The sequence below is a fragment of the Gorilla gorilla genome, chromosome 10, assembly GCF_029281585.2.
Source record: "Gorilla gorilla gorilla isolate KB3781 chromosome 10, NHGRI_mGorGor1-v2.1_pri, whole genome shotgun sequence".
Taxonomy (NCBI): domain Eukaryota; kingdom Metazoa; phylum Chordata; class Mammalia; order Primates; family Hominidae; genus Gorilla; species Gorilla gorilla.
Window position 1 is genome coordinate 99,497,037 of NC_073234.2, and position 72,089 is coordinate 99,569,125.

The 72,089-nt window shown below is 33.6% G+C and overlaps 1 non-coding gene across 1 annotated transcript; it reads right to left on the minus strand.

Annotated features, from left to right (window-relative positions):
- Positions 1-14,254: 14,254 nt before the first annotated feature.
- On the minus strand, positions 14,255-14,383 carry LOC115930329 (small nucleolar RNA SNORA3/SNORA45 family). Its single transcript, XR_004066968.1, has one exon. It is a non-coding gene; the product is annotated as a small nucleolar RNA SNORA3/SNORA45 family (small nucleolar RNA).
- Between the last annotated feature and the right edge of the window lie 57,706 nt (positions 14,384-72,089).

Consider the following 72,089-nt stretch of genomic DNA (forward strand, 5'->3'; position numbering starts at 1 on the left):
ATATGCAAACACAACTTAACAGGCATTTTTTTAATTAACTTATGAACTTAGATTATATCTTTCTATGAATTCATACAAAATTAACAATCTATTCATTTGGGCTCAATAATTGTGCTAATTCATAACATTCGGTAAATTCTTGGATTTACTCTATTATCAGATTCTAAGATGGACAAGATGTTTTCATTATTACAAGTAATTTTAATCATATCTAGATTTAAATGTTGTAGTTAAATCTGTAACTTTCTTGCCTGTAATCCCCAGTCTAGGATGAGGAATGCATCTGCACAGTTACGTTCAGTTCTGTTTTACCTTTTCCAAGCAACTTTACTAAGATTATTGCTCTCAGCTTAATAATGACCCAGCAAATCCTATGCCTCACAGAGGCACTTCAACAAAGAGGTGGATAAGGTGGGTAAGGAAGAAATTCACTTTATATTCCAGGGTTTGAGATGTATATTCTCAAATGTAACCTCATAGCATTATACTGGCACATTACTCTAAAATTAATTTACCCTGTTTGGTATGTAAGTTTTCATGAAAACCTTCTTGAGAACATAAGGTTTCTATTACTCCAGTTTTTTCCAAAAAATTCTCAGGTAGTGCCTGTACATAGTAGCTACTAATTAATATTTGTTTCAATGAATCAAGGGATCACATGGTGTTGAATTAGGCATAAACATAATAATAATTGTATTGTTTAGTGTTTATATTTCCATCACTGGGCTAAATATTGAATACATATCACATTTCATGTTTAAAATAAGTACATGATGCAAATATTATCCCCATCACATTACATTCCCTAATCCAAATTCAATGCATCTAAGATTTTTGTAGTTATTTGATGATTTGATAGTATTGAGACTAAGGATTATTGCTGCAATGGGTATTATCTAATACCAATTAGATTCTTCCTGGTATTAGCTAATACTATAAAGGTAATTTATTTGGAATGGGAAAAGGGAGTCATGTGATAAATTAGGCTTACAGAAACAAATAATTTGGTATATTTAATATACTTCTATCTGCCATTTGAATATAAAAATTGATATACTATATAATATAGAAAGATTTTACTAGCTGAGACCAAAAATGGTTGAATATGTCATTTTATTCAATCTGCAGGTCTCAGCATTTCATGTTAAGTCATTTGGACATGAGTGAGATGGAGCAGATTTGTGTGAATGTTCCACATTGGAAATTCAGAAGCTAGGATATAGCTCAGAATTTATTATCAGTAAATGTCATTCACCAGAAAGTAACGACAACCTATTTGTTTAAGTATTCTATTAAGACAAAATTCAAACACATATAAATTATATAAAATGATATAATGCTATACAACGTCTAGATTTAAGAAATATAAATGTATTTTATTTGCTTTATCTAAAGTTTTAAAGAATTACTTGAAAGTAAGTAAATATAAATATCTTAATGGCTCAGTATGCATCTCTCAGAAACTTAAAGACTATCATAAATACTTCTCAAAATCACATTTTTGGGGGAAGTCCAATAATATCATTTGCAGCTGATTATTTCAAACCAGGATCCAGTCAAGAATCACATGGTACATTTATTTAGACGAGATTTTTAAAAAAATAATATTGACCTGGGAAACTTGCTCCAAACATTTGTGGCAGATTAATAAGGATAGGAAAGGAAAATCTATATGCAGTGTATCAGTTATCTATTGCTGCCTTACAAACCAACTCAAACATGGTGGCTTAAAACAAGCACTATCAATTTAACTTACAATTTTGTGGTTTGGCAATTTGTGCTTCAGCAAATAATTTCTTTTGTTCCTGGCTCGATTCTCTAATGCATCTGTGGTCAGATGCCAGCTAGTTGCAGGATGGCTGAGAGAGGTGGGCTTACAATGCCCCTATTTATATATGTGATGGTTGGCATTGTGTCAGCTAGAGCAGTAAGAACAACCAGCCATATGTCTCTCATCATCTATCAGGGTAGCCTGAGCTTGTTCAAATGCTGTCTCAGCCAGGTTCCCAAGAGAAATCCTACTGGAATAAGCGAGTTTCAATGTCTCTCAGATTCAATGTATGGAGAAAGGTTTTACCTTTAAATGGAAAGGACTGCAGAATTTCATTTGAAAGGGATTTGCATAAGATGGGTGAGAAGAATCATGACCCATTTTTTGTAATCTACCACTCATACATTGCTTTAAGATGTTCACCATGTGTAGAATATAGCAGAACTAACTCTGTTTTTCAATCATTTTTAAAAATTATTGGTTCAAAGTGCTTGGGTAAAATTTTACTCAAAACTTACAAAACTTTCTACATGGAAAAGTTTTGACAAGATTCTTACCATCCCATGGGTCTCAAGAAAAGGAAGAAGAGAGAAAGAAACCCCACAACCCCCAACCCCTGACTTCAAGAACCTCAGGCAAAGGCCAGGCCAATATCCAAGATAGAAAGGGGAGAATGTGGAAGTTAAATTAAAAATCAAAATCTTAAGTTGCATTGTGCTGTGTTGGGCTTTTACAATAATTATGACTGGGGAGCAATGAGGTCTTCCAAGATTCTCATTGAGAGACAGAATATAGTTCAGTTGAAGCCAGTGATTGAAGATAAACTATTTTTTGTTTGTATTCTGCCAAGGTATTTCTAAAACCAGTTTGATTTTGTGTGTTTATTTTGTTTTAATTTTTATATATACCTGCACTTCATTCCAGAAAGAGTATAGAGACTCTAGGTATTAAATAAGTAAATTTACATGGCAGAGTGGTGAAGAAGTAAAGCAATAGGGAAGACATTAAGAGACAAGGGAGAGAGTATACCAAAAAATATCCACAATTTTTTATTCTTTGCTGGAGTGGTTCATGTAGCCAATTTCAAGTGTCCTAGTAGCCAATACAAAAAGAAAGCAATCAATATATTCAATTTCAGTATTTACAGTGATTGTGAATAAAAGCAAACCAGTTGCTATGGAGAATAAATCATCAGAGAACAGATATTTATTAATCAGCTGCTGTATGCTAGACAATGAGAATTTTGTGATCAGATAAGTTCCTTGCCTTCATGGAGCTCACCATCCAGTGTGAAAAAAAATCATTAGACAAATATTTAGAAGTGTAAATGAGAAGTACAGCATATAGGAAATGACTGTTTCCTCTATTATATTTGCTTGGTATTTCTCTGGCATGTGAAAATTATCAGAATTTGCATCTATTTGGAACTGGGAGTGTGTATGTATTTCCATGTGTATAATGCACCATTAACCAATATTTAACAGGACTTTAGCCTTTCTCAGAAATTAGAAATTGTTTTAGGTGAGAATATATATTTTTCAACATTTTTATTCAACATATTTATTGCAAAAACCTCTACAATTCAGTTGTTGAATTACACTGTAATATATGAGTGATTTTAGGTGTAGTCATTGGAACTCTATCTACAATAATTGTGGAATTTGAAACTTTGCTTCTATCCTTAATGCAGTGGCTTTTTCATGCAGAACACATTGCTCATTTTCCAAGAAAATTACAGGAATGGTTAACAGAAGTGGAAAATAGTTTTAGAAATAGGGTTATTTTAGCGGCAATCCAATATAAACAAATAGTAATGCGGTTAATAGTGAGAACTTTATTCTTGTGCTGACTAGAAACTTCTGTTCTGTTTATATTGTCAGCCTAAAGAAATCCTCACGAGATTTTATAGCCCATTTCCAGCTAGTCGAACAGAATATTTTCAGGTAGAAATATTACAATGCAATGCTTCAGTTTTAAGTTTCAAATAAGCAAATAAAAGATATGTGGGGAGAATATTCTGAATCTAACGGTGAGTGTATTCTGAAGCCAAATAATAATTAAGGATTAAAGTATTGTCATGTTAGCTTAAGCTGTCAGGAAATAGTTAATAAGTGATAATGTCACATGATCCTTGGGGTGTTGCTTCATCAGCCAGATACCTCTGTGGCCAGTGGCACCTTTGCCCGAGTATTGCTTGTGACTGCTGGGCTCATTCTGCCACCTCGTCTGGGCATGCTGCACTCAGCTGAAGCTACTGGCCTGAATCTCACACCTGTCAAGGGCAACCCAGGGGCAGAGCAGCAAGGCACATGTGAACAAGTGAGTGCAGGGGCTAGCCACTGCACAGCCAGGCACACCGGCTGCCGTGGCAGGGAAGGTAGCTCCAGCTGCTGGCATAGGTGCCAGCTCCATGCAAGCTATGGCTGGACCAGATGTACCACACGCAGCTTCTGCTTCAGGCACTGCAACTGGATGAGGGGAATACAGTGACACCTGGAAGCTTGGAGATGCCAGAAACCACAGAGCCTCAAAGAGGGTGTCACAGCCCTGGCTCGGGGAAGCCCTAGGTCTGGGCTCTTCCAAGGTCTGCAGAACGTCTCTCCTCCTTGCCTGCATTGTGGCAACTGGGCGGGGGTGGGGAGGTGCTGTTTCAGCCCTGATTATGTTACAACTCTTCCAATCCCACCAATTGGTGGATCCGAAGTTTTTGTCCTGTGTCCAGAAAGAATAAGTTATGTGGACAACTGGAGGGTGAGCAAGGTGGAGAGGAGCTTCATCGAGTGACAGTAAAACTCTCAGGATACCTGAAATGGGTAGCTCCTTTCTGCAGGCAGGTCATTCCAACATCTGTTTGAGTCTGGCTGAGTCTGGGGTTTTTATGGCCTTAGAAGAGAGGAAATATGTGCTGTTTGGTCCATGGATAGCCACGAGTGGGCCCAGAAAAAGCACCATAATTTCTCAGTCTGGGCTGTGGACTCCAACCAGAACTGGCAGCCCGGGCCCCAGGCTTCAGGCCGTCCCTGGCTTGAAGGTGGTGTTTCACTGGGACCTGCCCCTTTCTACCCAGGAATCTGTCTGCCTCCTACTGCTATCAACATGCCATCCACAACTCCTAGGTTGTTAATGCTGAGGGTCGCCTGTAGGCCCATTCCAAGCCACCCTCATGCTCCCTCAACCTCCCTCCCATGCTCCTCAGTGCCCAAAGTCTGGAGGGGGTGGAGGCAGAAGGGCGCTGGTGTGTCAGCATTGCCCGGGATGAGCACACACCCGGCCAGGTCACAACAGCTTTCCCAGCTTGGCCACAACTTTGTTCCACCCCCATTTGAGTGCAGGGAGCGGGGAAAAGCCAGACAGCAGGAGCAGGCACTTCCAAGCCTGCAAGGGAGAGGGGCTTCCTGGGCCTGGCCGAGAGTGTAGGGATGTCCAGGTCTGGAGACATGGCTGGGTGGCTGCAGCTGTGCCTGGGAATGCGGGACTCCAGCCCTGCTAACTTGGTAGAGAACGTTGCTCCAGGTTGTTCCTGGCCCCTGCTAGGTCCATGGAAGTTGCAGCCCCAGCCACGCCTCCCCTGCTGCATCTGGCATCCCTGCAGCAGCTGCTCCAGATGGACCACCACTGCCATCAATAAGTTTTGACATATTTATTAATTAGAGTATAAGATAAGCTTCTGTTAACCAGAAAAGAGAAAGGGACCATTAAATCAGTGCATAAAAAATAAAAATTTACTTCCACTAATCCTAATGGATAGGACCCAGGTTTGATATGGTAGTACTGATGGCTTCAAAACTTGGCTTTCATCTTGGATTCAAAAGGTGTTGATCTAGATTGTGCCATCATCCAGACAGAAGGAAGAGAGAGAGGGCCACAGGAATGCATTGCAAATCTTTTCAAGTTGAGTCCTGGAAGTGGTAATCATCACTTAAACTCAACAACTATAGGAGTGAAAAAAACTTAATCTCATGGGTTTGTGGAGCTACAGAAGGCTGAAAATGTAATATTTTGAAGAGCAGATAATATCCACGTGTTTGGAAGAGGGGAGAGCATGTACTGGGGACACCTAGTAGTCAGCCATAAGATATTCTATCCTAACCAAAATTTCCTAAAATATACTTTGGTTCTCAGATTTATATATCTTACTTTTATATTTTATAATACACGTGCCTTAAATACAATTAAAAACAGTTAAGGAATAGGCTTACCCATAATTTCAACCTTTGAGTTTACCAAGTATTTTCTATTCCATCATGTATTTTCATTTAAAAAATTGTGTAACATTATTATGAAAGGTTATTAACATTCTGGTTATACATGAAAATAGTTTATGGTCATTGTCCATTTTTATTGCATTTACTCATCATACTGATAGATAAATTATATTTCCTGTGTTGAACTGTATGTGTCAGCACACCTCTCAGAAAACTTCCTATATTCATTGAGAATTTTGGCACTTGACCTATATTCTTTACCCATAAGCTCCTGTAATGATTATAGATAAATACAATGTCAATCCCTCATCTTATCCTTACTATTCATTGAAAAGAAAATCGAATTTTGGGATTAATATGGCCCTTAGTAGACTATAATGTTTATCCAGAAATGTAAGACTTGCTCCAGATATGCAGGACATTTTTTTCAAGTAATAAAAAAGAAAAAAAAGAAGAAATGTATGACTGCCTCAGAAAAGTGTGTGGGGGCTATCTCAAATAAGGGTGTTTATAGGATATCTTTAACTACACTGGTGTATCCCTTAAAATCTGGAGCCTAGCCCTTAGGTTTCCAGAAACAGAAATGAAGAAATCATCAGTCTCTCAAGGAGAAGTCTCAGTAATCAAGTCAAGTGAGACAAGGCTGACATATATAAAATATAAAGGTATATTAGGTTAAAATAATTGCTGGTCTGGAACAATTGCATAAAAACACTACTTTATAAATATTTATGAGGATGAATGTTTTGCATAACATAGCGTGCCATTGGGGTATAGATAGACAAATTCATCCTTTAGGAAATAATACTCAAATTAAAGAAATAACATCTAAATAATGTAATATAGGACAATGAACAATGAGACAGAAGTAAAATATCACTGTCTTTAAACTTTCAGCCTTCTAACTTAAAAAACAAGTATTCCTCATATCTTCAAGGTGTTCAACAAATAATTTGCTTCCCCTCATCTGATATATGGCCCTGTCTTCAAAACATAGTTAACATTGTTTGAAATAGGGTATGGTAATACTGGGAATACTATTTTCCTAGCACATTTATTGATTAGACATGTGTTCCCCATTGATACATAATGTGACTGTTAAAATATACGTATTTCTCATTTTTATTGTAGGTCTACTTTAAGGATTTATGTGATTTTGGTAATACATTAGCAAATTTACTAATTTCTAATTTAGCAATATGCTGTCTTCATTATGATGATCTTGTGATAGTCCTTCATTTCTTGTAAGGTACGACACCTGTATTATACAGGATATAATTCGGTTGTGAGTAAGTGAAAAATAAAATTTCAAAATTTGTGTGGATTAAACACAACATAAATTTTTCTCACACATAAATAGGTAATGGATAGACCAGAATTAGTAAATCAGCTCCACAAGCATTAGGACCTAGGGTATTACTACTTTGTTTTTGTAGCAAACTCAATAGCTGGTTTCTTCTTCATGCTTCGGTCCCAGTAAATGAATTCAAATTCTAGACACAGAAGAGAAACTAGGAGGAGAGAAGCATTCTCTCTGCCATTAAGGGTGGATCCTAGAGGTAACATATACCATTAACACTTCCATTAATACTTAAGTCCCACTTAACAGAACTTAATCGCCTATAATTATAAGAAAGCCCAGGAAATATTCACTTATATTCAGAGAAATTTCTGCTAAATTGAAAAAAATATATGTTAAAATAGATAATGGGTGTCCGTTATTTTCTAGGTAGTCTCTCAATTTAATTATCTTCAAGAATATGAAGTTTCTTCTTGTATAATTCATTCAAGTACACTCTAGAGTGATTATCTCAAAGGCTATTTAAAAAACCTGGAGAAATCGTAATAGATTATTTTGGGGAGAATGTATAACTTAAATTTTCTATACGTAACACTGCATACTGAGAAATCTCGAACAATATAGAAAGTTGATGAAAAGGGATAAAATTTCAGAAATTCCTTGCATTTTATATACCCATATAAAACAGAAAATATGACTTAGAAAGACGTCATTTATATTAGCAACAAAATGTGTAAGACAATGAAGAACACATTGAGATATCTTAGTAAACAGTGATTTTCTCCCTGAACCTTTATTTACATATATATATATTGTTTTCACTAGCAAACACTTGCAGAACATTAGGTAGAATCAGTGGCAATGATCATTCTCTCTAATTTTTTTGTTGTTTATTTTAAAGGGAAGTTTTAAAATTTTATCTCATATGTATCATATTTCAAACATTGTTTATAGAGTATCAAAAAAGGAAAGAAAGAAAATATATGAGCTAATCATCTATTTCAAGGTGTAAGACTAAAAACAAAAAAAAGAACGAAAAAAAGAACAAAAAAAAGACCAAAAAAGTAGAAGTAATTATAGCAATACAATAATAAATGTAGATCAAAGCCAGTGAATAAAATTCAACAAATAAACTTTTTTTTGAGATTTGTGTACTCACACAAGAATATGTAAAATGTGGAACCCAAGTTTAGAAATGTAATTACAGACTAATCTCAGTAATGAAAACAGATACAAAAATACTAAATAAAATTACAAGAAAACCCTCAATCTAAACAACAAAACAAATTTAGAAAAAAAAAAATCTAGAAGACAACAAAGCCATGACCGTGATTTTTCCCAGATGTGATGAGAGGAAAAAATGGTTTCATATTGGTCTCTATAAACTATACATATAGGGTTATGGCAGTCACTTTAGCAACTTAACTGATTTACCTGCTGATTTGTAAAGTGTTTTTATCTTCAATAAATTTTGAAATTATCTAATTACTTTTTTTCTGAACATATTGAAATAACTACTTGGTCTCTTTCTTTTGCTCTGTTAATGGGTCAATTAATATCATTTAGTGTGAAAGCATTTTTTTTCTCTCATCACATCTGGAGAAAACCACTATGGTGATGTCTTTGCTACTTTTTAGGGGTTTTTTTTTCCGAATTTGCTCTATTTTATATTTTTAGATTTAGGGTTTTTGTTGTGATTGTATTTAGTGTTTTAGTGTGTTTTTTTTTTCATCTGTTTTCATTACTGAGATTGGTCTATAATTACGTTTCTAAACTTAAGTTCTCTGTTTTACATTTTTTTGTGCGAGTAAACAAATCTCAAAAACAATTGTTTATTTGATGAGTTTTATTCACTGGCTTTGATCTACATTTATTATTGTTTTTATGTCTATAATTTCCTTTCATCTATTTTTTGAGGGTATTTTTCTTTTCTTTGTCTTACACCTTGAAATAGATGAATAGCTCCTACACTTTCTTTCATTTTTAAAGAGTCAATAAGCAATGTTTAGACATTTTTTTTCTGGTTACCGCTTTAGTTGTTTTCCACAATAACAGCTTTTCTAAATTCTTTTGTGTTTATTCAATTTTTATTTATAGTATCAGTTTTTAAATATCTTAATTACATTTATTAATTTTTTTAGTCAGTTTATATGACACTGATTCTTTAAAAATTGATGAAAGTACTTTTTGAAATTAGTACATAATTTTAAAGGTCAAATGTAATTCAGAAAATAACGCGTATTCTTCAGCTTCTGTGACATGTTTTATATCTGTCCATTAGATCAAGTTTGTTAAGTATGCTTTCAAATTGCGTATTTTTATTAGTTTTATCAACTATTATTGAAAGATGATAAAATCTCCCACTATTATGGTGTTTTTCACACACTTAGTGTGATATCATTTTTAATTAGTGCACATTAGTAGTTTGATAAATGTTTTGAAATATATATATTCACTTTCTCAATATGTAGTAACCTCTTTTTTCTTTGGATACATATATTTTATAAAATAAATTTAAGATAATTATTCTTTATATTTCACTCAGTAATTTTCAAGTATAAAGTTCCCCCTTTTCAGTATACCTTTCTGTGAACTTATATTTTTGTGAATATTTTATGTATGATTATGATATATGACAATTGAAATTCATATGAAATATTTTTACCACATTAATTTATGCTATGTTTCCTTTTTTAACTTTTTGTCTTCTATTTTAGTTTTATAATTCAATTTTTCTTCTCATTCTTTTGAAAATTTATTGCAGTTCTTCTGTTGATTACCTTTTCTTTTTTCTTTCCTCTTTGGCTGTTTTTAAGATGTTCTTATTTTGCAGTTTTACTATGATGAATCTAGGGGCGGAAGTTTTGTTTTATTCTGCTTCATGTCCATCATCCCTCACTATTTTCTAGGTTTTCAGAAACTACGTTGGACCCTTATTATATTATTTTTAACCCTCTTTTGTATTTCCTTTGTATGTCTTTGTGTCCTCTGTACAATCTGATACTTGACACTTTGCACATGTAAATTCAATTTTTAAACTTCTAGATGTTCTATGAGGGATCTGTCTGCCCATTTACCACTTGGAGTAGATCTAAGGCTTCCAACTCCATCTCCTATCCCTGAGCAATATTATAACTCAAGTCTCTAGGTTTCTGAAATCATCAAAAGTTCTCAGGCCTACCAGATTTTCTGCAAGGGCTTATCACAGTGGTTTCTAAATTTCTACTGTTTACATCCTCTGGAAAGTTTTCTTATTTCCTTACATATTCAGGTGTGCATTTTGTACGACGTTAACTTCATATTGTCAAGCATATCTTATGTCTTGGAACTGGGGTATTTTCAAAATAACTTTTCAAACATTGACAGAACTGAAGTCTGCACTTCTCATATGCGTCTATGTCATGGACTAACAGTATGAAATTTTTTAAGAGAGATATTCTATTACTTTTAAATACATTTACCTTTTAGTAAAAGAGTATTTTCTTCATACACAAATTTATTTTACTGTCAAAACTGATTATTCATGTTAGTAAATATTATGTTTAAAGAGTAAAAATGTTATCACATTACTGTTAAACCATAAGAACTCATGTGGCCGCCTTTAGTTAGAGAGTTATGTCACAACAAATTTAACTGGAGTAGATAGAAACGAAAATGTAATATTTTAAGTAAAGACTGAAGGTAAAGTAGAAATAAATGCTATTCTATTAGATGCCAAAACCACAGAATAGCTTTACTACGTATCTGCAGCACTTTTTGCATAAAGCCATATGTAGCTAACAAAATTCTTTACTTCTACTAGAAACAAATTTATTTGAAGTATGAAGGTGTCAGAGTAACGCTTCCTTCACATTGGATTTTATAAAGCTGTCACTGTGTAGTTGGATTTCAAAGCTTTACTTGCTGCCTTAATGTATATAAGAAGGAATAATCAGGAGGCCCACAAATAAAAATTAGTAGAGAAAGTGGTATCCTTAGGCATGTGATCTTCTAGTTATTCTTGAATCCTCTTTCTCCCTTGATTTTCTCTCAACCAACTTGCCCCACTCCTACAAATCCATACACTGTTGCACATTCTTTAAATTCTATCTTGATAATGCCTTTCTTATTTATTCTTGCGTTTATGTCTAATTTTGTTGGCAATTTTGGATTGCCATAGACAAATAATAATTTTCAAAGTTTTGCTTCTTTTCAGTTACTCCCTTACTCTCATCTATTTGTACAGTTTCTACATTGATAACTTCCAGAACTGCATCTTACATCCTATCTGTCTTTATATTCAACTCATGGTATGAATTACTAACTATAGATATTTGATGTACCTGAAACTTTTTCCTGGCAAGCTGAATGTATTATTTTTCCAGAAAATTTCTTCCTCTTGAATCCCCCTTTCCTGTTTATGACAGAATTCTTGTCCTATTCTCCCAATCTTCTTTGACCTTGCTTGTCTGTTCTCCCTAACAACAAACCTGACAATTGTCAAGGTTAGGCTTGTATTATCTTTCTACATTTATCAGCCCTTTTCTTCTGTAATTACTATAAAATATTTTAAGCATACATTAGCTATTAGAAAAATATAACATATATATTTATTTTTGTATGGATGGTCAAATCTTAATCTCTGCTGTGTTTAATTCAGATTTATTTTTCTATTTTAAATAAATTATAGCTTTAAAAATTGAAGACTTCTCTCTATATATTTAGCTATATATATAGATTTCTCTCTATGTATATTTTTCTGATCACATGACCATCCTTTCATCTCTTGAGTACCTGCTTTTCTGAATTTGATGTTTATTATTTATATTTATTACTTATTTTCATTATTTACAAATATATAACACTGTCTTATATATTTTAAAATTTTGTATAAAAGGTATGACATCGTATATACCTCCTGAATTTTTTCACGTTATGTTTTTGAAATTTGTTCCTGTTGATATCTGTATCTCTAGTTTATTAATTGTGATATGCCAGAGTATAAACAGAACATCATTTGTCCATTTGAATTTTACAGAATATTTAAATTAATTCTAATTTTTAAATGTTGAAAAATGCAGCAATATTCTTATAAATGTCACATTGTGCAGATGTATTAAAGCTATATATAGTATCTACTAGTAGTAAAATCACTAGGGTACAGAATATGCTAGTTTTCAGTTTTCCTAAGCTTTTGTTAAATAGCTTTAGAGAGTGGTTGAATCAATTTTTATTTCCTGTAATTAATGAGATTTCCTTTGCCCCTCAACCTTATTAACAACTATTATTAAGAATTGTTTTGCCAGCTTCATGCCTTTAATCTTAGCACTTTGAGAGGCTGGGGCAGAAGAATTGCTTGAGGCCAGGAGTTCAAGACCAGCCTGGGCAACAGAGTGAGACCCCATCTCTAAAAATAATAATAATAATAATAATAATAATAATAATAATAATAATAATAATAATAAAAGCCAGGGGCAGTGGCGTGTACCTTTAGTCCCAGCTAATTGGGAGACTGAGGCAGAAGGATCACATGGAGTTCTAGGCTAAAGTGAGCTATGGTCACACACTTTAACTCCAGCCTAGGGGACAGAATGTGACCCTGTCTTGATAAGATGCAATAAAATTGTTTTAATTTTTCCCAGTCTACTGGTTAGAAATGATATCTGTATTTCCCTGATTACTAATGAGATTGCAACATACTTATTGGCCATTTTATTTTTCTTTTTGCAAATTGCTATTCATATTCTTTGCTCACTGTTATATAAAGATGATGCTTCTTAGATTATTGTATTATGACTTTAAGAAGCTCTTTATATATTCATAAAAGAATGATAATTATAACTAACATTTATGTGGTGCTTATTAGGTTTAATAGACTTAAAAATGTTTTCTATTTATTAGCACATTTCATGGACACTAATTCTATTTTGGTTATATATGATAAAATATGTTTTATTTGACTGCTGCCTTATAATGTACAGAATATATTCATTTTGGTATATTTAAATTCATTCGTCTATTTTTTTTCAGTATCTCTAGGAGTTTTTTGTTGCTACAAGGGTATTAATATATTTCCGTATATATCCTTTTTAAGTAGTTAACATCTGTATTTTCACATTTAATTATCTAATACCCCTGGAGTTTACTTTCAGCAACATTGAGATCTGCTTATTATTATTTTCACAAGAAGACTAGTTGTCTCATCACCATTTGTGTTTTCCTGCTGAATTCTTAAATCTTCTGTCACGTATAAACTTTCCACAATTGTGTGAATCTGTGTCTGAGCTCTGTATTATGTCCAATTGGTCCATTTATCTATTCCAATGTCAACATACTTTACTACAATTAGTATAACTACATAATATATCCTGGTAGGGATATATTTATTCATCCGCCTTGTTCTTTTAAAATTGTTTTGCTTATGCCCATTCTAATTATTCTTGACAAGTTCATTTTAAAACTATATCAACATTTTTGGAATTAGATTGGCTCTGTAGACTGTATTTTAGAAAAACTGTAATGTTCATGATATTAAGCCTCTTATATATGAACAGAATTCGATTTTCAGATTTTCATTTATGTTTATCATCTTTTATGTTTTTGAATAAAGTTTTGTCATTTCTGTCTTTTAAAGATCTATACATCTTTAATAGATTGGTATTTCATTATTTTTTGATAATGTAAGTGACACAATTTTCTACATCAGCTATTTTTAAAAAGCATTTGTTAACATTTAATAAACCTCCCCCCATGTGACTTTGAGTAACCAAGACTAGCCCCATACTCATAAACGCTTTTAATCTTCTCAGCTCTTCTGCTGAAGAATTTGGCTTTCATGATGATAGGCTGCTTTGGGAACTTTTCCTTCCCCAGGCAGAACATTTTAGTAGGCCTAGAAAAACAGAGAAATGGCTTATAATACACCATAGCAGGTACCAACTCCCTGATGAGTATGAGGAAAGATGCCTCCCAACCCACACCTTCTGGGATCTAGGTAGGCCATGTTTCAGATACGCATACTAACACAGTCACTGTTTGCTCCTGCCAGTGAATCAAGACCAGTAGATTCATCGAGAACTCTAGCACACCAGGACAAGAGCTGTGTCAGGATGTTACTCTAGTGTCAGCTCGAACTTAGCTTTTGAGTGTTTATTCTGGCATATAATAGCACAAATTTAATTCCATAACATTCTTTATTTTCCTTTCTCCATATCCAGTTTCCAGATTCAGATTCTTAACCATCTCATTGTTATTTTTGCAGGAGACAGTAGTTTTCCCTCTTGCTTGGTACGGTCATTAGACATTCTTCATCTTTCATCAGTAATATTCTTAAAGTACATTCCCAGCTAAGAGCCTTCTATTTTTATCTATTGCCAATATGGCAAATTCAAGACTTGTTAAGCTTAAATACATGACCTTAACATGCCTTGCATGTTTAGACTCATCTACTCTTTTTCCATTTTGTGATCTGTTCTCAAGCTCACATGGCTTGTGGTAACTTGTAGTTTATTGCAGGATACCAGCATGCCTGCCCCAGTTACTTGCTGACTGTGGCTAGATGGTGCCTTTAGTTTTTTGACATGTGGTCCTCTCCAAAGGGAAGTTCACTACACGGCAGCTTGATTATTTTGATTATTTAAAGCCAGCGAGGAAAACAGCCTCTTCACAAGGCTAAAAGCTAAAAAATTTTCAATAACATTTATTTAGTCAAACAGTGCTTGTTATTTATTCACTCTTTCAATAAATTGAGAACCTCCTACATGCACTGCAGTGTGGTATGCTTAGCTGCTATGACTATGGATAAATCAGACATGACCTTTTATATGCTATTATAAAGAGTAACACAGGCACATAATTACATATATCTCATCACTTTTATTATATTCTGTTGGTTGGAAACAAGCCACAGGTTCCACTCACACTTAAGAGGAGGGCATTAGACAGAGTAAAGCTACCAGGAGGCAGAAATCATGCTATGTTCTATTCCAAACTTTCCATCAGCAAACGGTGACAATACGTGCCTTTTAAAATCATTCTTTAAAATGTATTGAAAACCACATAGAAAAGCAGAAACAGAAGCACAGATGCACATAAATGCTTATTATTTACAGAAATAAAATTTTACTATTTATACTGTTGAGCAATTAGTTCTTATTTCTTAACAGTCCACTGAGGACATTGTTCTATATTACCAGTAGTTACATATCACAGTATATGTGCCTGCCTTCTTTTTAACTGGTATATATAGCAATTATTGATCATTATAATTGATAATTACAATGCTTAGATCACGGTTATGAATTTGCCAGATATCAAATTAGGGATGATGTATACAAAATGTCAGAAGAGTAAGAAAAAGCAATGTGGAAGTAATGTTACAAAAATCCAGATAGATATTTTCACAATGGAACAATCCACAGGTGGCCACTGAAATTAAAATTAATTAAAATAAAAACAATTAAAATTTAGACCTTCAGTCATGTTAGTCACATTGCAAATGTTCAATAGTCATCACATGTGGCTAGTGACTACTGTACTGGACAGGGAAGATACAGAACACTCACGTTATCACAGAAACTTCTGTTGGACATAGTTATTACAGAAAACCATGAAGAATAAAATATGGAGCTGGGTTTCAAGTTATTTTCTAGGATGTCATGTGGTTTTTCATTGGTGAGATAGTAGTAAGCATTTTCCCCTTAATCTATAACACAAGAATGTAAAAAGCAAAATAATACTTACAGAAATACGTAACACACAAATAAATGTAGAAACCTATTTAAATAAACTAAGGAAACAAACACAAAATTGTTTAACTTATTTAAAAATAAAAGAAGATGACATAATGGAAACTTTGTAATTTTAAAATATTTTTATTATTTATTTGATAAAATACCACTTTAAATTTAGGCTATTCTTCTATAAATCATTTCAGGTTCTATTCTCCTTTATTGATATATTTGTCTATTCTGGTCTTAGCGCCAAGTTATTAATTATTAAACTTGGCTTAAATTTAATTATTTACATTTAATTAATAATATCACTATGTTGATGTTTTATATTTAATGCAGTAAAAAATAATGGTTATATTTAAAATATGTGACAAATCAACTGCAAATTCTAAGGAAAAAATTGAAATAAATGTGAGTATGCACACATAAATATATATGTAAGAATAAATTACCACATACTTATAAATATTTAAGCTTTTTATTAAACAATATGATTTTAAAATATATAATCTTTGCTAACAACTGATATCACAAATAAATTAATAGCTTCTATGAAAGACCTTAGCATATGTAAGGAAAAGAATAAGAAACAGAAACTATAAAAAAATAGAAAAAATATAAAGAGGAAACTAACTCAATTTATCTTGAGATTGTCCTAATATAATCAAAATGTAATTTTTAATGACAGGAATTTTTAAAAGGAAATTTTAATAATTATTATTTGGGTGCACAAGTATTAAAATATCAATGTATGCCTCTTAGTAGTTACATGAGCAATGTACTAGTATCATTTCCATTTTAATGTTATAAGGGATTAATTATTCTCCCAATGCCACACTTCCAGTAAGAATTAAAGCAGGATTAGATACAGGTACCTAAAATATTAATATTTTCTTTATATTTTCCAAATGTTTTGTAATGAACTAATTTGTGATGTATATATTATATATGTTTTATATTTACATATGATATATAATACAGTATATATAATATGTATGTATACCACATATCTACACAAAACAATCAAGTCTAAATCTAACTTTTGATAGGTAGAGAAATATTTTTTCTATTGCATTTCAGAATCCATTTCCTTGGCAATAATGGTTCTCCTTATTTACTTGATTTAAATGTACACATAAAAGCTATTTATACTAGCCATGGTCTCACAATACAAATTTTTCATACTGCTGAAGGTTTATGAAGTACAGAGAGGTCTTGACAAAATGTCTTACAAAATTAAATGAGGTAAATTATTTGTCAATCAGTATGAATAAAACATAAGTTGTATAAAAGAAAGAAAATTTTATTTTAATAATTATGAAGCCATAAAATAGCATTAGAATATGAGACATACCTGTAGCAGAGGCTGACTAATCAACCTGTGAGCCAAACAATTAATCAAATACTGACCAGAATTTGCTGGGGAGGTAGACTTAGATGCTGGTACTTGTGCTTGGAAAAACACATTCCAAAGGTTTAAAGCAGGCTGTTAAATCTATCTTGTATTACAGACTGTCAGAGTATAGTAGGATAAAGATGATGGAGACCAGATCCATAACCACAAGATGTAGGAATCATTGCCAAGTTAGTAGTTATATTCTATTAATGTAGGCTATAATGTTCTACCTAATCTGTTAGTTGAAAAAACATGTATATGTAAATAAAATATGTATGTATTACTACAAATAAAAGTGCATTAATTTTATGTATTAATATTTTTACTACTGGAGTAAGAATTATGGTTAAATAATGACTTTCTAAGTATGGTGTAGCTTTATTCATTGACTTAGTGTTTTGCTAAATGATTTTTAGTATGCAAAAATGAGACCAACCCTGTTTTAATATTATTATGCCAGAAAACCAACAGAATAACCAAACTGACCACAAGTTTCATAGTATAACTTAAGAAAAATAAAAATTGAAGTGGGTCAGTAAAACAAACAGAAACCCACAATTAATTTCAACAAAATTAATGTAGAAATCAGAGTCTGGCTAAAATAAAATACGCATTTTATAAAAGACAAATTATAAGAACAAGAATATTCAAATTAAAAATGACAAAGTTGGTATAAATCACATATAAAAAACATATTAATTACAGTATAAAATAAAATATTAGTGTAAACATACATTAAAATGTCAGAATTATAAAAAACTAAACTTTATGAAAATTAACAAAATAATAACAAAATCAAATTGACCACACACTAAAAAAAATTACTAGTTTTCAAACATTATATTTAATCATTGGTTCAGGCTGAGATTTTATGTTAACATTTTCAGTTTTTCATGAAAAACAATTTTCAAGAACACATAGTTTGAGATAATAAAAAATATACTTGCACATGCATGTATATAGCAACACAATTTGCAATTGCAAAAATGTGGAACCAACTCAAATGCCCATCAATCAATGAGTAGATAAAGAAACTGTGATCTATCTACCTATCTATCTATCGATCTATCTATCTATCTATCACCTATCTGTGGATGAGATTGGAGACTATTATTCTAAGTGAAGTAACTCAGGAATGGAAAATCAAACATCGTATGCTCTCACTCCTAAGTGGGAGCTAAGCTATGAGAATGAAAAGGCATAAGAATTACACAATGGAGTTTAGGGGCTTGGGGGAAAGGGAGAGAAGGGGGCGAGGGATAAAAGAGTACAAATAGGGTGCAGCGTGTACTCCTCACGTGATAGATGCACAAAAATATCACAAATCACCACTAAAGAACTTACTTGTATAATCAAATACCACCTGTTTCCCAGTAACTGATAGAAATAAAAAATTGAAAAAGAAAAGACACGTTCACTGGGCAACATCAAAAGTAATAAGGATAATTACTTTTCATTAAGATAGGGTTTTTTCCCATCCAATAAATAAATAAATAATGAATAATATGGAAGTTTTCTCAGTAGATTTTATAAAGTCAGAAACAAAAAAATTCAAATCATTCTCTTAGCATACGTTAATTCTTATTCAATGTTTTATTACCTCACTGATTCTAGCTCTCTCTCTCAGTATAAATATGAATGTGTGTGTGTGTGTATATGTATATATATATACTTCATTTACACACACACACAGGTTTCATTCACAGCACCTTTTACAGGTTTCAGCACCATTCTTCCCAAAATTGATAAACCTTCATAAGAATGTATGTTCTATCAAGCATTAATCCTAATTGTCCTATCTTAACCCTCATGACAACTGCAGAACACATAATCTTTCACACCACACATGGAACACTCATTAAGATGAGTATATAATGAACTATAAAACATGTCTCAAGAAATTAAAAATTATTTAAATCATACAATGTATGTGATCACAATGGGACAGTATCAGAAATCTATTTTTTCAAGTACCTGGAAAATCCCCAAATATTGCAAATTAAATATAACACTTGTAGTCACCCATTGTGCAGAGAACAAAATTACAAGGTAACTCAGAAACTGGAAGTGAATACAGCCACATTCTCAGAAAAACACAATAAAAATAGAAATCAATAGCAAGAAGATATCTCAAAGCCATACAATTTACATTGAAATTAAAAATCTTGCTGAATGGCTTTTGGGTAAACAATAAAATTAAGGCAGAAATTAAGAAATCTTTGAAACTAATGAAAGCAAAGGCAAAACATACCAGACTCTCTGCGACACAACTAAAGCACTTTTAAGAGGAAAGTTTATAGCACTAAATATCCACCTCAGAAAGTTAGTAAGGTCTCAAACTAACAACCTAACATCACACCCAGAAAAACTAGAAAACAACAGCAAACAAACTTCAAAGCTAGCAGAAAAAAATTACTAACGTCAGAGCTAAACTGGAAAAAAAATAAGGCAGGAAAAAGCATATGAAAGATCAACAGAATGAAAAGTGGTTATTTGAAAGGATAAAAAGGATTGATAGACTGCAAGCTAGAACAATAAAGAAACAAAGAAAGAAGATCAAAATGAACACAAACAGAATTGGCAAAGGAGATGTTAACATTTGCCTCATGGAAAAAAAAAACCAGAATATTATGAACATATCTATTCACACAAGTTAAAAAATATAGAAGAAATGGATAAATTCCTGCAAACATATAACTTCCAAGACTGAACCAGGAATAACTTGAAACCCTGAATAGACCAATAATAGGTTCCAAAATTGAATCAGTAATAAAAAGCTTACCAACCAGAAAAAGCCCTAGATCAGATGGATTCACAGCCAAGTTCTAGCAGACAAATGAAAAAGAGCTGATACAATTCTACTGAAACTATTACAAAAAACTGAGGAAACGGAACTCCTCTCTAACTTATTATATGAGGCCAGCATCATGCTGATATCAAAAGCTGGCAGACACAGTGAGAAAAGCAAACTTCAGGCCAATATCCCTGATGAACATACATGTAAAAATCCTCAACAAAATACAAGCAAACTGAATCCAGTAGCACATTAGAAAGCCAATCCACCACAATCAAATAGACTTCATTCCTGGGATGCAAGGTTAGTCCAACATACACAAATCAATAAATGTGATTCATTACATAGAATTAAAACAAAAAAACACATGATCATCTCAACAGAAGAAGAAAAGGCATTCAATAAAATCTGATCCCTTCATGTTAAAATCCCTCAATAAACTAGGCATCAAAGAAACATGCCTCAAAATAAAAAGAGCCACCTACAACAAACCCTGCCCCCCACCCCACCACCAACATCACATTAAAAGGTAAAAGCTGGAAGCATTCCGCTTGAGAACTGGCACAGCATGAAGATGCTCCTTCCCACCACTCCTATTGGAAATAGTACTGTAAGTCTTAGCCAGAGCAAGCAGGCAAGAGAACAAATAAAAGTCATCCAAATTTGATGAGAGAAAGTCAAACTATCTTCACAGGTGATAAAATTCTATACCTAGAAAACCCCATAGTCTCTGCTCAAAGGCTCCTAGAACTGATACACAACTTCAGCTATGTTTCAGGGTACAAAAGATATGTACAAACATCAGCAATATTTCTATAAACCAATAATGTCTAAGTCCACAGCCAAATCAAGAATGCAATCCCATTTACAATTACCACAAAGATAATACAATAGGTAGGAATACAGCTAGCCAGGGAGGTGAAAGATCTCTACAACGAGAATTTCAAAACACTGCTGAAAGGAATCAGAGATGTCACAAACAAATGGAAAAACATTGCATGTTCATAGACAGGAAGAGTCAATATCGTTAAAATTTCCTTACTGCCCAAAGCAATTTAAAGATTCAATGCTCTTCCTTATCAAAACACCTATATCATTCTTCGCAGAATTAGAAAAAAAATTCTGAAGTTCATGTGGAACAGAAAAGAAGCCTGATAACCAAAGCAATCGGAAGCAAAAAGAAAGAAGCTGGAAGTATCACATTACCTGAATTCAAATTATACTACAAGGCTACAGTAACCAAAACGACCTGGTAGTGGTACAGAAACAGACACATAGAACAATATAACAGCTTAGAGAATCCAGAAATAAAGCCACACACTTAAAATAATCTCATCTTTGACAAAGTTAACAATAACAAACAATAGGGAAGAAATCCCTATTCAATAAATGGTGCTAAGATACCTGGCTAGCTACATGCAGAAGCTGGAAACCGGACCCCTTTTTGTCACCGTATATGAAAATCAACTTAAGGTGGATTAAGCACATTTTTTGTTGTGATTTTATTTTTTATATTTGGGGGTACATAGTAGATGTATATATTTGTGGGATTCGTGAGATATTTTAATATAGGCATGCAATGCGAAATAATCATATCAGAGTAAATGGGGCATCCATCACCTCAAATATTTATCCTTTGTGTTACAAACAATCCAATTATACTCAGTTATTTTCACATATACAATTATTCTTTTAATATAGTCATCTTGTTGTGCTAGGAAATACTAGGTGATATTCATTTTTTCAACATGTTTTTGTACCCATTAACCCTCCCCATATCCCTTCCAATCCTTCACTATCCTCCGCGGTCTCTGTTAATCATTCAACTCACTATCTCCATGAGTTCAATTATTTTAATTTTTAGCTTCCACAAATAAGTGGGAACAAGATAGGTTTGTCTTTCTGTGCCTGGCTTATTTCGCTTAACATAATGACTTCCAGTCCCATCCATGTTCTTGCAAGTAACAGGATCTAATTTTTTTAATGGCTGAATAGTAGTCTGTTGTGTATATGTATCTCATTTGCTTTATCCATTCACCTACTGATGGACGAATGAGTTGTTTCCAAATCGTGGCCATTGTTATTAATGTTTGGGAAATCCTCTGTTATTATCCTTTTGAATAAGCTTCCTACCTGTGTATCTCTGCCTCCCCTTTAAGGCCAATAATGCTAGATTTGCCCTTTTGAGGCTATTTTCTAGCTCTTTCAAGTATGCTTCACTGTTTTCATTCTTTTTTCTTTTTTTCCCCTGGCTGTATTTTCAAATAGTCTGCTTCAAACTTGATAATTCTTTCTTCTGCTTCATCAATTGTGCCATTAAGAGACTCTGATGCATTCTTCACAATGTTAACTGCGTTTTCCAACTCTAGAATTTCTGCTCAATTTTTTAGTTATTTCATTCTCTTTGTTAAATTTATCTAATAGAATTCTTAATTCAGTTTCCTCAAAACAGCTATTTTGAATTCTCTCTGTGAAAGTTCACATATCTCTGTTTCTCCAGGATTGATCCCTGGTGCCTCATTTATGTCATTTGGTGAGGTTACATTTTCCTGGATGGTCTTGTTGCTTATGGATGTTTGTCTGTGCCTGGGCATTGAACGGATAGGTATTTATTGTAGTCTTCACTCTCTGGGCTTCTTTGTACCTGTCCCTCTTGGGAAGTCTTTCCAGGAATTCAAAAAGACTTGGGTATTGTGGTCTAAATTGCATCTGCATTAGGAAGCACCCCCGAACCAGTAATCCTGTGGTTTTTGCAGACTCCTAAAGATACTACCTCAATAGTCTTGAATAAGATCTGAAAGAATACTCTGTATTACCAGGCAATAAAAACTCTTCTTCAATTCCCTTACCTTTTTCCAACAAATGGAGTCTGTCTCTGTTCTGAGCCACCTGTAGATGGTGGTAAGGGAACACAAGCTCCCCTGTGGCCACCAACACTGGGACTGTGCTGGGTCACACCTAAAGCCAGTACAGTACAGGGGCTCACCAAGGCCCACTGTAATCACTGCCTGACTACTGTCTTATGTTTGCTCAAGGCCCGGAGGCTCTACAATCGGCAGGTAGTGAAGCCACCTAGGCTTGTGTCCTTCACTTCAGGACAGTGAGTTCCTCTGGGCCCCCAGCAGGTCCAGAAGTGCATTCTGGGAGCCAGGGACTGCAATAAAAAACCTTACAAGTCTACCTTGTGTTCTATTGTACAGTGGCTGAGCGAGCACCCAAACCATAAGACACAGTCCTTCCCTCTCTTCCCTCCCCTTTCCACAGGAAGTGAAGCCCCATAGTAAGTAATGCCAGGCTACTGCCAATATTCCCTTCAGGCCCAAGGGAAACTCATTTGGCTTGTGGTGAACACTGCCTGGCCTGGGACTCAACATTCAGGGCATTGGGTTCCCCTCTAGCCCAGAGATGGTCCAGAAATGCTATCCAAGAGCTAAGGCCTAGAGTCAGGGAGCCCAAGAATCTGCTTGGTGCTCTACCCCGCTGTGGTTGAGATGGTACCTAAGGTCCAAGACGAAGTCTCCTTTACTTTTCCCCCCACTTTTCTCAAGCAGAAAGAGTGTCTCCTTATAGCTAACACAGCTGAGATTATGCTGAGTCTCACCTGAGGCCAAAAAGTCTCAGTTTCTCACCCGAGGCCCTTGGCATACTACCTGGGTATTGCTGCAGATTATTCAGGGATTAAGGGCTCTCTAGTCAACAGGTGATGGCTCATGTCCTTCATGACAATGAGTTCGTTTCTGGCCCAGGGTATGTCTAGAAATGTCATCTAGGAGTTAGAGCCTGGAAAGGGAGCCTCACAACTCTGCATAGTGCCCTCTTCTACTGTGGCTGAGCTGATGTCCAAATAAAAGACAAAGTCCTCTTTAGTCTTACTTCTCTCCTCAAGCAGAAGGAAGGGGTTTGTTTTGGAGCCGCAACCTGTGAAGCCTGAGTTTAGGGAAAGGGTGGTGCAACACTGTCTCAGCCACCCTGGCTGGTGTCTCAGTACCCCCTAAGGCTACTGGTTCTGTGTAGTCAGCACTGGGACTCACCTAGGATTTTCAGTCCTTGAGGCTTAGACTGCTTTTCAAGTTTTTGTAGAGCCCCAGAGTACTTTAGCCCAGGGTGGTAAGGCTTACCAGAATTCACATTCTGACCATTGGTATGAGTGATTCACCTATGGCTAGAGCCTGTTTAAACGATCCCTACATGGGTGGGTATCAGCTCAGTTCAGCTCGATTTTGCCTTTTGCTGTTGACATGACAACACTGAGTTCAATGCAGCATCTCAGAGTTGTTTCACTCTCTCTACCCAAAGTGCACAGATTTTCTCCCAGTGACACATAGCTGCGGCCAGGGGATGGTGGAGGGATGGCGTCAGCAATTCAAGATTGTCTTTCCTACCTTCCTCAATGCCTCCTTCAGTGATATGTAGTTAAAACAAGATACTGTGAGTGCTTACCTGATTTTTGGTTCTAATGAATGTGTCTTTTTGTGTAGGCAGTTGCTAAATTTGTGAACTTACAGGGGGACCAATCAGTGGAACCATCGATTTGGCCATCTTTTTCCAACCTCTGTCTCAGATTAAACACTTAATCATAAACCCTAAAGCTACAAGTACCCTAGAAGAAAACCTAGGAAACACCATTCTGAACATAGGCGTGGGCAAAGATTCATGACAAAGATGCCAAAAGCAATTGCAACGAAACCAAAAATTCACAAATCAGACCTCATTAAAGTAAAGAGCTTCTACACAGGAAAAAAAAAAAATCTGTCAACAATGTAAACAGACAACCTACGGAATGAAAGAAAATATTTACAAACTATGCATTCAAAAAAGGATCCAGAATCTATATGGAAATTAAACAATTTAACAGGTACAAAACAAATAACCCCATTAAAAAATGGGCAAAGGACATGACAAGTCACTTTTCAAAAGAAGACATACAAGGGCCAACAAACATGAAAATAACGTTCCACATAACTAATCATCAGAGAAAAGCAAATCAAAACTCTAATGAGATAACATTTCACACCAGTCAAAATGGCTATTAATAAAAAGTGAAAAAGCAGCAGATGCTTACAAGGCTGTGGAGAAAAGAGAATGCTAATACACTATTGGTGGGAATGTAAACTAGCTCAGCCACTGTGGAAAACAGTTTGTACATTTCTCAAAGAACTCAAAACAGAACTACCATTTGACCCAGCAATTCCATTACTGGAAACACATACAAAAGAAAATAAATTGCTCTACCAAAAAAACACATGCACTTATATGTTTATCATAGCACTATTCAGAATAGCAAAGACATGGAATTAACCTAGCTGCTCATCAGCAATGGATTGGGTAGATAAAATATGATATATATATATATATATATATATATATATATATATATACACACACCATAGAATACTATGCAACCATAAAAAATTATTTCCTTTCCAGCAGGATACAGCTGGAGGCCATTATCCTTAGCAAATTAACATAGGAAACGAAAACCACATACTTCATGTTCTCACTTATAAGTGGGAGCAAACAATGGGCACTCATGAACCTAAAGATAGGAACAATAGACAACTAGACTACTAGAGGTGAAGACAGGTACGGGCAAGGTTTTGAAACCTAACTATTTGGTACTACACTCACTACTTGGATTATGGGATCAATCATTCTCCAAATCTTAGCATCACACAATATATCAATGTAACAAACCTGCCTGTTTACTCCCTGGACCTAAAAGAAAAGTTGGAATTATTAAAAAAAAAATAAAACATCATATTTTCATATTTCTATACTTAAGATAATTTTGATTTTTATGTAATAATCATTAAAAAGTATATCTGAAATAGGAGACTGGCAGGACGTGTTTTCTGGTCACAACCCTGTTGACCAAAACAAGATCTGATCTAGACACAATATGGTAAAGAAACTAGTCAAAACCAGCAGATGGTGAGGACAGTGATCTCAATCAGCCCTCGTTACTCATTAGCATAAGACACTCCCACAAGTGCCATGGCAGTTCACAAATTCCATGGCAATGACCAGGAAGTTACTGCCCTCTTCCATGACAACAACCCATAAGTTACCACAACTTTCCTAGATATTTCTGGATACCCTGCCCCTTTATTTGCATGTAACTGAAAGTGGGTCTAAGTAGATATAAATACTTTGCCCATAGCCTAGAAGTGCAGTTCAGGGCACACTGCCTATGAGTTATCCTTGCTCCAACAGGAGCAGTTGCAGTTCCATAAAAGATTGCCGTTTAACATCACCGGCCCAGTCTTGTATTCTTTCCTCAACCTGGGGGCTCGCCTACCTGCCTGTATCATCTCTACACCCAAAATTTATCTCAGACAAATTGTTTTCATGCTAATTTTCTGTTTCCTTTACCTGTATATTGACTCCTTCAATTAAACTTTCTGAGAAAGTTTATGAGAAATTTGCCTTATGTGTAAAAACAAGGAACAAATCTACCATTATTTTTCTTAAAATTCTTACATACAAAAGATGTGACCATGACCATTACAAGTCACTATCCTCATTCTTGAACATTATTTGGACATTTTAATAGGCTGATCTGGTTCTAACAAAAGCTGCTCACTTAAAAAATGACAAAATGAAAACTCACTCAAAACTGCACAACTACATGAAAACTGAACAACCTTCTCCTGAATGACTACTGGCTAAATAATGAAATTAAGACAGAAATAAAGAAGTCATTTGAAACCAATGGGAACAACGACAGAGTACCAGAATCTCTGGGACAAAGCTAAAGCAGTGTTTAGAGGGAAATTTATAGCACTAAATGCCCACAAGAGAAAGAAGGAAAGATCTAAAATCGACACCCTAATATTACAATTAAAAGAACCAGGGAAGCAAGAGCAAACAAATTCAAAAGCTAGCAGAAGACAAGAAATAACTAAGTTCAGAGCAGAACCGAAGGAGATAGAGATATGAAAAACCCTTATAAAAGTCAATGATTCCAGGAGCTGGATTTTTGAAAACATTAACAGAAAAGATAGACTGCTCGCCAGATGAATAAAGAAAAAAACAGAGAAGAATCAAATAGATACTATAAAAAATGATAAATGGTATATCACCACTCATCCCACAGAAATACAAACTTCCATCAGAGAATACTACAAACACTTCTTCACAAATAAACTAGAAAATCTAGAACAAATGGATAAATTCCTGAACACATACAGTGCTATCCTCATCAAGCTACTATTGACTTTCTTCACAGAATTAGAAAAAACTACTTTAAATCTCGTATGGAACCAAAAAAGAGCCCAGATAGCCAAGACAATCTTAAACAAAAAGAACAAGGCTGGAGGCATCACACTACCTGATTTCAAACTATACTACAAAGCTACAGTAACCAAAACAGCATGATAGTTGTTCCAAAATAGATATATAGACCAATGGAACAGAACAGAGGCCTCCGAAATAATGCCACATATATACAACCATCTGATCTTTGACAAACCTGACAAAAACAAGCAATGGGGAAAGGATTCTCTATTTAATAAATGGTGTTGGGAAAACTGGCTAGCCACATGCAGAAAATTGTAACTGAACCCTTCCTTACACCTTAGGCAAAAATTAACTCAAGACGGATTAAAAACTAAAACATAAGACCAAAAACCATAAAATCCCTGGAACAAAACCTAGGTAATACTATTCAGGACATAGGCATGGGCAAAGACTTCATGACTAAAACATCAAAAGCAATGGCAACAAAAGCCAAAATTGACAAATGGGCTCTGTTAAACTAAAGAGCTTCTACACAGCAAAAGAAACTACCATCAGAGTGAATGGGCTATTTACAGAATGGGAGAAAAATTTTTCAATCTATCCATATGATAAAGGGCTAATATCCAGAATCTACAAGGAACTTAAACAAATTTACGAGAAAAAATAAACCACATCAAAAAGTGAGCGAAGGATATGAACAGACCCTTCTCCAAAGAAGACATTTATGTGGCCCACAAATATATGAAAAAAAGCTCATCTTCACTGTTCATTAGAGAAATGCAAATGAAAACCACAATGAGATACCATCTCACACCAGTTAGAATGGTGATCATTAAAAAGTCAGTAAACAGCAGATGCTAGAGAGAATGTGGAGAAATAGGAATGCTTTTACACTGTTGGGAGTGTAAATTAGTTCAACCATTGTGGAAGACAGTGTGGCGATTCCTCAAGGATCTAGAACTAGAAATACCATTTGACCCAGCGATCTCATTACTGGGTATATACCCAAAGGATTATAAATCATTCTACCATAAAGACAAATGCACATGTATATTTACTGCAGCACTATTCATAATAGCGAAGATTTGGAACCAAGCCACATGCCCATCAATGATAGACTGGATAAAGAAAATGTGGCACATATGCACCATGGAATACTATGCAGCCATAAAAAAGGATGAGTTCAGCCAGGCACCTTGGCTCACACCTGTAATCCCAGAACTTTGGGAGGCCAAGGCGGGCACATCACGAGGTCAGGAGTTTGAGACCAGTCTGACCAACACGGTGAAACCCCGTCTCTACTAAAAATACAAAAATTAGCCAGGCGTGGTGGCACCTGCCTGTAGTCCCAGCTACTCAGGAGGCTGAGGCAGGAGAATCGTTTGAACCTGGGAGGTGGAGTTTACAGTGAGCCAAGATGGCACCACTGCATTCCAGCCTGGGCAACAGAGCGAGACTCCATCTCATGAAAAAAAAAAAAAAAAAAAGAAAAGAAAAGAAAAATAAAAGGATGAGTTTATGTCCTTTGTAGGGACATGGATGAAGCTGAAAACCATCATTCTCAGCTAATTAACACAGAAACAGAAAACCAATCACCTCATGTTCTCACTCATAAGTGGGAGTCGAACAAAGAGAACACATGGAGACAGGGAGGGGAACACCACACACTGGAGTCTTTTGGGGTTTGGGGGGCTAGGGGAGGGATAGCATTAAGAGAAATACCTAATGTAGATGACGGGTTGATGGGTGCGGGAAACCACGATGGCACGTGTATACCTATGTAACAAAACCGCACATTCTGCACATGTATCCCAGAACTTAAAGTATAATTTTAAAAAATGAAAAAAAATGACAAAATGAAAGAAATGTTACATTTCTTGGTAAAGTTATGGTTTGAAAGCCATTTTTAAGTAGGAGTACTACTTTTAACTGGAGACCAGAAAGCCTGCCAAGAATATGTCATAAATGAATTCTTTTAATGTCAGTAAATTCGGTCAGCGCTTTGAAAGACTGTTCACTTAGCAGAAATCCCCATTTGCAACGCTAAAGTGTAAAATAGCAAAGGAGAGGAAATAAACTTACCTGAATCATTTATAAAGATTTGCAGAGGCAGTAATAAGTTCACCTTTAGAAAATTATCAGTGAATGAAATTTGTGGTGGTGAAACTGAGGGATAGAAGCCAAATGCCTATTGGCTGGTGTTCTGTGGAATTCCCCTCACATTTCTGCCAACAATCCTTAGCTCTGACCTTGAAACACCTGCTTACCTGCTTCCTAGAAGGGACAGTCTGTCAAACCGAGCTAAGTAAAAATTGTTCTGTACTTTGAAAAAATGTGGAGGAGTAGAATGAAATCTTACGGTCAATTTTTTTTTTTTTTTTTATCTTGGATCTGAGTTTTAAAACAGAAATTGTCTGAGTTTAATCAGTTCATTAGTCCTCATCTCAGTTACCAAATCTAATATCTTGAGAAAAAAAGTGTTATCTAAAATGTGAAATAAAAATATGTAAACTTTCTAAATTGGGGTTAAAAATTGTACATTATTTGTTTAAATTGAAACCAAAAACACAAATTGATATTGTATTTTGGAAGGACTGATTTGAAAATAATATAAACATAATTTTAAAGCACTGCTGATATTAATACTATTATTTCTCTTTTGATTCCTTTGTATTGCAATGTTTGTAATAAATGAATTGCATCTAATAGTTATTTCTCTTATCGCCATTAGGAAAGAAAAAAGAAACTAGCATGTAAGTCTACCCTCAATTGATTAGCTGAAGTTATGATTTTGTACAATCAGTTTTGTCATTGTCAGCCTCAGATTCTTCTGTAAAAATTGATAATTCTCTTCCATAATGTGTAATAAAAACATTTATATGTCCTTCAGTTTGTCATTTATCAAGCAACTTTGAAACAAATAAGAGGATAGAGGAACAGGTTGTTGAAAAATTAAACATTTAACTAGTCTTTAGATTTATTTAGATAAAACTAAAAAATTGTAATTATTTACACACCAATTACTATAAAATTAAAAATTAACACGTGATTACTTTGTATCTACCTTAACAGATTTATTTCTATTTACAACACTTTTATGAAAAAGATTTTAAAAAATTGATATTGGTAGGTTGGTTTTTATAGCCTCGAGGGCTGTTAATTTGACTTAAAATTTTGACATTTTTAATCTTTATTAAGGAAGATTAAATGTATTAATATCTCATTATAGAGAACTTCCAGTTGTAAATGCACCTAAAAAATTAAACTGTATTTGTTACAGGAGGTTGACTATGCCCACTAAAATTATAATTAGCTCACTATACTTGATTTTAGCTTATTTTGTAAATTATAAGTTAATTATTCTATTTCACTTGTTGCTTTGAATGCATGAAGATTCTTTAAATCTGTATATTTCTCTCTGTAGCCTTATTTTGTTTATTTTTTGAAAAAATCAACAGAATACTTATTATATAGACATTCAAAAATTAGTAGCTAGTAGAAAACCTAATAGAAGACCTTCATAAATTTAAAATTCAATTTAAAAACTTGCTTATAATATATGAACTTCTATACTAGACAAAATTCAATTAAACAGATATTTGAAATGTGAGCAATTTAAATATCTAGGATATCTTAATAATAAAATAACTTTATTAGTTTCTTATAAAGAATATATATTCAAAATACATGAGAGTCATTTGATATTTTAATGAAGGAAAGCTTAAATACCTTTTGATAATGTATATGACAGTTTTAAAGCTGCATCAATTTGAGAATAACTGTCTCTCATTTAATGCAGCACTGAGACTCCTTTACCCATCTCCAACTTCTCACCATGGCATTCAGCAAAAGTCCATTTCCTCATCTTCTTTATCATGGTACATCAAGCTCCTGATGACTTGTCTTCTTATCTATATGGTATAGGCATGTCATACCACATGTAATTTATGAGCCAGGTGTAATGAATTAGTGTCAGTACTCAGAATATAACGTAGTATTCCATATTTCTGTATATGTGTACATATTGTCAATGCCATCTCATTTTCCTTTCCATCTGCATTTTTTTAAATAAAACTTACCCATTCTTCAACACTTGATTCTCATTAGTAGGTTCTTCCTCCTCTATTCAACTAGAGATCTCCTCTGACTTACAACGGTTTGATTCGTAATTTTTTGACATAAAGATGGTGCAAATGCAATATGCATTCAGTACACTCTCAGGCTTGGAATGAGGTTATGTCCATATAAACCTTTATTAATTTGAAAATATTATCAGTGGAAATACACTTTCAATTTACAACATTTTCAATTCCCAATGAGTTTATCGGATTGTAACCCCAGTGTAAACCAAGGAGCATCTCTATAGATTATTCTATAATAGTATATTTCAATTATATGTACTTTATTCTGTTAGTATCATGTTTTCTGAGAACACATTTTATTTCAAATGAATTTTAGTTAAAACCTCTTTGAGATCAAATATTTCATTTTTTTATATTTGAAACCCACATTTTAAAAGGTTCAATTATTTAATAATGAATGAAAAGAAAATGACTGGAGGAGGAAAGAAATAAGTAAAATATTTTTTCAATGATGGATTACTCTTGTTTTTCTTAAACTCATTGTGCTGACCCAAAATAATCTATCCATCTCTTAAAGAATACATTTAAAACTCTCACATTCTTTCTATTACCCACTACTTATCTTTTTTAGTAATATATATTCTTCTATAACATCATTTGTAATGTAATTAAAAGTAACTTTTCTGTTATTTAAATTTCACCAAGCATAGTACAGAGTGGACATGATAAATATGGAAATAAAACAACTGATCGGTTTACTGCCTTAATGGCAATTATTTCAATGAAGACAGAGCAAAATTTGAGGCATTTATTCTCAGTAATATAATAAAAAAATTCTCTGGAAAAAGCTACAGAATGAGAGACAACTGCTTAAATAGAAAGAAGGAGGAAAGAATGCCTAAAATTCCTAGTTTCTCAAACAAAATATTCTTAATAAACCATTTGTGTAGAAACTAGGTAAGATGTTTTGTTTGTTTTTTTAAAAGTTTAAACTTATTACCAGAGGATAAAATTTGAAATCATTGAGATGTTAAATAAAAACAAAATCAGTTATAATTTTTACAAAATAATTGCTTTCAGAAAAGCAATATAAACTTTTAGTGTTTTCATTTAAATTCAGCCACTACATTCAAGCACTAGCAGATACATTATAATAGTGAGTGAGCATTCTTTTGCAAACGTCTAGCAGATACCAGTATAAAAAATTTTTTTATTGAAATATAGAGCACCTGACACTCATTGAGTACTCACTATGCCCTAGGCACTGCCCTGGGTTCTGGAAAAATATAAGGAATGAAATTAACAAATGTTTTCACTCTATAGAATTTTATTCTAATATGGTTGAACATAATAATTATATTATATGGTTATATATATATGTGTGTATATACACACATACATAGAGAGAGAGGGTTTTTTTTTTGTTTTTTTTTTTGAGACAGAATCTCAGTCTGTCCCTCAGGCTGGAGTGCCATGGTGTGATCTTGGCTCACTGCAACTTCTGCCTCCTGGATTTAGGCAATTCTCCAGCCTCAGCCTGCTGAGTAGCTAGGATTACAGTGTGGGCCACCATGCCTGGCTAATTTTGGGTATTTTTATTAGAGATAAGGTTTCACCATGTTAGTCAGGCTGGTTTTGAGTGCCTGGCCTCAAGGGATCTGCCCACCTCAGCCTCCCAATATGCTGGGATTACAGGCTTGAGCAACCATGTCCTGCTGGTTATCAATTTAAGAAGAAAAATTATACTTTGAAAAAGGACATAGAGATTTTTTATTGGGAGGTCAGGGAAGGCTTCTTTGATTGAGGGTTATCTGTGTTTTATACACAGCAAAAATCATTAGATATGGAAAATGTACACACACATACACATACATACACTTTTGAGCAGGAATTAAAATCATAAGCAAATCATTAGATCTAAGTCCCACAGAGTATACTCAAAAAGGAAAAACAAAAGAAAAAAAGGTAGCAGTAAACCACATACATATACGTTCTCTGCAAAGACAGCCACATGAGCACAGAACATCAGCAACTGATGAAATTAAACAAAAATACTGTGAGAAGAGATCTTACTTGAAGTAAATAGTTTTACATTTCATATCTTTTTACCAACTTCATTGGCGTGCTAAGGCTGTCATAACAAACATCAAAATTCTGTGGCTTAAACAACAGAAATTGATTTTCCCACAGACCTGGAGGCTGGAAGTCTTGAAATCAAGGTGTTGGCAGGTTTGGTTTCTTGTGAGGCCTCTCTCCTTGGCTCGCAGGTGAACCTCCCCTCCCTGTTTCTTCACATGGACTTCCTCTGTGTCCAAGGTGCCTCTTCTTATAAGGCTATCAGTCATGTTGGATTAGGACCTGCTATCATCACCTCATTTTAACTTACCTCTTTAAAGGCCTTATCTTTAAAGGTGGTCACATTCTAAGGTACTAGAGTTAGGACTTCAGCATATGAATTTGAGGGAGGTAGAATACAACTCAGCCCATAGAACAACTTTTATATTTTACATTTACAGAAAAACTTTCGTAATACAGAAAGTTCTCCTAAAACCCACATCCAGTTCACCTATTATTAACATCTTATATTAGTATAGTACATTTGTTACTATTAATGAACCAATATTGACACATTGTTACTAAAGTCTATAGTATATTCATATTTCTTAGTTTTTTTTGTAATATCCTTTTCTTTTTCCTCAGGATCCAATTCCTGATACCACATTATCATTACTTGTCGTGTCTTCAAAGGCTCATTTCAGCTATGAGAGTTTCTCTGATTTTGTTTTTGATGACCCTGACAGTTAAAACGAATGCTAGTGAGATATTTTGTATGATGCCTTCCTAGTGGAATTTGCTTATTTTTTATTATTAGATTGGACTTATGGTTGAGGGAAGAAGATCACTATGCCATTTTCAGTACATCATAGCAAGCGTGTATTCTAACCACATAACTTATGACTGTTGATGTTACCCTTAATAAACTTGACTGTGATAGTTTCTCAGGTTCTAAACTGTTAAAGCTTATCTTTTTCCTCCCCTTCCCATACTATTCTCTTTAAGAAGAGGTCACTACCTGCAGCCCACACTTAAGGAGTTTATGGTTACCAGGGTGAACAAAGCACATAAATTACTTGGAATAAAATATTTGTCTCCTAACCCCCATTTATCAATTTAATTATTTATTTATATCAGTCCAGATAGGTTATTTATTTTACTTTGGATTAAAATCTAATATTACTTTTCTGTTGCTCAAAAGGTTCCAGCTTTGGCCATTGGGAGTTCTCTCAGCTGCCTTCAGTGTCCCTTTGAGTTACTCCCAGGTTTATGGGTGTTTCTTTGTGTTGTTTTTGAACCCTTCCTTATATGCTGGAACTCTAAGATGCTCCAGTCTTATGTTGACTATTTCATCCATTTATCAAAGGAGACTTTATTCCTCTTATTAGCAAATAATATTAGAAATCAAGGTCTATGTGTCAGATGTGCTTGTATCTATAGGTTCATTATTTTTCTTAAGCTCTCTCAATTAACAAAGTAAATAAATATATGTGTGTATACTAACCCATATATACATACACATATTTACAAATATTTATATATGCATCCATCTGTATTTATATTATTAAAATTGACTTCTTTCTGATGTCTCTAATTCTATTAACACACGGATAATTCTAGTCTCTTCCACTTACCTATCTGTAACTCCCACTTCAACAGTAAGAAACTGGGCTCGCACTATTCAGCATCCAGCTTCTTAGTTGTTTCATCCCAGTATACATGTATAGTAGTACCAGAATTTTTAACCTGCACCTTAGTCAGAAAGAACATTACCAATGAGAGCACAGTGATTGTATGCATTTCCCTTTGCTTTTGGTCATAGACTCAACTAATTTCCAGTGTTTAGGTCAGCATGTTTTCTTTCCATCTCCTCCACTGTGGCTGTTTCATACATTGGATTAGGGCCTGCTATAATGACCCTAATGTCAGTTTTTCATACAGTTAATTTTGTGTGTGTGACAGTCTGCACTTCTTCTGTGATCCCCAGGCCTCCTATATTTTTAAAAAGGAATGCATACATTAGGCTTTACTTTGTACTGTAAAGTTTTTTTTTTAATTTTGGCATACATAATGCCATGCGTTCATCATTATAGTAGCATAAAAAACAGTTTCAATACAGTAAAAATACTTTGTGCTTCACCTATGTGAGCCTCATTCCATACCCACTCCAAGATCCCTGGGAACCATTGATCTTTTTACTGTCTGTATGGTTTTGCCTCTTTCAGAATGTCATATAATTAGCATCTGTTCAGACTGGCTTCCTTCACTTAGCAACATAAATTTAAGTTTTCTTCTTGTATTTTTATGGCTATGTAGCTCATGTCTTACCATTGTTGAGCAATATTCCACTATAGGTACCATATTTGTTTATCCATTTACCTACAGAAAAACATCTTGTTTGCTTCCAGTTTTTTGAGAATTAAGAAAAAGCTGTTGTAAACATTCGTGTGAAGGTTTTTGTGTGGCATGAGTTTTCTAGTAAATAAATACCAATGAACATGAATGATGGTTAGTGTGGGAAAATAATTTTGGGCTTTGTAAGAAACTGCCACACTCCGATTCCTCAGGGATCTTGAACTAGAAATACCATTTGACCCAGCAATCCCATTACTGGGTATATACCCAAAGGATTATAAATCATGCTGCTATAAAGACACATGCACACGTATGTTTATTGCGGCACTATTCACAATAGCAAAGACTTGGAACCAACCCAAATGTCCAACAAGGATAGACTGGATTAAGAAAATGTGGCACACATACACCATGGAATACTATGCAGCCATAAAAAATGATGAGTTCATATCCTTTGTAGGGACATGGATGAAATTGGAAACCATCATTCTCAGCAAACTATTGCAAGGACAAAAAACCAAACACCGCATGTTCTCACTCATAGGTGGGAATTGAAAAATGAGAACACATGGACACAGGAAGGGGAACATCACACACCGGGGACTGTTGTGGGGTTGGGGGAGAGGTGAGGAAGATATACCTAATGTAAATGACGAGTTAACGGGTGCAGCGCACCAACATGGCACACATACACATATGTAACAAACCTGCACATTGTGCACATGTACCCTAAAACTTAAAGTATAATTTAAAAAAAAAAAGAATAAATACCCCCCAGGGGGGAATCATTCTTGTCTCTACAAGCCCTTTGACGAATGGTTTCCCTAAACCTGTTATATTTATCTTCCATAGTAAATATGTTAAAAATGTATTTTAATAAAGAAAACAAATTTAAAATAAAAAATAAATAAATAAAAGTGAAGAAATAGAAAATCCAAAAAAAAAAAAAAAAGAAACTGCCACACTCTTTTTCAATAATATATGTATCATCTTCTAGCTTCACAAACAATAAATGAGAGGTCATGTTGCTCTACATCTTTGCGAATATTTGGTAACATCAAGATTTGTTGTTGTTGTTATTTTTTATTTTTATTTTTTGAGATGGAGTGCCTACCTGTCGCCCAAGCTGGAGTGCTATGTCACGATCTCGGCTCACTGCAACCTCTGCTTCCCGGGTTCTAGTGATTCTCCTGCCTCAGCCTCCCAAGTAGCTGGGATTACAGGCGCGTGCCACCACATCTGGCTAATTTTTTTTTTTTTTTTTATCTTTAGTAGAGACAGGGTTTCACCATGTTGGCCAGGCTGGTCTTGAACTCCTGACTTTGTGATCCCCCCACCTCAGGCTCCCAATGTTATTTTGTTTTAGCCATTCTAATAGCTGTATGGTGATATCTCATTGTTGATTGAATTTGCAATATCCAATGACAAATGATGTTGAAAATATTCTTATATGCTTGTTCCCCTTTTATACAAAGTCATACATTGCTTAATGATCGAATACATTCTGAGAAATGTATTGTTAAGTGATTCAGTCATTATGCGTGAACATCATAGAGTGTACTTACACAAATCTATGTGTTAGAGCCTACTACACACCTAGGCTGTGTGGTATATCCTATTGCTCTAAGTTCTAACCTGTACTGTATGTTACTGTATTGAATACTGTAGGCAACTGTAACACAGTGTATTTGTGTATCTAAATAGATCTAAAATATTATGTGATTTAGTTTATATCACTGACAGTGCAATAGGTTTACTTACATCAGCATGCCCACAAACATGTGAGTTGTTTTTCCGTGTTACGATGGCTATAATGTCACTATGGGATAGGAATTTTTCAGCTCCACTTTAATGTTGTAGAACCACTGTTGTGTATGCATTCTGTTGTTGAACAAAATGTCATTATGTGGCGCACAACTGTATCTTGTTCAATGAAGTTTTTGCTTATATCTTTTGTCCATTTTTCTCACTAGATAGTATGTTTAAACTATTAGGACACCCTTGTACTTTTTACCTACAGATCCTTTATCAGTTACATATTTTACGAATACCTTCTCTCAATCATTGGCTTGTCTTCTTATTCTCCAAAGTGTCCTTCACAATCAGATGTTTTCTATTTTAATTAAGTCTGACATCAATTTTCTCCTTCATTGACTGTTAATCTTGGTGTTGTATCTGTAAACTTCTCAAAAAACCTAGGTTAAACAAATTTTCCATGACTTCTCCTAGAAATTTTATAGCTTTGTATTTTACATTTAGACGTATGAGCCACTTTGAGTTCTTTTTTGTAAGAGTCATAAGGTCTGTGTCTAGATTTATGTTGGCATATGAATTTCTGATTATTCTGGCACCAAATAATAAGACTCCCCTTCACGCAGTGAATTGTTTTTTCCCTTTGCTAAAGATAAATAGAGGACATTTGTGTGCATTTGAGTGGCTCTTTATTCTGTCCCTTTGATTTATGTGCCTCTTCTTATGCCTATCTTTTTGTGTATTGATTACAGTAGAGTCATAGTAAGTCTCAGTCAGGTAGTGTCAATGCTCCAGCTTTGTTTCTCTACTTTAGTATTATGCTGTATATACCGGGTCTTTTGCCTTCCCATATAAACTTTAGATTCACTTTGCCAATATCCACAAAATAGCTTCCTGAGATTTTTTTTTGGGGGGTGTGTGTATGACATCTTAACAATACTGAATCTTCTAATTCATGAGCACAGAATAGCTCACATTTATTTAGATATTTGTTATCTCTTTTACTAGAGTTTTGTAGTTTTCCACATATAGATGCTGTACATGTTTTATTAGTTCTATACCTTATTATTTCTTTGTTTTGTGTTAATGTAAATAGTATTATGTTTTAAATTACAATTCTTCCATGGATTCAGAGTCCAGAGTGCTCACCATTACACCATAGAACCTCACACTTTAATTACAATTCTTAATTGTTCATTGTGGATATGTAAGAAAACATTGGGTTTTTGCATAATAAATTGGAATTCTGTGACCTTGATGTACTCACTTATTATTTCCAGGGTTTTTATCTTTGGGGGTTTTCTTGCTAATTATTTGAGATTTCTACAATTGTTATAAACATGCCATCTGCTAATTAAGACAATTATATGTTTCTTTTCTCCCCAATCTTGTTGCACTAGTTTGTACTTCCATATAATGTTAAAAGAAGCATTGAATGGGGACCTTTTTCTTGGCCTTTTCCTCAGTCTTAAGAAAAAGGCATGCTATTTCTCACAACTATGTCTGATGTTAGCTGTACTTTTTTTGTAGATATTCCTTTTCAAGCAGAAAAAGTTTATCTCTTTCAAATTCTAAGAGTTTTTTCTCAAAAATGGACATTGGGGTTTGCCACATGATTTTTCTACATTAATTAATATGGTCATATAATATATTTTCCTTGAGACTTTTGATGTGATGGGTTACCTTAATTGATTTTTTGAATGTTGAATTAGCCTTGCTTACCTGAAATAAATCCCACTTGGCTTCGTTTTGTAATTCTTTTTACATTTGTGCATTCACTCTTCTAGAATTTTTGTTAAGGCATTTTGCATTTATCTTCATGAGAGATATTGAACTGTGAATTTTTCCTGATATTATGTTTATCATATATTGTTATTAGGATAATGCTGCCCACACAGAATGAATTAGAAAATATCTCATTTGTTTTTATTTTTCAAGAAGATCATAGAATATTGTCACCATTTATTCTCTTATAATTCACCAGTGAACCCATTTTGGCCTTATGCTTTCATTTTGGAAGAATATTAATTACTGGCTAAATTTCCTGATTGCCATAGATTTATTCAGATTATCTATTTTTCCTCGTATTATTAGCTTTGTGCCTTTTAGAAACTTATTAACTTTATGTAAGTTATCAAATGTATGGGTATAAATTTATTCATAAAATTTGTTATTCTTTTAATGGCCATGGGATTCTCTTTCGTTTCTGATATATATAATTGTGTCTTCTCCATTTTTCTTGGCTAGCTTGACTAGAGGCATATCACTTTTATTATTGTTTCAATCAGCTTTGATTTAATTTTTTTCTCTATGGTTCCTTATTTATATTATTACCAATTTCTGCTCTAATTATTATTGGTTTTTTTCTGCTTGCTTTAGCATAAAATTGTTCTCCTAAAGTCAAAATGGTAAAAAATCACTACAGTTGCGTTAAGTTGTTAAGGAACTCAAAATATTTAAAGGTGTAATTTAAGGCAACAAAAATATAAATAATGGGGGTAGAGCAAAAGACTAGAGTATTTTTACGCAGTCAAAGTTAAGTTGTTATCAGCTTAAAATAGTCTATTACAACTACAAGATTGTTTATGCTAGTGTTAGTAACCACAAAGAAATAAATTGCAGCAGATACACAAACCAGAAAGAGTAAACAATCAAAGCTTGGCATCAAAGAAACCCACAAAACTAACTATAAGAAGAAAGGAAAAAATGATACACAAAACAACCAGGAAACAATTAACAAAATGGTAGAAGTAAGTTCTTACCTACTTCAATAGTAAACTGAATGTTTTTTAAAAAATGAAAGTCCCTAATTAGAAGATATAGAGTGGCAGAATTGTTTTTAAAAACCGAATATAATAACAAAAACACAAGACCGAGCTATATGCTAACTACCGGAAACTTACTTCATCTGTAAGAACATGGAGAGAGTGAAAGTGAAGGAATGGAAAAGATATTTTATGCAAACTGAAACAAAAATGAACAGGAGTAGCTGTAATTATACATCCTGAACCTGTAAATAAAATATTCAAATGCTCAAAAATCTTAAATATTTTTGAGCACTGACATGTTGCTTCAAGGTCATGCTCAAAGGAAATACTTATTGGAACATTTCAAATTTCTGTTTGGGGTGCTCAACTGAGTAAATATAATGTAAATATTCTAAAATTGAAAAATCAAATCAAAATTTTAACTTTTCTTTTCTTTTTTTTTTTTTTTTGGAGACAAGGTCTCACTTTGTCACCCAGGCAACAGTGCAGTGGTGTGAGTGAGCTTGGTTCACTGCAGCCTTGACCTCCCAGGTTCAGGTGATCCTCCTGCCTCAGCCCCCTAAGTAGCTAGGACTATGGGTACACACCACCACAGCTGGCAGGGTAATTTTTTTATTTTTATTTTATTTTATTTTATTTTATTTTATTTTATTTTATTTTGTAGAGACGGTATTTCACCATGTTTCCCAGGGTGGTCTTGAACTCCTGAGCTCAAGTGGTCCACCTGCTTCAGCCTCCCAAAGTGCTAGGATTACAGACATGAGCCATGGTGTCCAGCCTGAAAAATGTCAAAAAATTAACACTCCTGGTTCCAAGCATTTTGGTTAAGTAATACTCAATCTGTATCAGATAAAATAGACTTTAAGCCAAAACTGTAAAAACAAAAAAAGGAGGTCATTATATAATGATTTCCTAAGGTGTAATCTTGGTTATTAATTTTAGATATTTCTTTTTTTCTAATGTATTTAATGCTATAATTTTTTACTCTAAGAACTCAGTCACTGCTTTCAACAAACCCTATAAATTTTGAAACAGTATGTAAACTGTTACATCAAAAAGTTTACCATTAGTACCAAATATTTAAGTATTTTACTGGAAATTTCCTCTTTGGCCCATATTTTACTAAGAAGTGTGTGGTTTAATCAAATATTTTGTTATTTCTGAGCTAGGCATTGTAGTAACAAAAGTTTCAGGTGCTCCCTGGTTCCCATGTACTATGGACTGAATGTTTGTATTCCCTTCTCAAAATTCCTATGCTAACAATCTAATCAACAATATGATCATATTAAAATGTAGAACTTTTGAGAGGTATCAGATCATAAGGGCAGAGCTACATGAATGAGATTTATGTCCTTAGAAAAGAGGCCTTATAGAGCTGCCTGTCCTGTCCCCTTTCATCATGTCAGCACACACGAAGGCACTATCTATGAACCAGGAAATGGACCCTCACCAGAAACTGGTGGTACCTTGAACTTGGACCTTCCAACTCTAGAATTGTGAGAAATAAGGTTTTGTTGTTTACAAGCTATCCAGTTCATGGAAATTTTTTATGGCAGTGTGACCAGACTAAGACATGGTAGAAAAATCTAATTTGCTTGTTTAACTAATTTGGTGCAATGGCAGAAAAGAGAGACCCATTAAGGTAAGTACCAGGTGCAGTGCAGCTGTTCTGGCTGATACCAGAGCTAGGCAGATGGATTGCCTTTTTGAGTAGGTGAAAAGCATATCAGATGAGAGCAGAAGAACTCATGGTAAGGCCTTTGGGGCTCTGTGAAGCACACAGAAGTCAAGACAGCACTTAAAATTCTTTACCTTAGTACACATTTGGCTAAATATCAATCAAATTTGTAATCATTTTCTATTTGTTTCACTTGTTATTTGTTTCTGTTTTTTTAAACTCTCTTTTCTACCTTTTTTTCCTTTTAACTGAACACTATATAATTGTATTTTGTCTTATTTTAACTTATCAGTTATAATTATTTTGAAAAAAATATTTGTGCTCACCCCAGAGTTTCCACCGTACATTTACAACTAATGTAATTTTACTTTCAAATAACACTACATCAGACTTTATAGATCATATCACATGGAGGTTGACAAGTGTATACTGGCCATAGTGCCATCACTGAGCTAATGATGCAAAGATCAGAGTTCAGGGCTGCTTCACTGGTTGTATTTGTAGGGCAATTTATCTACAATGGAGGAAACTGTTTCAATGAGAAGGATCTTCTCTCCAGAATTCTGCTAAGGAGATTCTTCTTTGTCTTTGTCAAGGGCTGGGCTGAGCACGTTCAGGGCATGCCTCTGCAAGGTTTAGCAGAAAATGGCTGCTATTTCCTGAGAGCTGAACAGCAATGCACGTGATCATGCAGGGCTAAAAATCATTAGACTTCTGGGCCAGTCAGAATCAAAAGTGTTCTTGAGCACCGCCATCATTCAGTAGAGACTCCAAGAAGACCATGCCTTAAGTGGAAGGACCATAATCTAGAGCGACCTTGTCCAACCCACAGCTTGTGGCCCAGAGAGTAAGGTTAACACAACAGGTCTAAAAACAAAAAACATTACATCAGCCCTAACAAACAATAAAAGGAAATTTAAGAGGATCAAAAGGATCTGCCAGTAATTTAACTGCCTACCAAGCCTTATTCAAACCTCTGTCAACATTCATTAAATAAAAATTACATAATCCATACCCTATGATATACATATACGATATCCCTCCTACAACAAATAAAGGACTAGCTATGCAAGGCAGCAAATAAAAGGTGAACCTTCATCAATAAATTGTGACCAATCCACAAATTCAGAGATGACTTACGTATTGAAGTTAATAGACAAATACTTTCAGATACCATAAATATGTTGTAGGCCTAAAGGAAGAAATATGCATAATGAACAAAAAAATGAAGAATCTCAGTAGAGAAATGAATACTGTTAAAAAAAAACTAAAGAACCCAAATAGAAATTTTAGAATTAAAAATATAATATATGAAGTAAAAAAAAAAAATTGGGCTTGGTTTAACAGCAAATGGAGACTACAAAATAAAATTTCAGTAAAACTAAAAATAAATGGAAACCATCCCTTTTGAAGAACAGAGAAAAAAATGACTGAAAAACAACAAATGCGTAGTCTTGCAGACATGACAGAAAATAGCAAACATTTTAGCATATGTGTCATATGAATTCCCAAGGAAAAGAAGAGAAAGAATGTGATATAAAAATATATTTGAAAAAAGAATGACTAAAAATTTATTCAAATAAGTAAAAAACATCTACTGACATATCAAACAAGATCTACAACCCCATATAGGAAGGAAAACTTCAAAGAAATGCAAAACTAGTAGTTAAACTGCTGTAAGCCAAAGGCAAGAAAAGAGAAAAAAAATCATAGAATCTGCAAGAGAAATAACATAACTTATAAGTGCGTAAAGATATACAGATATGACCCAAAAATGGGGGCCAGAAGATAATGGAATGACAACTTTAAAATGCTAAAGGGAAATAATCATCCCAATATTCTATGTTCAACAAAAATGTATTCAAAGTGAGCATAAAATATATACATTTTTAAATTAATTAAATGTGAGAGAATTCATTGAGTACAGAACTGTACTCGAATTTTTTTACATTGCTAAAGGGAATGATACCACATAAAAACATATCTACAGAAAAAAAATACCAGAAATTTTAATGATGCACATAAATACAACTAACAACATTTTATTCTTACTTTATTAGAAATACAATTGTTAAACACAAAAATTATAATATTGTATTGTGAGTTAAATAAGGCATGTATAGTGTAAAAATATATAACCCCAATAGCACAAGCAATGGGTTTAAATTACGTTTTGTTGTTGAAGTTGTTTTATGTTTATGTGAAATGTTAAAATAATGTTTCTACATAGACTGCAATCAGTAAACATGTAAATTTGATTTCCTAATTCACTATTAAATTAAAAAGTACAACTGAAGACTCAGTGGAAGAATAAAATAGGTTGTTAAAAATTCCTGATAAATGAAGAAGAAAAATCTGATGTGACAACTAATTACAAAAAGCAAGATGGTGATATAAACTAAAGATATTACTATAAATGTGAGTCTATTTCTGTCATCTCATTGTATATTTTCTATTTGACTGCCTGTTGTGTTTTCCCTTTACTTATTTTCCTTCACTTAGAACAAATGAATATTTATTTAATGCTTTATTTTCTCTTTACAAATAGTAAAATATTTAAGACTAAAATTATGTATCTAGAAATATTATAAATACAGCAGTCATACCATATGTTATAATATTTTAATTTAATGTAGATAAATGTAGGACTTGGGTGAACCAATAAATATGCAAACTGAAGGATTATTTAAAAAATAAATGTAACTTGCTTTACATGATACTACTACTTACTATAACCATTCTACAAAATATAGACAACAAATGAAGAATAAGATTGAGTATATATAATGAAGAAGTCATTATATACCAAAATAGTTTAAACTGGATAAACAAAATTAGACAATTAACTTGTACTGCAAATATTTAAATTTTCCTGCATATTATAAAGTGTTCAGAGACACTGCTTTTGCGGGGCTAACCAGTTATTAAGGGTAACAAAGGGCTCAGTTTGAGCATGTTTTTCGATATGCAAACTAATGACTCTAGAAACTTAACCCCTCTATCTGGCCTGTATATCCCAGGAGACAATATTTCTCTGCCTTTATTATTCCAGGGCTAGGTACCAGGCACTAGGAATCACCCCTATATTCTAAAGCTGACCAAAATTATTCAAACTAGCCAATCCTAACTACTCACTCTGCCCTGCTTTGCCTTTCCCATGGAAACTCCAGTAAACACGGATGTCTAAACTTTCCCCTGGCTCCTATCTTCTGGCGTTTGATCATCCTGGTGTCTTTCTCACATGACCTTGCTTGGCATGTTGTACCTCTTGTCTCTAGGACCTGTGAGTATTAAGAACTTTGTTTTCCTGAGCCTCTTCTGTGGCTCCTTTTGTGGCCATACTTGGTTCACCATATCATAAAAGAATTATAAAACATAACACACAAAATGAGAAGTTCCAAATACATTAAAATGTAAAAAGAAAATAGTAGGAGAGTTGGGGTAGTCTGTACATCTTGGATAAAGTCAAAGGGAAGCAATAAATTGACAATATCAGCAACATATGTAAGAGATGAAACATTATACATAGTTTATTAAATTCATATATCCATTTACAATGAAAGGATACAAATGCAATAGAAAAAATACCCATGATTTAATTAAGCTATCCAAATAACAAAACTGAAAATCTTACAGGCATTGGTAACGCAGTACTTAAACTGATATAGAACAATCAAAGAAACAACAACCTGAACCTTTTAAAAAATGTATTTGTGATAAATCAGAAAGAATTGTGATACCCCAATGAAATAAAGAGTACTCTCACACATTGGTTGTAGTAATGTGACTCTAAAATATTCTGGACATAAACATTGTCATATTCAGACACCCTTCTGGTTCAGTAATATCCTTTCTGGCTTTCTATCTTCAACAAAGATAAAATGCACCTACACATAAGGACAAATAAACAAGAAGAATTAGAGCAACAGAATTGACAAGGAAGAAATTCTGAAAAGAACTAGAATGTTCATCAAGAAAGGAAATATGAATATACTGTATTATAATCACCTTATAAATATTATGGAGCCGTTAAAAAATATCTGTGTCACTGTATAATACTCATGATGTATTCATCAATGAAAATTAAGGTGCAGAGAATTGTCAGGAATAGTATACCATTCCATAAAATTAGATTTGTAAAATTCTGTGTGTTTATGTAAGAATATTTTATGTATGTATGTATATATTTTGGTAAGAACATTGGAAAAGATTAGTGCATGAAGGCAACAAGATGTTCATTTTAGTTATGTTAATTAGGATACTGGATAAAACAGGAATAGGAGATATATGAAGAGAAAAAACTATAGATGAATGAGAAAATGCCTTGTTTTATATTATTAAATAAAAATGTAGTGTAGTATAGTATAAGAAACATATCACGGCTATATGACTAATGATAGCCATGCCACTCACTCAAGCATATTTCAGGCCCAAAACTATGTGTTTGCTATCAATGTGGTGCAACATGGCCTAGGGCTTTCCAACACTGGTCTGTGGATTTCCAGGACACAAGACCACCTCAGCACAGATGCAACATAAACAAACCTTAAAACAAAGCTTACCCTTACAAGAATAACTTAAACTCCCTTTATAAAAGGAACACCTAGTAACTAACCCTGACTGAATACAAGTACAGATGTTCCTTGAATTAAAATGAGGTTATGTCCTGATAAATCCACCATAAATTGAAAAATATCATAAGAAGAAAATTCGTTTTGTACACCTATCCTACTGAACATCATAGGTTAGCCTAGCATGTCTTAAACCTGCTTGGAACGCTTACAGTAGCCTACAGTTGGGCAAAATCACCTAGCACACAGCCTACCTTATAATAAAGTGTGACTACATCATGTAATGTATTGAATACTGTACTGAATGTGAAAAACAGAATTTATGGGTGCTTGAAGTATGTTTTCTACTGAATGTATAAGGCTTTCGTGCACTATTGTAAATTCAGAATCCCCAAATAACATTGTCTTAAGCCTGGGACATCTGTATAAGAAAGGGCATAGAATCCCCCAAACTCAGAGAACGGCCTTCGTATGGAGACCCTCTGGATCAAGCGGTCATTTTGACCTCTTGACTGTATCTGACCCATGCAACTGGCTTGCTTCTGCTATCAGTCTTATGAGTGTTGGAGAATAAATTGAGCATCAGAGCGTGTTTAAGACAACTTAGATGCAAATCAGACTGAATAGGAGAAGTGGCCCTTGGGGAAGCCAGTTAACTAGGACTACCAGGAACCTCCTGAACATGACATGTGAAATAAATTATCTCTGTAACACTTCTACAATATATAATACAAAATATGCAAATGAATAAAAACTAGAAGCTACAGTGGAAAAATGAATAAGCTGGTTTTATTAATTTATGGAAGTGTGGGTAATTTACATTTTGGATTACTGTTCTTTCAATATTTGTTTTGCAGTAAAGATTTTGTTTTAGCCCATAAGGGAAAGAAAGAATTAGTAAGTTTCCTAATATGCCCATAGGAGTCATTAAGGTGGTTAATACCATAGCATACCCCACCTACAAATAAAAAGTTTACTTAATTAATTATTTTCAGTCCCTAACCAATGACCATCTAAGTTAGTGGTCCCAAATCTTTTTGGTACCAGGGACCGATTTCGTGGAGGACAATTTTTCCATGAATGGGTTTGGGGGTTATGGTTTGGGGATGATACTTTTCCATCTCAGATCATCAGGCATTAGATTCTCATAAGAAGTGCACAGCCTAGAGCCCTTGCATGCACAGTTCACAATAGGGTTCGCTGTCTTCTAAGAATCTAATGCCACAGCTGATCTGACAGGAGGCAGAGCTCAGGAGAAAATGCTGGCTCACCTGTTACCTCCTGCGTGGGTCCGGTTCCTAACAGGCCATCGAGCGATACCAGTCCGAGGTCTGGGAATTGGGTACCCCTGAGCTAAGTGATTCCTATAAACAAATAAAGCAAACAACAAATGCACACATGTGTATTGTAAATATTAAAAGGAATATGGAATTAAAGTATACTTTATTCCTCAAATGTGCAATCTAGAGTATATGTTCTACCCTTCTGAAGTATTTTCTGTGTGTTTAAGTGTGTGTACTTGTGCGTGCACATTTGGGTGTGAATTTGCAATTACCCAGTGGGTTCCCCTTGCCTGCCGCCTAGACCGAGCCTATTTATTAAGATGGGAGAATTGCAATAGATAAAGAGTAATTCACAAAGAGCTATGAAGAAATACCCAAGACTGTGTAATTCATGAAGGAAAAAGGTTTAATTGACTTACAGTTCAGCATGGCTGGAGAGGCCTCAGGAAACTTACAATCATGGTGGAAGGCACCTCTTTACAAGGCAGCAAGAGAGAGAATGGGAGCAGAGCAAAGGGAAAAAAGCCCCTTATAAAAGCATCAACCCCATGATTCAATCAGCTTTCACTGAGTCCCCTCCCACAACACATGGGGATTATGGGAACTACAAATCAAGATGAGATTTGGGTGGGGACACAGCCAAACCATATCATTCTGCTACTGAAAATTAATATTTTCCATTAAAGCTATGTTCTAATTCTATATGATCAATGTGGATGTATATATTGAGTCAGTTCAAAAATATACTTGATTTTACCACAAACCCAAAGGTAAAATAGTTTGCAAAAGGAAAATAAAATCTCAGGACTCCAATTCACATATCAAAAGGAAAAAATATTAAGCCGAGAGCTGACTCAAGCAAGGAACTCTTTTTCCTTTGGTTTCCAAGCCGATAGCTACAGATAAAATTTTGAATATCTCTACAGAGAGCTACTCTATGTTCACCTTATCTTATGTAAAATGCTAATTTACTAAGTGCAAGACTAATCTATGATTGACTATTCTTCTATCTGTTCCTTGTGGATTGTAACATGTGGATCCAGTAATGTGACCATACCCTCCTTCTCTCCCCTCTAGCCTGCTTTTCCCGTTTAAATATGGAAGCTCTTAAAATTTTCACATAAGAATATATTTTTTGATTTTCATTAAATATTGAAAAAACAATACAATTTTACTAATATATGTGGAGGTATAAAGTAGAGCAATAATTCAAATTTTATTGAGCCATTACCCATTTTCAAAGAGCACATAACCATTTCATTACAAGCACTCATTTGCTGGAGGTTATTATTTCCTTGAATCCTTCATCTTTGAGTGAAAAGCCAATTTTGCCACGTGAGCTTGTTATGCTAGACTGTAGATTACATAGATTTACATAATTTTTAAATTATAAAGATTGAATGATATACTATTATGTTTTCTTCTCTGATTTTTCTCTTAATAGTATTTTAAGATTCGTGGCAATGTAGCTAAATTAATTTATTCTATTTCATTCTATTTCAAAAATAGACATAATATGCATGGTGTGTAGACATGTGTTTACTTTTCCTTTGGACAGATGTTTTTTCTGGCTTCCAGACTTTTATTGCTATTGGTTTAACTCTCATGAAAATTATCATACTTCCTCTTATGCAAATTAAGACCACACTCCCTTCTAGGTTATGTGTCCTAAGAAACATGTGTCTAGAAATAATGTATTGTCAAATTATTTTTCAGCAGTATTTCTCTCTTCTACTTGCTTAACAACTATTGAAATATTTAGACGTGTGTGTGTGTGTGTGTGTGTGTGTGTGTTTAATCTATTAAGTTTACAATGGAAATGTATTGTGGTTTTATTTTTACTTCTGATTATAAATTAACTAAAGCAACTTTTCTGATACTTTTGGACATTTTAATTTTTTCTTTTCAGGTTCCTCTGGAAGAGTTTATCCATTTTCTCTTGGATTGTTTGTCTTTGTCTAAAATGCTATAAGAATGTGTATACACATACACGCTCACATGTGTGTGTGTGTGTGTGTGTGAGATAATATAAACTTTGGATACAAATCCTTTGTCAAATATGTGTAGCAAATATCTGTTTTTTTTCCAGTTTATGGCTTCTATTTGAACTCTCTTTATGATGTTTTTAATGTGAAAATATTCTAAATTTTAGAATTGTAGAATTTACTAATATATATTTATTTGTGTTCTTCTCTAATTTAATATCATATTCATCATATACATGTATATATATGCATATATATGCATATATATGCATGTATACATATATATGCGTATACATACATGTATATAAGTATACATGTATATATACACGTATATATGCATATATATACATCATATACATGTATATATGTATATATACATGTATGTATATGCATATATTTGTATGCATGTATATATATGCATGTATATATATACAGATATACATGCATATATGTGTATACATGTGTATATATATGCATATATATGCATATGCATGTATATGCATGCATATATATACACTATATATCTATATATGATATTGATACACATATATAAAATATTGACATGGTTAGGCTTTGCATCCCCACCAAAATCTCATCTTGAATTATAGTCCCCATAATCCCTATGTTTTGTGGGAGGGATCAGGTGGAGATAATTGAATCGTGGGGGTGGTTTCCCCCATCCTGTTCTTGTGATAGTGGATAAGTCTCACAAGATTCAATGGTTTTATAAATGTCATTTCTCATGCACATGCTCTCTTGCCTGCCACCATGTAAGACATGACTTTGCTTCTCATTCACCTTCTGTCATGATTGTGAAGTCTCCCCAGCCATGGGGAACTGTGAGTCCATTAAACCTCTTTCCTTTATAAATTAGTCTTAGGTATGTTTTTAAACAGGCTTGTATATATATGGCATATATATATATGTGTGTGTGTGTGTGTGTGTGTGTGTATGGAATATATTTTTTAAGGTTGTGTTCGTTGTATTCAATTTTCTTTTCACATTTTTGCTATTAAACTATTATATGTGGACATTTGGTTTTTGGTGGTGTTCACTATTTATTAGACAAGACTTTTTCACCATTGACTTCTTATGCCAGGTGTCATTTTTAATGTTTCCAGATAGACGTTAGCCTGTTTCTAAACTCTGTAGTCTATTCATCTATTCCTAGATCAATACTCCACTATATTAATTCCTATATCTTTGTACTCCTAACCCATGTATCTATGAATATTTCATGATTCTTATTATTTTTAACTCCTAATGTAACTTGGCTTATTGTTTGTTAAATGTTTTTCTCTAATCCTCTCATTTTATTTATTCCATTACAGTATATTTTCATATATTTTTTCAGTCACAAGTTGTCAGTTAAACTGTACTTAATTGTATGTTAAATTCTTCTATATTTTGCTTCTAACACTTTTTATATGTAGGGATTGTGTGGGCTCATTTCCATAACTGCTTGGGTATTTTCAAAGTCCCCTTATCTGTTTTATCCCCTTAAGCCTGTCTTTTAGCTTTTAAACAGAGTAAATATGTCTATTAATAATTTCTGTCTTATAATTCTAACTTCTTAATAAGTCTACTTTTGTCATCTGATGTCTCTTGGTGCCTTTGTTCTGTTTATGCCTTGTGATTTCTTTCTTTTTTTTTTTTTGGCTATATTCTAAATGTGAGAATCTTTGAGACCTTCCCTTCAGAGAATACAGAGAATATTTGCTTTTACTTCTCACAGGCATATGGGTTACTACAAATCTAAGTCTACTTTAAAGTAAACTCTCTGCTAGAGATTTTGGAGAACAACACAGATTTGGTGGAATTGAGTACCGTAGTTAGATAAGTTCTGTCTTGTTATGACAAATCATTTTTTTACAAATCATTATTTTCCTTTTCAGAAATTCAACATTTGTTTGCGACTATAAAGACACATTTCTTTCTCCTCTTATGTAATGGAACTATCTCCTGGTTTTTGTGATCCATATTTTATATTAGTCTTCTATTAGTTATTCAAACTTAGGAAAGATCTATAAATTATGTCTTGTTCTTTTACCTCCATCCCTCCCTCGACACACATCTCCCAAATCCAAGTCTTGAATCATGAAGGTCAGCAGAAGCCCTCTAGGCAGAAAGCCAACTTTTGACTTTGCTTGCTTCAGAAGATTCCCTTTTTAACTTTAGATTTGGCTTATGTTGTTCCCCTATAGTATTAGTAGTTTAGCAATGTATTTAAGATGAAACGTTCACTTCTTTTGTACAATTTTTAGCTGTTTTAATGTGAATGTTATTCAGACTATCTAATCTGCCATATTTTACAAAATAGAAATCTATATTTATTATTATACCCATGTTTATGTACACATAATTAGAATAAGCTTATTAAAGGGAATATATTAAAACAATTGTAAAATATGTATACATGTAACTAAAATCAGAGAAAAATATATTAACAATATAATAATTATAATTTCTAGGCACTGAAAATTGTGAAAATAAAAGAGCTACATAAAATGATTTTCAAGAGGACAAGCTAAAAATAAATCCTGTAGAAATAATTATTTTTTTCAAAGTTCTGAAACAGAAATGCTTGAATCACTCTTCACCCTTGCTCCTCCTGACATGTCTCCTTTCCTATTGTACGTTTATAAATTATTTCTTTAACATGAATGCAATTGACAAGACTGAGTCCTTTCTAGACCTTTTTGTGTTGGCTTTCTGATCTGCTTGACTCATGTGACAATGTCACATGAATAATGAAATATAAGTAACTTGGGTAGTTTTAGTCTGATTTTAAAGCTTTTCTCCCCGTCTTTTTTTTCTTCCTTTTAAATAGTTTAAATTGAAAAAAACAAAATTTTTATTAAAAAGTTTTTTTCTAATTGAAGAAGAATTTAATTGAAGATTAAACCGCAATATATGCATGAATTGGTGGGAAAAAGCATAAATCAAGGCATAAAACTATTTTATTATAAATAATTCTACAGATACATATAGAATATTAATGATCAATATTCATTCAAACTACATCTTGTGAGTTCAAGATGACACTTTTTTAGTAAAAGTGTAGTCATGCTATTGCAAAGCACACCTACTTATTAGTGTCTAGTTTTTGGCAACAATGCATTTTTGAGAAAAAAATATTTCTTCAGTTCCTTGATAGATAACCTCAACACATGTAAAAATGATTTTTCTTTTCCTCTGAGTCCGTGGCTACCACGATATACTGAATGCTTTGCAATAGTTCTGTGTGCTGATTAAGATTCATAGTGAGGTTTTTCTTATGATTTTGATTTGAAATATAAATTGATTTGACAGAATCTGTTACTTTGTGTATTTCTTTCCAAGCAATATGCACATGTGGTTATATCATTTCCCTGTCTCCTAAGCTTTTCTTTAACTACCATTGAAATATTATTTATGCAGAGAAAATTCTGTATTGGCGAATACATTTTCTCCACTACAGTTTTCCAGTGTCTTCAGTTTTCATATGCTGCAGTGTGTGTGTATGTGAGAGAAACAGAGAGAGATAAAAAGCATCACATTTTGTAATTGAATATATTGAACTGGCATTTAAATAGTAACAATTGCTCCACTGAAAATTTTACTACCTATGATGTTTTGGTAGGCTGAGAATCCTTTATAATCAATGAAAACACAGTAATGACATCCCCATGGTAACATAAATTCTGGAAGACTGATTGCAACAGTTACACCTAAACCTGAAATAATTCCACAATAACTTGAAGATGTAGAACTTAAATTCCCAGTACCTTGTTTCTTTATATTTTTTGCATTATTTACTCGAAGCAGATGTATTTTATAAAGGGAAAATACATGACACTTTACAATAATGTAGACATGTCAAAATATGCATATGTCTATCTAACAGAAAGACATTCACTTGAAAGAGTGGAACTTTTTCATGGACTAATGATGCCATTATAAGGCAGAAAAGGAATTCATTCTTCATACAATAGATGTCTTTTTGAAAACATCTGTCAAAAAGGACATTTTGAAAACAGTCGTTTAATCTCCAAAGGAATTGTCATTTAAAGATAATCTGATATAATTCTCACTTAAAGAGGATATGGTATAATCTCATTCAAAATAAAATAATTCCTACTGTTGCACATTACATTTTCAACAGTGAATCTCTTGTTACAGAAAAAGTTAAGAACTCAACATAAGGAATTAATGTAGTACATTAACAACTTCTAAAATTATATTTAGGGATGTCATTTCATGGTATTACAATATTTGTACTACAAAAGAAATAAAATTATTGTGTTTTAATTAGAAATTTGATTATCTTTTGTGCTTGCTAAAGAACAACATGATCAAATGTTTTTGGTTAATATGTATGAAAAGATCTGTAAGACTGAATTCTTTCCGCAAGGCACACACTCAAAAAAGAAAGAACACCTGTCTTAGCCTAAATTTTTCTCAAAGAAGAGCTTGAAAATATATTATCTTAGGGAGCTAAAGTGCAGAATATGGGGAGTATAATGGGAAAAATGGAAAAGCAAACACAAGAATGCTATATTGATTTGACCAATGCTTTTAAGAAACTGGTGCTTTAGCTCATGAGCATCTTGTAAGAAGACTTACATAATACATCCCGGAACTGTCCATCTGAGGGAACAAATTGAAGCCATATTTATGTATCTGTTCTCATACCTCATTGTTCAAATGTGCCATCATGGGCTTTGACTGTACCACATTCATAAGTTAAACATGTGAGCATTGTGCAGATTTTCAAATTTATCTGTGCTACAGTTTCAAGGAAGCTCCAAGGCAGGAAGCAGGGAGTATGTGGCTAAGCGTCAGATGATATACTATTCAATTATACCTGCATGAGGCTAGTGAGATTCTGCAAGGAATTCTTTGCTATAACAGTTCCTAGAGTGTGAGATGGGGCCAAGAATATTTTGAAATGGTTACGAGAGTTGTCCACAAGATTTTAATTTTATTTTCCCGTGCAAAAGACAAACAAAACAGACAATATATAACTCAGACATAGATATGAATCTTGTTAGTTAAACTCAAAAGGTCTTCACCTACCCTCCCACCACTTCCACAATTTCTTCCAGTTGACATTTTGTAATATACAATAAGTAAATTTACTTGATGTTGTTATTGTACATACATTATCCTATTTTGTAAATGTTTTTTAAATTAGACCTCCAAAAGACGTCTAATTTTAAAATTTACTTTTCATGTTAAGAAAAGTAAATATAACTTTTCCATTTAATAAATTTCCAAACTACTTGGTGTATATGCAAGTATCTTGCTATAATTTCAGATATGATGTTTCTTTTTCTGTGCTACTGCAATGCTTTTGAAATGTATATGTTTGTTTCATTAACTTGAAATTCTCTGTGGGGTTTCTTATTTGTCTTGGTCTACCATTGAGTCTTAAATTTCTTCTTGACTGTTTTCAGCATCATCACCTCAAATATTTCGAAGTGCATCTCCTTTTCAAAGCACAGAATAAAAAAAGTCAAGATCTGAAATAAGATTGTTATACCTGTGAGTAATCAAAACTCAAATGATGATATGAAAATAATTGTTATAAATAGACTTCCTCCATTTAGCTTTTGGAAGCCCTGTATATATTTTTAAAACAGGAGAATCCATTGGCAAGTGAGACTGGTTCTCTTACCTCCCTATTTGGCTGCCTTTAGGACAATTTGTCAAACTACAAAGCTTGATCATTCTGAGGTTAGCTGCAATTACTTGTCTAAGTAAATTTTCAGTTAAAAATTTATAAAATGTATATTTTCTTAGCAGCATCCAGAGGAGTTTTAGGGATGTGATTTAATAAAAAATAATAGACTTTAAATCTTATTTTCTTTTGTATTATGAAACTATGGATGACTGATATGAAAACTGTCAACTTTAATGACTTTCTTTTTAAACTATCTAATACATAACAAAACTCCTGTAACAGACTTTGATTTCTCCTTTTCCAAACCTTCCCCAAGCTTCAGTATTTATTCCATGCAAAGTATTTATAATAGCTTAAAAAGCACATTCAGAAATTCTAAAGCAATAAAATGGCTATGATAAGAAATGTAAAATAAATATTGTTTCTACAGACAAAAGAAAAACTATTTTAGGAGTATGAATATTTTGTTGTATTTGCCTGTAATAAAAGCCAAATATGGCCCACTAACATTTTACCATTTTCCTAGCTGTTAATTTATCACATAACAATATAATCATGGCAATTACAATAATACCTTTCCTTTATATAGGGTTTTATAATTACACATTGCTTTCCCTTTCTCTATTGTCTATAAGAATCACAAACAAATTTAAGAGATTATTTTTATCCATATTTAACATAAGAAAATTAGGTCTTATGGCTATAAAATGAATTGCTTAGTCATGTAACTAAAAAGTCATACGTAGAAACATTCTTTCCTACATTAATAAAATAAATCAACATGAAACTATAATTTGATAAGTATAAACACCTTAATTCGTTGATTAAAAATAATGATCCACTGAATTATTAGGATGTTCTGGGTTTCATTAATTATAAATGACATACCCACATTTCAGTTTTGAAGTGTATGTGATTTCTGTTCACATGCAAAAATACCAGCAACAACAACTAAACTAAACAAATAATATGTAGATGTGTGAAAGCCACTGTTGAGTGTGAAAACACAAGTCATAGAGTGAAAAAAAAATTTACAAATCACATATCGGACATAGGATTTGTATCCAGAATATAAAATAAACTCTCAAAACTCAAAAGTAAAACAAATGACAAAATAAAACAAAAAAAATGGGCAAAACAGCTAAAGAATCTTAACAAAAGAAGATATACACATGGCAGATAAGCATATTAAATGATGCTCAATTTAATTAGTCATTACATAATACAAATTAAAATCACAATGAAATACCACTACACACAGACTATAAGTCGTAAAAGAAAACTGGCAATATATAATACTGACTAGGGAACAACTGTAATTCTTAATGCTTGTGGGAATAAAAAATGGTCTTAATGTTTGTGGGAATAAAAAATGGCATAGCCAGGCTGGGCGTGGTGGCTCACGCCTGTACTCCCAGCACTTTGGGAGGCCGAGGCTGGTGGATCACGAGGTCGACAGATCGAGACCATCCTGGCCAACATGGTGAAACCTCGTCTCTACTAAAAGTAAAAAAATTAGCTGGGCGTGGTGGCGTGTGCCTGTAATCCCAGCTACTCATGAGGCTGAGGCAGGAGAATCGCTTGAACACAGGAGGCAGAGGTTGCAGTGAACCAAGGTCGTGCCACGGCACTCCACCTGGCAACAAAGCAAGACTCCATCTCAAAAAAAAAAAAAAAAAAAAAAAAAAAAAAAAAAAAGCATAGCCATTGTGAAGAACAATTTTGGTATTTTTTTAAATATTGAGAAAAGTCAGAAAAATTTTTAAATTTAAACATATGCATGCTATACAATCTAGCAATCCTTCTCCTAGGTATGCATAAAGAGATATAAAAGGTAGGTTTATGTTCCTGCAAAAACTTGTACATGACTTTTTATAGCAGCTTCATCCATAATTACCAAAACAGGAAATGAAGATGCATTTTCTTTTTTTAATTCTGATTTATTTTTTAATTTTTAATTTTTTATGGGTACCTAGTAGATGTATATATTTATGCGGTACGTGAGATGTTTAATACAGGCATGCAATGTGAAATAATCACATCATAGAGAATGGGTTATCCATCACTTCAAGCATTTATCCTTTCTGTTATAAACAATCCAACTACACTCTTTTATTAATTTATTCTCTCCTTGCTTTAAGATTTCCACTGAAAAGCCTGCTGCCAGGCATATTGGAGCTTTGTTGTATCTTATATTTGTTCCTTTCCTCTTGTTGCTTTTAGGATCCTTTCTTTATCCTTGATCTTTGGGAATTTGAGTATTAAATGCCCTGAATTATTCTTCTTTGGGTTAAATTTGCTTAGAGCTATAAAACCTTCTTGTATTTGGATATTTATATCTGTCTCTAGGATTGGCAAGTTCTCTATCATTATTCATTTGAGTAAACTTTCTACCCCTATCTCTTCCTCTTCTTCCTCTTTAAGGTCAATAACTCTTATATTGGCCCTTTTGAGGCCACTTTCTAGATACTGTAAGAGTGCTTCTTTTTCTTATTCTTTTTTATTTTGCCTCCTCTGTGTATTTTCAAATAGCCTGACTTCAAGCTCACTATTTTTTTCTTTGGCTTTATCATTTTATTAAAAGACTCTTGAGGCCTTTTGCAGTACGCCAATGGCATTTTTCTGCTGTAGAATTTCTGCTCAATTTTTAGTTATTTCAATCTCTTTGTTAAATTTATCCGATAGTATTCTGAATTCCTTCTCTGTGTTATCCTGAATTTCTTTGAGTTTTTTAAAAACAAGTATTTTGAATTCTCTTTCTGGAAGATCACATATCTCTGTTTCTCCAGGATTGGTCTCTGGTGCCTTATTTAGTACATTTGGTGAGATTATGTTTTCCTTGATGGTGTTGATGCTAATAGATGTTCTTTGGTGTCTGGTCATTAGGGAATTAGGTATTTCTTGTAGTCTTCACTGTCTGAGCTTGTTTGTAACCCTCCTTGTTGGGAAGGCTTTGCAGATACTCAAAAGGACTTGAGTGTTGTAATCAGAGTTACATCTGCTTTAGGGTGCACTCCAAGCCTAGTACTGCTGCGGTTCTTGCCAACTTGTAGAGGTACTCCCTCCATGGTTTCAGACAAGATCTGGGAGAATTCTTTGTATTACCAGGCAGAGACTCTTGTTCTTTTCCCTTGCTTTATCCTAAACAAATGGGGTTTCTCCCTCTGTTCTGAGCCACTTAAAGCTCTAGGTACTACCTCCATGGTTTCAGACAAGATCTGGGAGAATTCTTTGTATTACCAGGCAGAGACTCTTGTTCTCTTCTCTTACTTTATCCTAAACAAATGGAGTCTCTCCCTCTGTTCTGAGCCACTTAAAGCTCTAGGTAGAGTGGCACAAGCACCCCAGTGTCCACCACCACTATGAGTGTGCTGGGTCAGACCTGAATACAGAAGAGCACTGAGTCTCACCCAAGGCATGCTGTAACCACTCCCTGGCTACTGCCTATGTTCACTCAAAGCCCCGGGGCTCTACAATCATCAAATGGCAAAGCCATCCAGGCCTGTGTTCTTCCCTTTAGGACGGCGAGGTCTCCCAGGATGCAAGTGGGCCCAGAGGTCCTGTCTGTTAGTCAGGGACTAGAGTCAAAAACCTTAGAAGTCTATCTGGTATTCTATTGTAATATCCCTAAGTCGGCACTCAAACTGCAAGACACAGTCTTTCCCATTCTTCCCTCTTCTTTCCAAAGGCAGAGGAGCCTCACCCCATAGCTACCACCACCACAGGCCATGGGGGGTACTGCCAGACTAACACCAAAGTTTCCTTTAGGCCCCAGGCCTCTTAAGTCAGCTTGTGATGATTGCTGCCTGGCCTGAGACTCCCCTTTCAGGGCAGTGACATTCCCACTGCATTCAAGAAGCAATGCAGGTCCAGAAATGCCATCAAAGTGTCAGGTCTTGGAATTAGGGACCCCTGGTGCTCTACCCCTCTGTGGCCATGCCAGTACCTAAGGTGCAAGACAAAGTTTCCATTACTTTTCCCACTGTTTTTCTCAACCAGAGGGAGTCTGGTTGCCCCATATCTACCACAGCTGGGAATGTGCTGAGTCTCCCCTGAACCTAGCAAGTCTCAGAGGCTCACCCTCGACAAAGTGCTTGGGTATCACTGCTGGTTATTCAGGACCCCAGGGCTCTTCAGTTAGCAGGGAATGAATATTACCAGGACTGCGTCCTTCGCTTCAAAGCAGCAGGTTCCCTTCTGGCCCAAGGTGTGTCTAGAAATATTGTCCAGTAGCAAGGCCCAGAAAGAAGGCCTCACAACTCTGACACATGTTCTATCCTGCTGTGGCTGAGTTGGCATACAAGATACAAGACAGTTCTCCCCACTCTTCCCTCTACTCTCTTCATGTGAGAAGGGGTTCTCTTTTGGATCCACAAGATGTACATCCTGGGTTTAGGGGAGGGATGAGGCCTGCACTCCAATTAGTCTCCCCAGCTGATGTCCTGGTGAGTTGCATGCCTCCCCATTCCACTGTCTCTGGCTCTGGTTCAGCACAAGGACTTGCCTAAGAGTCACAGTTTTTGTGGCCTAGACTGTCTTTCAAGTTTCCTTAGACACCCAGAGTGCATTGGCCCTTAGTGGGGAGGTTTGTGAGAACTCAAGTTTGGACCACTGGGATTAGAGGTTCCCCTGAGGCTAGGGCTAGTTTAAATGCTCCTTCCTGTGGTGGGCTTCAGCTGAGTTTGGTTCGGTTTTCCTTTCAGCTCTAACAGGACAACACTGAAGTTCAATGCCTCACAGTTGCTGTGCTCTCTCTCCCATAGTGCCCAGAGAGGCTCTCTGCATCAAGCCACCACTGATGGGGCATGGGGGAGGAGTGGCAGCAAAGATTCAATACTGTTTTTTCTATATCTCTTCAGTGTCTTTCAGCGATATGAACTTAAACCAGGAACTATTAGGGCTCACCTAATTTTTGATTCTCATGAAGGTGTTTTGTGTGTGTAAATAGTTGTTGAATTGGTGTCCTTGCTGGTGTGGGTGGGGGGGGCATCAGTGAAACCTTCTGTTCTGCCACCTTGCTCCACCTCCCTCCAAGATGAATTTTAGAGTCAAATTTGTGGCATATTTATCCAATGGAATACTACATAGCACTTAAAAAAAAAGTTGGTGTGTGCAACAAAATGATGACTCTTAAGTTTTTCCTAGTGAAGCAAGTCAGAAATAAAATCAGAATTATATAGTTTGATTTACATACAGTTTCGATAAGACAAAATGATAGGAACTTTTCTAGGATTATGAAGGAAAAGATATAGCTCATCTCTAAAAAGCAGCACAGGGATAATTGTGAGTGACAGAACCGTTCTGTATTATAATTGTGGTGGTGAATATATGACTTTTTTTTTCTCAAAATCCATTTAATGATATACCACAAAGTGTAGTTTTTACTGTATCAAAGAGAATGTGGGAAGATCCTAAAATGGAATTAACCAATGGTATTACATGTACATAACATGACTATTATAGCACATATAATAAAATAACTAAAGTGGTGTCTATATTGTTATAATCAATAATTCTTATTTACAGATGAATTCCAATTAATAATGTAGACAAAATAAGAAAAAAATTAAAAAGTAAAAGTCATTGTTAGAACATCGTCACAGGTAAGATCCACTGATGAATGATAAAATTAGTGAGCAAATGTTTAAGGAACACAAGATATTTCATTAATCTCTAAGAATCTCCTCTAACATATGTATCAACTACAAAGGCAAAAAAAAAAAAAGCAGTAACTTTAAAGTTGGAGAAACAGGTCAGACACTACCTCAACCAAGCAATTGAGATTAGAAGCACCAGCAGTACGGCATATAGATATTTTGGACTCTGATATGATACACTGGAATGATTATGTTACTTGCCTGATATTCTTGCAAAAAAATCAATGTTAGACCAAACCATATTGAAATATATTTTACACAATGACTCATAAATACTCTTAAAAAGGCTATCGTCACGAGACACAAGGAAAAAATGAAGAACTCTCTTGAAGGATTTTGAAGCAGACTAGGAGATATAAAAATTAAATGCAAAGTAAAAACCCAAACTGTATTGTGGAATGGAAAAAAAAACAAAAAACAAACAAACAAACCAAAAAACAGAGGTAAACCATGGAAAATCAGAACAAAGTGTCCAGTAGAGTTAGTACTATATTAGCACTTATGAAAGACTCTTAGTTTTGTTAATTTAATTTACTTTTAGGGCCGGGTGTGGTGCCTCACACCTGTAATCCCAGCACTTTGGGAGGATGAGAGAGGTGAATCACATGAGGTCAGGAGTTTGAGACAAGCCTGGCCACGTGGTGAAACCCTGTCTCTACTAAAAACACAAAACTTAGCCAGATGTGGTGGCGGGTGCCTGTTATCCCAGCTACTTGGGAGGCTGAGACACGAGAATTGCTTGAACTTGGGAGGTGGAGGTGGCAGGGAGCTGAGATCTCACCATTGCACTCCAACCTGGGCGACAAGAGTGAGACTCTGTCTCTAAATAAATAAATAAATAAATAAATAAAATTTTATTATACTTTTAGGATGTAAATATGAGGGGAAACTGGTTGAAAAATATATGGAACTCGGTACAATTTTTGTAACTTTTATGTAAAACTACAATCATTAGAAAATATAAAATTTTTAAGTTTTCTGGATTAATTTAAATTTTATTTTGTGTGCCTATACATTCTCCAAACATAAAGTTATGACCATTTCTTTCTGTTTGAATTAAATTTAGGAACTTACTATCATTCTTTGTTATATAATATGCATGTTTGGATATTATATATATACACATTTTCAAAGTACTTTATTTTTTAGAACAGTCTTATATATACAGGAAAAGAGAAGAGATAGTATAGTCAACTGCCTTATATCCCACAGTCACTTTCCCTATTATTAATATCTTATATTAATTAGTATATTTGCTACATTTAATGAACCAATATTGATGCAGTTGTTTTAAATAAGTATATAACTTATTGAGATCTTCTTAATTTCTACCTAATGTTTCTTTTCTATTCCAGATTGCCATTCAGGATACCGCATGCAGTATACAACATTGCTTGTAGTTTTCCTTTCTCCTTAAGCATCTCTTGCCTGTGAGTTTTCTTACTTTTTATACGTTTGATTACATTGGGGATTAAAGGAGTACTTGTCAGGCATTTATAAGAGGTCAATCTATTATAATTTTTCTGTCTTTTTCTCATGAGTATACTAGAGATATGAGTTTTAGGGAAGAAGATCACAGAGGTAAAATATCTTTTTTATCACCTCATAATAATGACACATACTATCAATATTATTTATGACTATAATGTTGGCCTTGATCACTCAGCTGGCTGAGGTGCTGTCAGTCAGGCTTTGCCAATTTAATTTTTTTTATTTCAATAGCTTTAGGGATACTAGTGGGTTTTTGTTACGTGGATGAATTATATAGTGATGAAGTCTGGGATTTTAGTGTACACGTCATTCAAATAGTGTACGTTGTATCCAATAAGTAGTTTTTCATCCCTCGTCCTCTTTCCACCATCTTCCTTTCTGAATCTCCAGTATCCATTACACCACTGTATATGCCTTTGCATACCCATATCTTAGATTCCACTTATAAGTAGGAACATATGGTCTTTGGCTTTCCATTCCTGAGTTACTTGACTTAGAATAATCACCTTTAATTTCACCCAAGTTGCTGCAAATGACATCATTTTGTTCTTTTATATGGCTGAGTAGTATTCCATGGTATGTATATGTATATATTTACACATATATATACATATATACACATATATATATACATATTTTTCTGCTTGTTTTATGCTTAAATTGTTCTTTTTTAATTTCTTAAGGTGCAAGATAAAATAATTTATTTTAGATCTCTCTTCTATTCTATTATTTAATATTCAAATGTCCCTCTATCCACGGTTTTAACTGCATTCCACAAATTTTGATTAGTTTATTTTCATTTTTATTTATTTTAAATTATTTTTTCTTTCTTGAGACTATTTTTTGACTTATATGTTACTAAGATGTGTATTGTTTAATCTCTGGTATTTTCTAGCTATCACTTGTTATTTATTTCTGGTTTAATTATTTTGTGGTATTAGAACATACTTTATTTATTTTAAATTTATTAAAGTGTGTTTTTATGGCCTAAAATATGGTATATTTTGGTGAACGTTTTATGTGAGTTCAAGAAGAATATGTATACATCTGTTGATGGATGGAGTATTCTGTGCTTGCCAATTAGACCAAGTTGATTGATGATGCTATTCAAGTCAGCTATATCTTTCCTGTCTGATTGATTTTCTGTTTGTAGGGTCTATAAATTTATGAAAACAGAGTATTAAAGTATCCACTATAATAGTGAACAGTGTTGCAATACACATTTGCATGCATATGTCATAATAATAGAATAATTTATGTTTCTTTGGATATATACTCAGTAATGAGATTGCTGGGTTGAATGGTATTTCTGTCTTTAGGTCTGAGAAATCTCCACCCTGTCTCCCACAATGGTGGAACTAATTTACACACCCACCAACAATGCATACAGGTTTCTCTTTCTACCCAACCTCACCAATATATGTTATTTTTTAACTTATTAGTAATAGCCATTCTGATTGGTGCGAGATGGTATGCCATTGTAGTTTGGATTTGCATTTCTCTAATGATCAGTGATGTTAAGCTATTTATCATATGCTTGTTGGCCACATGTATGTCTTTTGAAAAGGGTCTGCTCATGTCCATTGCCCAATTTTTAATGTTTTTTTCTTGCAAATTTGCTTAAGTTCCTTATAGATGCTGGATATTAGACCTTTGTTGGATGCATAGTTGCAAAACAATTCTCTCTTTCTGTAGGTTGTCTGTTTACTCTGTTGATAGTTTCTTTTGCTGTGCAGAGGCTCTGTAGTTTAATTAGATCCCATCTGTCAGTGTTTGCTTCTGTTGCAATTGCTTTTGGCATCTTCATCATGAAATCTTTCCCCATATCTACGTCCTGAATGGTATTACTTAGGTTGTCTTCCGGGGTTTTTATAATTCCAGATTAATTTTTATTTTATTTTAACAGATTTAATATTTTATTCCACTCTTTTCTTGTCTGCTAGGTTTGTGGTGAGAATCTAATGTTACTCTTATCATTGTTCCTCTATGAGTGAGATATTTTTGTTTGTTTTCTCTGTGGCTTTTTAAAGATATTCTCTTTGTCTTTGATTTTCTGTAGTTTTTAATATGCTGTTATTCTGGGTAGATTTTTTTTATATTTAGCGTATTCAATGTTCTCTGAGATTTCTTGATCTATAGTTGGGGTCTGGAATTAATTTTGAAAAAATTTCAGCCATTGTTTTTTCAAATATTTTTTCTGATAAATACTGCCTTTTCTTTCCTTCAAAATATAATCATTACGTGTATGTTACACATTTTGAAATTGCCCACAGTTTTGTATGTGCTGATCTATTTATTTTCCTTTTCCCCCTCCTCCTTCCCTTCTTTCTTCTCCCCTTCTTTATCTTCTTCATTACCTTCTTTACCTTTTTTTGCATTTCAATTTAGTAAGTTTTTATTAAAATATCTTGTAGCTCAGTGATTCATTCCTGGCTAGTCCTGGCTAGTATTGAGCACATCAAATGTTTCTTGTTTCTCACTATATTTTTTTGTGCTTCTATTATTATTTTAATTAGCACATAATTGTATATATTTATAAGGCACAATGTATTATTTTGATACATATTTTGAATGTAATAAATCAGGGTGATAGCAAATTCATTATCTCAAATGTTTATAATTTCATTGGGTTGCGAGCATTCAAAATTCACTCTTCTAGCTATTTGAAAACATACAATAAATTGTTAATTATAGTTATCTTACAATTCTATAAAACACTAGAATTTATTCTATTTAGATGGAATTATATATCCGTTAATCTTCTTTTCTGTTAGTATATTTTATTTTTAGCACTCTCTTTTGATTATTTATTAGAACTTCCATCTCTCTACTTGTATTATCCATCTAGATATTGCATATTGTCTACTTTCTCCATTAGAAACCCTCATGTATTAATTTAATTTCATGACATTTTCTGTCTGATAATTTTAATATCTTTATTATACCTGAGTGTCTACTTCGAATATTTACTTTATGTCTTCAGACTGTGTGTAACTTTTCTTATTTATTTATTTATTTGCTTTTAGAATGCCTTGCAATTTCATATTGAAAGCTGGGTATGTTATGTAACAAGAACTAAGTTAAATGTCTTTAGTGTGAAGTGTACTGTTAATCTGGTTAGAATTTGGACTTTGTTTCTTATTTTAATATTTGCTTCATATTTTCCATGCATGTAGGTGCCAGATGTCTTAATTTACCTCAGTGTCCTTGCTTTTGTCTCATATATTATCTTTCCTCTTTAGAAGGACTGTGTATCTTGTAGCTCCTCCAGCTATAATCCACAATTATCCTGAAAGTCTGTTAACGTGTAGATGAGACATGGGTAAGGTAAGTGATCTGTAATCTTATGACTAAATCTCAGTCTTTTTATGGGCCTATGTACCTGGTCTGTAATGTTAACAAGTGTTTTTCAGTCCCTCTGTTTGGTGCGGCAGGAAGAGTAGAGATGCTGGAGTTGGATTGATAAATCCAACTTTGAATGCATAAATCTCTCACAGTCTTATATTCCTGCATATAAAGCTTTTGTTATGGAGAATGTTCTAAGCCTATTTCAGAATGTTTATATTTCCCATCTCTTTACCAGGAACACAAGAGGATTTTTCCTGGTTCTTCATCATTAAGATCTGTTTGGGTTCAAGGCGTTAAAACCCACAAAAGTGTAGAGGATTCCCTAATACTGTGGTCCCCAGAAGTTCGTCAGTCTCATGCTGTCACTCTCACACTCAGTACCCAGCAGTTCATCAACACTGCCACTCAAAGGCTTTTATTAGTATATGGACTCAGCTGCTTCTGCTCAAACAAAGTAAGCTAATCTTACCGGTAGTTTTTTTTTTTTTTTGTATTTGCCTGTCTCTATAGATTCTAGGTGTCCAATTGGCACTAAATTCCAATTTTTTCATGGATCCAAGAAAATCTTTAATTATCAGTTTGTTCAGCTTTCTGACTTATTGTGAGGATAGAGTGACAACTTCTTGGGTCAATCATATTTGTGACTTTTATATATTCGCCTTTTTAATTGGTAAAATGTATTGTCCTAATTGTGTCATAATATTTTATTATCATTATAATGTTTATCAAATAGGCATGGATATTCTCTTTTTGTTTCTGATTTTCAGGTTATGTATCTTTTTTCTTTAATTGTCATAAATAGCTGTGTTACAGATATATCAATTTAATTAACTTTAAAGGTTCAATTTTTATTTCATTAATAGGCTTTATTTTTTGTCTATTTTCTATTTCATTGGTATGTGCTCTTATATTATTTTTTCCATCCACTTATTTTGGGTTTTATGTGCTATTATTTTATTCATTTCTTAAAGTGAGTAGTTAGCTTATTGATTTTAGGTCTTTTTTTCTCTTTCTTTCTAATGTAACCATTCAATACCACAGAATTTCCTGTGAGCACTGATAGGTTTTATATCAGTATACACCTTAAATACTTAATATTTGATAGGTTTTATATTTGGCACACACTTTGATAGGTCTTATATTCGGCATAAACCTTAAAATGTAATATTTTTCTCTGTCATTAAGTAATTTGATCAAATTATTTTACAATAAAATGTTAATTTCTAAAATGTGACTTTTACTTATAATCTTGTTAATTATTTCTAATTTAATTTCATTTTTGTCAGAGAATATACTGTTTTTCAATTTATTGAAATGTGCTTCATGATGTAACGTACTGTCTACCTTGGTAGTAGTAAAATGGGCACCACCTGTTGTTATATATAATTTCCTATAAATGTGAAACTCAATGTGGTAGTAGTTTTGTGAGGCTCTCATATGATTTATTTATCTAGATGACTTGAAAATTGCTGAGAGGGAGACTGTTAAAGTCTACAATTATTGCATTACTTATTGAGTTAATTGTTAATTTTTGCTTTGTTTTTAGATTGTGTTATATACATAATTTTTTAATATTTCTATTTTTTATGTGTTAACACTTTTATTATTTTTGTTAATATATTGTCTGATAATCTATTATATGTAATATTAATATAACCACTACAACCCTCTTATGCAATATTATTTACGTTCAGCCTACATATATGAACTACATATAAAGTTCAAACTTTATATTTAAAGTCTGCTTCTCTTAAGAAACATATATCTGCTTGTTGTTTGTTTATGGGCTAGTTATTGTTCTAATCTATTCTGATAATCACTGTCCTTTAATTGACCTGAATAGTCCATTAACTTTTTACTATGATTGTTGTTATTGTTGGGTTTGGGTCAAAATTTTATTATTTGATTTCTACTTGACTTTCTTGTTTTCTTCCTTTATTTGTCCTGTATATCCTTTCTTGCATTTTAAAACTTATTTGAATGCAATTTTTTACTTTAAATACATATATAATTTATAAAACATTATGGGGAAAATCACAGAAGAAAAACATTATTTTTATTTGCCTGGATATTTATTGTGTTGATGCTTTTTCATTTCTTCCTGTGGATCTATTATATTCTTCATCTGCTATCATTGTCTTTCATCCTAAAGAGTTTCCTTAAATATTTGTTTAGTGCTAGTATAATGAAGAAAACTTCTCATAGTTTAATTTTATGAGAAAATTTTATTTTGGGGGGATATAAAATTCTGGGTTGATAATTCCTTAATTTTATCACATTAAAGATATTTCTTCACTCTCTTTCTAGGCCTCTATAGTTTCTGATGACAAATCGGCCATTGATCAAATTGTTCCTCTGTATAAAATATGTCACATTTTTTCTTTAGCTGCTTTTGAGAGTTGCTTTTATTTTTTAGTTTATGACCATTTGACTATAGAATTTCTCAGAGTGGTTTTCTGTGGTGTTTATCCTAACTATTTGCTGAATTTCTTGTGTCTATAAAGTTATAACTTTCTTATAGTTTGGGAATATTTTACCTATTATTTTCTAAATTTTTTTGCTTTGATCTCTCTCTACTATCCTTTTAAAACTTTAATTACACATGTGTCTGATATTACATTAAAAGTTGACGAGACTGTTTTTCTCCCTCTGTTATTTACCTGGAATATTTTCTACTTCATTTAAAATGTAATTGTCATCTTTCATTGGACGTTAAGACTCCAGAGTGTTTTTCTTTCCCGTATTATTTAATCCAGTCTATCTAGAATTTCTATCTTGTTCTTTTTTATCATTTCTATTTCTCCTGAGAGTTTATATTTTTCTTTCATTTAATGAGCCTATTTGATATTACATCATTGAATACACTAATAATAGTTGCTTTAAAACTTTTATTTGATAGTTTGAATATATAGTTTATCTTTATGCAGACTATGTTTTTTCTTTTCTCTTGGAAATGCATGCCATTTTCATGATTCTTTGTGTGTCATGTAGTTTTAGATTGTGTTTTGGACATTATGAATATTAAGTTATAATTATTTGGGTTCACATATTTCTCTGATGATTTTGTTTCTTTTATTTTTTCAGGTGATTTTCTTGCTTATGCTTAAACTGTAAACTATTTTCACAAAAGGCAGCTTCAGCAACAGTTCAGAATTTTTGCCTCTAGGTGAACTACTCTGAGTCTGTTCTATGTATGCACGGCTCAGACATCAGTGAAAAATATAGGAAGACATAATTTGGGCATCTTTTCTCTGCCTCTTTTCTTTTTGAGTTTCCCACAATTATTGTTATGATGGTCTTCTGCCAACAGTCTTCTGTTTCCCCAACTTAGATTACAGGTTTTTCTACCAGTGATACTCCTGACACTGAAAATGCAATTAGTTCCAGGATAAAAGCCACAGAAATGAGGAGATAACTTTATACTGCTTTTCTCCTCTAAGAGTATACTATTCTCCAATATCTGCCTGCTTCTATTAATATCTAAAGTCTTCAGGTTGTTTCCTAATGTATGATGGTTTTATAGTTGTTTCCATGGTGAAGGTTCTTTAGGAGGGTCTTACTGCAGCATAATTGGAATTCCTAAGTTGAGGAATGTTTTTCTAAATGATAAAAACCATACAATTGTTGCATTTATTTAATAAAAATAAATGTGATGCAAAAAAGAGCATAAATCTTGTTCCGTTTTCAATTTTTAAGAAAATATCTCTTTCAGGTTAGTAGGCTGTTATTTACTGCATTATTCACAAGAGTGTTGCCAAAAAGTGTTATTATAGTCAGATGTCTAACTGCACTAATATTTCCTACAAAATAGCTTATTTCTTAGAATGACATAAGCTATTTAATATTATACATTATACAGAATACAGAGAAAGTAAAACACTAAACAATGATCAAATAGTGGTATTCAAGAACTTGAAATTCTTGCATGATTTATAAGAAGCTATTCATAGAGTTCTTATTTTGTAATTACCATTTGCCTTTGCAAAAAACAGGTATCAGGAAATAAGTTGTTTAAAACTTGAAATAATTTATTCACTAAACCCACATATTACTAGTGAACAGTTGTAATAACATTGTCTATTATCATTTTAAGTTACTCACTTGTGCAAGTATTCTGTGACATTCAGAAAGTCATTTTTCACAGATGTCGTTTTGATCCTCATGAAACCAATTTCATTCTACTTTGCCTGACAATATCAGTCAATTCAAAATGCTCTAATAAAATACCATAGATTGGGTGGTTTGGGGTGGTTTAAACAATGGACACTTATTTCTAACAGTTCTAGAGACTAGGAAGTTCAAGATTAAAGTGCCAGCAGATATGGTTCCTGGTGAGGACTCTTCATGACTAGCAAATGCCAGCCTTCTCATCGTCTTCACATGGCAGAGCTCTTGTGTCTCTTCCAGTTCTTATAAGGGCACTGAGTCCCATTATGAGGTCTTCACCTTTATAACTACATCTAAATCTAACTCTAATTATCTCTTAAAGGCCCAATTTCTTTTTCTTTTCTTTCTTTCTTTCTTCTTTTCTTTCTTTCTTTTTTTTTTTTTCTTTTTTTTTTTTTTTTTTTTTTGCAGAGTCTTGCTCTGTTGCCAGGCTGGAGTGCAGTGGCGTGATCTTCGCTCACTGCAACCTCCACCTCCTGGGTTCAAGTGATTCTCCTGCCTCAGCCTCCTGAGTAGCTGGGACTACAGGCGAGCACCACCACAACCAACTAATTTTTGTATTTTTAGTAAAGACGGGGTTTCACCATGTTGGCCAGGATGGTCTCGATCTCCTGACCTCGTGATCTGCCCGCCTCAGCCTCCCAAAGCGCTGGGGTTACAGGCATGAGCCACAGTGCCCAGCCTAAATGCCCCATTTCTAAATACCATTATCACATCAGGAGTAAGGTAAGACTTCAACATATGAATTTCGGAGAGATGAAATACAGTTTATAGTACTGATTTTCCCTATATTATTTTCAAAATTATATAGCTTTCAATAGACATTGCACAAATATCTTTGCATGTGTGTATATAAGAATAAGAGATGCATTCATAACATTTTTCAAACCCTCAGTAACTGATGGCTCAGATTCTGTTTAAAAATCTAATTAAGGTTGTAGATACTCACAGAAGGGCTTCCAAACATCCCTTTATGATGTCTGTTGTACGGGTTGTCACAACATGAATTATTTGGTCACAGTTTTTCAGAAAAATATAGATTATTATGACCTAACTTCTTTCTTCTTATTTTAACAGGTAAATATAAACTTAAAATTACAAGTCTCACTTCTATGAAAAAACATAAAATAGAGGGAAAATAATTCTATCATAACTTACTTTAAATCTAGAAAAGTTTTCAAGAAGAATTTCGGGGCTATTATTTTTAACGTAAGACATTATATCTCATATCTATAAGAAGTAAGGTTATATTTCAGGCATGTTGAATTTTGGGTGAAATCAAACTCTTTTGAAATTGCAATAATGCAGTCTTTCCATTGTAATTTTTGTGATTTTGTTCAAAAGCATGTGCGTCTTCCTCATACAATTCAGTGTTTTAAAAGTTCAAACTCCTCACATTTATTATATTTATATAAGTATGTTTTAAACAAAGCACAATGAATTTGCTGATAACCCTCATAATCTCTCTTACATAGCTTTTGTAGAAATTATAGCAATGCTTAGTATGATTACTAAACAAGGTCATTTTGAAAATAATTTGTGATAAATGTAATGGAAATTGCTTTGAAAACAAAAGCATTATACAAATGCTGGTAATTATACAATTTTATAATTGTCTTATTCCTGAATTAGAACCACCAGCCTTTTAACTGGAACAGTCTTCTCTATGCTCTTGAAACTCATCAAAGCTGTTTCTCGTATTATATATCTATATATTTGCCTATATTATTCCATCTCTCATGGTGTTCAATTCCTTCTTTCCTCCATCAATCCATGTTCAATCACTACTTTTAGGATGAAGAGCTTGAGTTACTAT